The following is a 72,089-nucleotide window of genomic DNA, read 5'->3' as shown; positions in this document are numbered from 1 at the left end:
TAATGCTTCCCTGTCTTTCTATTGGCCAGAAAAGCGCGCTAACGTCTCAGAGATGAAAGTGAAAGTAACTTGAACATCGCGTGGTACTCGCCCCTCTAGTAACGAGCATCTCGAACACGCTAATACTCGAACGAGTATCAAGCTCGGACGACTACGTTCGCTCATCTCTAATTGCTATTGATATTTGTACTATTGCTTTCCTCCAACAAGAAGTATTGCTGGAGTTATGGTACCACCTAGTGGCCAATGAGGGAGTTGTTTGTTTTGTATTATTGTGTGATTGTTCTCAGTAAGAGAAACCAAGCAGCTTGTTTGACACTCTCAAGAATGGAACGAACCTCAGCCCGGGATTCTTGCATAAGTAGGGAATATGAAAGGTCAAAACGGGTGTCTTTTTCCCAATCATTTTGTGTTTTTCTCATGAAAATTCAGAGATTGATTTTTAAGGATGTTTCCATCCAATAGGTGCTGCTGCTGAGGTAGTATTTCCATCTTCTTCTATCTTTTTATGTGTGCATTAGAGATAAGAGACATCATAAAACTGTTGCATTCCTCAGCTCAGTGGACTGATTTAGTGTTTATCTCTGCTCAGACTGTCTTGTGTTTTTTTTTTATTTCAGATTTCTGTGTGAACATTTATTTAGATCGAGAGAGCTGTCCTCCCTCCCCTCTGCATGTTATTATGTGCCATCTAAACTAGTTTCATTCATTAGCCTGACGAAGGGGGCAGTATCCCGAAAGCTTGCTGTAACATCATGTATTTTTTTAGCTATTAAAAGGTATCATATCTACAAAATTGCTTGGTTTCTGTTACTGAAAACAATCACACTTTACTCCACTGGCTCACACAGTACCAAACCTTTTTTTATTTTGTATAATTATAATTTTGTTTTAAGTTTTTGACCAGCCATTGGGTGTAGAGGGACATGTGACCAAGGAGCAGGAACTCAGCAGAAATTGAAGCTGACTTGTTAGAGATAGTTGGTGGCATACTGCACGGGAAAAAGAATCAAGCACTCCTGTGTGTTCCCTTCTTGGACTATGTCCTGATGAAAGATGAAATAGCCTTACAGGCCTAAATCAACACCATCAGTCCTGAAGTTAAAGCTGAACCCTTGCTGCATGATCTATGTCTCCTCCTACTTGGTGGTCAAAAGCAAGCAAGCATTCATGAGTTCTAATAAAATTTCAGTTCAAGCAGTAGATAAAACGAGTTGGGATTTGTGGAGTTCCTTCACTTCTGTGCATCCCTCACCCTATCCCCAACTACAGAAATATTCCCATGGATATGATCCCAGCTGAGAAATTGCAATCTCATTAAAGTTTATCTGTAAAACACATTTCCCATGCACTAATATAACAGAAATGATGTACTCACCTATCCCTACTTCTGCTGTGTCCCACACCAGTGATCAGTGCTCCATGCCTTTATTTGTTTACCGGCCCACCCCAGTTTACTGGAGTTCACAGGCACTGCAGACAATAATAGAGCTCAGTGATTGATCACCTGTGATGTCTCACAAAACAGACTGGGGCAGCAGTAGATGTCACCTCAAAGGGGAGACCTGAAGCAGTGGCACAAAATACAGCAGGAGCGGGGAGAGGTGAGTATATCATTGCTATTTTATGGCAATGGAAAGGCATCTTATAGTTAAATTGTTACTCGGATAACCTCTTTAACCCCTTAAGGACCAAGCAGAGTAAATTCACGGCACTTGGTCCTGGGCTTTAATCCTGGCTGATACTAAAAATATGGTGCAGGATTAATGTTCCTGCAATGTCGCAGGAGCAGGTTGGGTTCTCAGCTTTTAATCACAGCCAAAGAGACGGATGAGAAGACAGAGCACTATGTAGTCAATAGAGAAAGCTGAACTATTATTTCTTCTATTTGATCCAATGGTCATGTGACAACTGGATGCCTCCTGCCAAGGCAGAGCTGCAGGGTCCTAGCAGCCCCAGATTAGCTCTGTTAGTGTCCTATCCTCTGGATACGTCATCAATAGCTAATCAGTAAGTCTGCTATTTGGAATCCCTGCTTATTAGCTGATTGAAGGAGTGAGTGCTGCAGCTTTTTATCAGCCATGAAACATCACATTCATTGGTCACATGGTCACATGGCCTGAGAGCAGCTCAGCCACTGTAAAATGTACAACACTGTTCCTAGCATAAGCAACACCTCCTGACGACATCTTTCTTGCTCCCTGGCCAACAATGCTCTGAACCCAGTAGTCTGCAGCTGCAGTTAGCTCCTCCCACTTTGGGCACCAGCAAGTCCATTGAGTAGGGGTAGTCCCCCCCCACTTTGCGCCAAGCCAGGGAGTTGTCATCTTGGTGCCAAGTAACTTTGGTGGGAGTGAGTCATAGAGGAGAGATTTAACAAGAACTGGGCACCGTTTTGGGTGGCACCATTGAAACTTAGTTGTAAGTTCACTAAACTTCATTAGGCACAGCAGATTAGATCCTGTGCCAAGTGACACCAGAAAAAGCATTGGCTGCAACACCCCAGAGGGGTGATCCTGGGCACCTGGCTAACGTGAAGAGCTGGGAGGGATAAGTGCTGACTTGTCACGGTGGCACTTACCATGGTCTGGTCCCAGAGGGATGACACGCAGCCAAGGCCAGTGTAGTATCACAGGCCAGCTTCGACAGCCCTATTATAGGGAATGCCAATAAATGGGATGGGGGGAGCAGTAGTACTGATCACTGGTGATACCACCCATCCCACACACTGGTATGCTATGAGGTGGAAAAATGAACATAGAGACTTGTGTGTAGCACCTTGGGTCCCCAGGAACGGTTAGGGCCTGGTATAACTTTTACTTAATATAATAACTTGTATAACAGGTAATGCAGGTACAATTCACTTTAAAACATTAGCAGGCTATAGCTCAGAGGTAGGGAGGATACACAGAATGAATACGGTCCTACAGTCCATGTAATCTGTATGTCACCGGTCCTGGATTGGGAGCACTTCAGAGGAGGAAGGGGGTACGGCTCACTCCACAGACTCTCTGGCAGACAATTATTAAAGGAAGCTTAGCCAATACACACCCTGCGCTGCAGACGCGTGGTTGTCACAATAAAGTACCTCTGTTCGGTGATCCTAACTATGGACAGCCCCACAGGAAAAGCTGATAGTGTGAACGGGAACCTGTTTGGAACTTTGGTAGGGCTCTCTCTCTCTCTGCTGATGGGACTCACTCCTCTGACATCCACACTCCAAACGCTATGGGATATCGCTCCTCCTCTTCCATCTTCACCTACAAACTGATACATCTACATGCAGGCAGGGATTTTATTAGAGTTAACTTCTCAAGCGCCACAGCTGTGCAACACACACACTGGATATGACAGGACAATCTTTGCACAGTGCATCTACATAGGACAAAACATGTATGGAGGGGACCAGGATGGTGTTCTGGGCCACTACACATGGACTGAAGTGACAGTGGATTCCCCCTAACACCACTGTCACTTCATTCAGGAGATCAGGATCCTGATTGCCAAACTACCTCCAATTAACTACTAATGACCTGCCCTGAGGATACGTCATCAATACTTTAGTCCCGGAAAATCTCTTCAATCTCAACTTTACATCAGAAAAGGGAGGAAATATGTTATATGGAGTTTACAGTCTCCCCTGCCAGGGACTGAGTGGCTGAGAGAGGTGACAAGCGGGTCTGTATGGGCAACAGTAGTCGAGAGAGAAGTTAAAGAAATCAATATTGTCTCAGGCGGGACTTGACTTGCACACTCAAGTGGTCAAGCAGCCAACGAAAGATCAACATGGGGGGGGGGGGGGGGTAATAGGCTGAACTGGATAGCCTTACATACTATGTTACTATGTTAGTAGTGCTTAGCCACCCACAGTGTTGGGTAGATACTGCAATAAAAGTCATTATTTAATACATGCAGGTCACACATGTTTTCTCCCACCCAGCTGTAAACTTTATATATCACATTTCTCCCTTCCCAGCTGTAGACTACAGATCACAACTCCCACACCCTGACACTGGCTGCAGAAGCCAGCAGTCAGATTTTGTGGCCAAATCTGTCCTACAGCATGTAGTGTAAAGGAACCATTCTGAAAAAGAATTTTTACTTAAATCCAAGTACAGAAATTACCAATGTGTAAAAATTAGAGATGAGCGAGCATGCTCGTCCCAGCTTGATACTCTAGAGTACTTGTTACTCGAGCGAGCACCACGAGGTGCTCGAGAAAATTTCAACCTCTCCTCCCCACACGTTTAGCTGCTTTTTTTAGCCAATGAACATGCAGGGAAGGCTTTGGCAACTCCTGCTATGACGTGCCAACCTTGTGCACGTCTATAGCAGTGACTGGCTGGAAGGATCAGGTGACCTACGAGCATAAAAACTCAGGCCCCCTGATGCTCGCCTCACACACAGGCTGGATTAGCTGAGGGATGGAGCTGCTGTCAATCACGGAGAGTGGTAGTGTAGGTTCGAAGGAGCGTGTAGGCAGGGATCCATTTTGCAGGAACCCAACAGTTCTTTTTAGGACTACAACTGTACTTTTGTACATCAGCGGTTTGGCTGGCTGGGATCAGTAGTGCGCACCAACCATTCACAAGCATTCCGGCTGTATACTGCAAACTGTTACCGGTTTTATGCAGTATACTGCTAGTGGTGTACACAGATAGGAAGTAACAAAACTCCTCTCATTTTTGTATTTTTTGGGGGGCTTAAAGCGTATATACCCCTGTGTGTGTTCTGTCGATGCATACTATCTAACTTGACTGTACGCAGTTTACAGTTTGTTTTTTTTTGGGGGGGGGGGGGCTTAAAGCGTACGCTATATACCCCTGTGTGCGTCCTGTCAATCCACACTATCTAACAAGACTTTACGCAGTTTGCAGTTTACAGGTTTTTTTGGGGAGCTTAAAGCGTACGCTATATACCCCTGTGTGCGTCCTGTCAATCCACACTATCAACACTATCCGCAGTTTACAGTGTGTATTTTGGGCTTAAAGCGTACGCAAAATACCTCGCAGTTTGCGTAGAATTTTGACGGAGTGCACTATACAAGATGATGAAGACTATGGGGTAAGGGTCGAGGACGTGGATGTGGGCATCCAAATGAGGGTGTGGGCAGAGGCTAAGGTCCTGGGCAGGGTGAAACAGTGCTTGCTGCTGAGGGAGAAGTAGAACGCCGCGTATCTATGCTCCCTAGCTTCATCTCACAGTTTGCAGATCCGCGTGGTAGACCATTATTAAAACCACAACAGTGCGATCAGGTGATGACAAGGATAGGGGATAACGTATCCAGTAATTTATCCAACACCGAGTCTCCCATGCAGTCCACTCACGCTAGCCAAGGGACTGCACCTGTGAATCCTCAGGCTGCTCCTCCTTCCTCCCAGCCTGGTCAGTCCAGGAAAAGGAGAGATTCAGAACAGGCATATTCACAAGAACTGTTCTCGGGTCCCTTTCCTGTGTTGGGAAAAACGGTTCATGAGCCACCTCAGGAGTTTGTCATGACCGATGCCCAAAATTTGAACCTTTCACAGACTCAGAGTGATGAGGATGGGGACTTCCAAGAAGTGCCTCAAGAGGTATTTGTTGATGATGATGATGAGACACAGTTATCTGTCAGTGAGGTAGTAGTAAGGGCACTAAGTCTGAGGGAGGAGAAGACTGAGTATTCAGAGGAAGAGATGGTGGATGATGAGGTGACTGACCCGACCTGGGTTGGTAAGCCTACTAAAGACAGCGCTTCAAAGGGGGAGGCAAGTGCAGCACCAGAACAGGTTGGAAGAGGCAGTGGGGTGGCCACAGGGTAAAGCAGGGCCAGAGCAAGTAATCCCCCAACTGTTCCCCACAGCACCTCGTCACAGCAAGCTCCCATGCAGAGGGCTAGGTGTTCGAAGGTCTGGAGGTCTTTTAATGAGAGTGTGGACGACTGACGAACAGTGGTGTGCAACCTGTGGCGCACCAAGATCAGCAGGGGAGCCACCACTATCAGCCTGACCACCACCAGCATGCGCAGGCATATGATAGCTAAGCACCCGGCGAGGTGGAACGAAGGCCATTCACCACCTGCGGGTCACACTACTGCCTCTTCCCCTGTGTCATATGCTGGCACTGAGATGCAATCCCCCTCCCAAAATGCAGGCACGAGCGTCTCCCGGCCTGCACCCACACCTTCACCTCCATGGTCCTCCACTGCCTCCACCAATGTGTCCCAGCGCAGCGTTCAGCTGTCCATAACACAAACATTAGAGCGCCAGCACAAATATGCAGCCACCCACCCGCATGCACAATCTCTAAACTGCTGAGCCTGGAAATGCTGCCATATAGGCTGGTAGAAACTGAGGCTTTCCACAACCTCATGGTGGTGGCCGTCTCTCACTACGCGGTCCCCAGCTGCCACTATTTTTCCCTCTGTTTCGTCCCCGCCCTACACCAGCACGTGTCACGGATTATCAACCGTGCCCTCCCCAACGCAGTTACTGGGAAGGTACACTTAACCACCGACACGTGGATGACTGCTGGTGGGCAGGGACACTACATCTCCCTGACGGCGCATTGGGTTGACCTGATGGAGGCTGGGACCAAGTCTGACCCTTGTTCCGCTCATGTGCTACCCACACCGAGGATGGCAGGTCCTACCTTGGTCATGGTTTCTCCGGCTTATTATGCCTCCCCTCCCACCCCTCCGCCTCCTCCACCTCTCAATTACCATCTGTGAGCACGTCACCTTCAGTCGGTAGCTCGGGGCGCTGCAGCACTGCCGCGGGGAAGCGTCAACAGGTCGTGCTGAAACTCCTGATCATAGGTGACAAGAGGCACACCGCCCAAGAGCTGTTACGGAGTAGACAGATCTGTGGCTTTCGCCGCTGAACCTCCAAAGAGGAATGATTATGTGTGTGACAATGGGTGTAACCTGGTGGCGGCTCTACAGCTTAGCAGACTCACACACACGTGCCATGCCTAGCCCACGTGTGCAATCTGGTGGTTCAGCGTTCTTAAAAACTACCCCAATTTGTCTGAGCTGCTCAGCAAGGTGCGTCACAAGTGTGCACATTTCAGAAAGTCCACCACAGATGCTGCCACCCTCAGGACACTGCAACATCGCTTCCAGCTACCAGTGCACCGACTGTTGTGCGACGTGCCCACGCACTCAAATTCAACTTTACACATGTTGGCCAGGGTTTACGAGCAGTGTAGAGCCGTTGTTGAATACCAGCTGCAACATGGCCGTCGGAGTGGTAGTCAGCCTCCGCAGTTCTTCACAGAGGATTGGACATGGATGTCTGACATCTGTCAGGTGTTAGGAAACTTTGAGGAGTCAACACAAATGGTGAATGCCGATGCGGCCATTTTCAGCGTAACCATCCCGCTGCTTTGCCTGCTGAGAAGGTCGCTGCTAAGCATTAAGGCCAACACTTTGCGGATAGAACAGGAGATGGGGGATGAAAACACGTCACTTGATAGCCAGACCACCCTCACGTCTGTTTCTCAGCGCGTGTTAGAGGAGGAGGGGGAAGAGACTGCTGCCCACACTGCAGAGAGTACCCATGTTACTTCCTTTACATCTGTTCAGCGTGTATGGGCTGAAGAGGAGGAGGAGACTGAGAGTCATCCTCCTAGTGAGGACAGCGATGTGTTGCATACTGGGACTCTGGAACACATGGCTGATTTCATGTTAAGCTGCCTTTCCTGTGACCCTCGCATTAGACGCATTCTGGTCAACACAGATTACTGGGTGTTCACCCTTTTTGACCCATGGTATAAGGATAACCTTTCCACTCTCATTCCTGAAGAGGAAAGGAGTACGAGAGTGATGCAATACCACAAGGCCCTGGTGGAAAAACTGATACTAAACTTCCCATCTGACAATGCTAGCGGTAGAGAATGTAGTTCAATGGGTCAACTAGCAGGGGAGATGATGATAACAGGCAGCATGTCCAGCGCAGGCAGGGGAACACTTTCCAAGGCCTTTGCCAGTTTTATGGCACCCCAGCATAATACTATGTCACCACTCCACAGTCTAGGCTGAGTAGGAGGGACCATTATAAAAAGATGGTGAGGGTGTACATAGCCAATCGTACCAACGTCCTCCGTGATCCCTCTGCTCCATACAACTATTGGGTGTCAAAGCTGGACACGTGGCACAAACTTGTGCTGTACGCCTGGAAGGTGCTGGCCTACCCTGCCACTAGCGTGTTATCAAAGAGTGTGTTTAGTGCTGCTGGGGGGATTATTACGGATAAGCATACCTGCCTGTCAACTGACAGTGCCAGCAGGCTTACACTTAATCAGATGAACAAAGCCTGGATTTCCCCAGAGTTCTCTTCTCTACCAGTGGAAAGCAGCAAAACATAAAGTATCTTTAAGCTGGAACTGGAGAACCATGCACCCTCTCTCACCCCAAAAAGGGGTAGAAGTAGCTTGTTTATCCTTCTCTGATCTTCCTCCTCCTCACCCTAAACCAGCATGTCAGCACACTGAACAGCCAATTCTTCAGAGAGCCAAAAGGCTCTGTAAAAACGAATTTTTTTAGAGGACTGCCTCCAGGCTCTGTCAAAGCAATTTTTCTGAGGGCCACCTCCAGGTTTTCACCTTTAATTTTGAAGGTTCACCACTAGAGTTCAGCAAATGTGCTGGTTCCAGCTTCATATGCCCACAGAGTCCACAAATGTATTCCAGCGCAGTGTCCAGCTATCTGACACCAAGACAGAATGAATTGTCCTGGTTTGGCCACTCTAATTTCTTCATAGTACATGCTGTCTTTCTCTGGGTGACTGGCTAAAAAGCCCCCCAGAGAGGGGCAGGGGCTGGGACAGGCGGTACCTTTCCGTTCGGTGGATCGCCACCCGGATCCCATTAAGTATGAGCTCTATGTAAAAAAAAAAATTCAGGGGTTCACCTGCACTCTGGGTAAACAAATCTTTCAGGGTTACACCTATACTCTTGGTACACAAATCTTTCAGGGGTTCGCCTATACTCGTGGTACACAAATGTTTCAGGGGTTCACCTATACTCTTGGTACACAAATGTTTCAGGGGTTCGGCTATACTCTTGGTACACAAATTTTTCAGGAGTTCCCCTATTCTCATGGTAATCAAATGTTTCAGGGCTTCGCCTATACTCTTGGTACACAAATGTTTCAGGGTTTCACCTATACTCTTGGTACACTGATCTTTCAGGGGTTCGCCTATACTCTTGGTACACAAATGTTTCAGGGGTTAGCCTATACTCTTGTTAAACAAATGTTGTCACCCACAAGCGGCGATTGGCCATCGTTCCACCTAGTGTGGTGCTTAGCTAAGACGTGCCAGCGCGTGTGCCTTGCTGATTATGGTCTGGCCCAACTAAATTGCTAGCGGGTGACCACCAGGCACTTGCCTACAATTTGTCCAACTGGCGGTGAGCGGGCTTCTCCTTTCAGTACTTGGCCCGGGGTGGGAGAAGATCTTGAATCCCCCTTTTGTTTTCTCCTAGTGGCATTTAGCTTGCGCCTTTTCCCTAACCACCTCTTGCCTTCCTCATCCACACTTTCATAGTGAGAGGAATTTGCAGAGTTGGTCTCCTCCTCTTTTTGGATCCTCCTGTCCTCTTCATCTAACTAGCCATCCCTCAGAGCCTCAGCCGCAAAATTTGCTACGGGAACAAGGGCCACCATTGACCCACCTGCCACATGGGCTCCTGCCAGCTCCCTGCTCCATTTGTAAGGTGGCCTTAGGCCCCCGGATTTATCCGCGGACCTTACCCCAGCTTCTGCTCACACGCCGTCGCTAAAATGGCAGACGCATGCGCAAAAGCCGTGGATTGCCAGAGTAATTTAAAAATCTCCCTGCTCCTGGCTACAAAACTTAGCCGAGAGCCTGGAGATTTCACGGAGAGCCGCAGTGAATGGTTCCTGATCACGTGTCCGCCGTTATCCAATGGATAATGGCAGTCATGTAAAAGTTTTTTTTTTAAATGACGTTTCATCTCCCATCACCGATGCGATCAGTGAGAGGAGATGAAACTTTTTACTGGAGGCCCCCGTATTTGAACCCCAACGCGATCGTCCTCGGTGAACTTTCCCGGATTCTGCACATGCGACCACCGGCAAAACACCGGACACATGTGCAGGAGTCGGGGAGCCCAGGAAACTTAAAATCTCCTTACTCCCAGCGACCAATGGTCGCCGAGAGCCTGGAGCAGTGACCTTGTTAAGCGGTCGCCGGTCACGTGATAAAAAGGTAGTGATCTACCTTAGGCCCATCTCACATGACCGGATAGGAATTACGGATTCCGCATGCGTCTTATCCGTGGTAATACGCAGATCAATCGCATTGGATTACACAATTCCGCTCACATTAGTGGGTCAGAATTGCGTAATTCACTCGTAGGTTCTATTTTACTGCGGATATCTGCAACATAGAGCCCATTGTGCTCCATGGTCCTGGATATACCCGCAGCCCATACGCACCTAGATTGTGTACGGGCTGCGGGTACCCGCGTCATCGCTAAGCGACGGTGCGGGAAATACAAATGCAGGGCTCACAGCTGGGATGTGCTGCGGGCCTCTGCAAGCGTATTCCACATCCAGCCATGTGAGCCCAGCGCTATTCAGACCGCTACCTGTAATACTTAATTTACAAGAAGCCCTGGGAACGCTCGCCTTCATGCAGTTCCAGGAGCAGCTTGTTGAGCGCCCTCTGTGTGAGACCGCCGCACCTCAGCAAGCTTATGGAAACTCACAGAGTGACACTTTTTACATCCCATCCCCACCGCTGAGGTCACAAAATACCCCCAAAAAGCATGAGAGGAGGGGGGATAACGGTTTTATTGCCCCATGTACCCATCCCAACCAGCATCCGTAATTACCCCTGTCTTCTGAAATACCACACAGTTCACATTATTACTTTTATCTAAGATTTAGGGAACGCCGAAAAGGTTTGGAGGGGGGTGGGAGAATTTTTTTAACGTGTCAATTTTTATTCCGTTCAACTGCGCGATGAGGCCTGGAATGTATTCAGTTGTGCCCTGCAATCCAATGGGTGTTCCCTCCATTACTGGCCTTGCCATGTGTCCTGTAAGTAGATTACGGCCACAACGGGAATGTTTTTGAACACGGGACAAACGGGAGTATACATTTTGGGGTGAAAGTCTTTATTTCTATGTACACTGTACAAAAAAACTGATTTTAAATTGACAAAATTGCCAAAAAAACGAAAATCGCAATTTTTGCCTTCTGCTTTGCTGAGATTCATTGAAATACTGTGGGGTCAAAACACACAGTACACCCCTAGATAAATTTATTAAGGGGTCTAGTTTTCAAATTGGGGTCAGATGTGGGGGTTCTTTAGCGTTTTGGCCGCTCAATGGCTCTACAAGTGGGCAATGGGGCCTGAAATTTATTCCGTTGTACCCTGAAATCCAACGAGTGCTCCTTCCATTATAGGCCTAGCCATGTGTCCTTTAAGTAGATTAGGGCCACAAGGGGTATGGTTCTGAACACAGGACAAACAGGGGTATCCATTTTGAGGTGAAAGTCTTCATTTATATGTGTGCTGTACAAAAAAAAACGTTTTTAAATTGTTACAACTGCCAAAAAAATGAAAATTGTACATTTTTCCTACTGCTTTGCTTAGATTTATTCAAAAATTGTAGGGTAGAAATACACAGTACACCCCTAGATAAATTTGTTAAGGGGTCTAGTTTTCAAAATGGTATCATTTGTTGGGGTTCTCTGTCGTTTTGGCCGCTCAAGGGCTCTACAAGTGAGCAATGGGGCCTAAATCACCTTCATGCTAAATTTCTGTTCTGAAAGCCACCGACTACTCCTTACATTTTGGGCCCCGTTGTGCATCCAGACATAAGATTAGGGCCACAATGGGTATGTCTCTGAACACGGGACAAACAGGGGTATCCATTTTGGGGTGCAAGTCTACATTCATGTGTGTGCTGTACAAAAAAAGCTGTTTTTAAAATGACAGAATTGCCAAAAAAACGAAAATCACAATTTTTTCCTTTTGCTTTGCTTGAATTAATTCAAAAACTGTGGGGTTAAAATGGGCAGTAAACCCCTAGATAAATTCGTTACGGGGTCTAGTTTTCAAAATGGGGTCATTTGTGGGGGTTCTCTTCGGGTTTGGCCGCTCAAGAGCTCTACAAATGTGCTATGGGGCCTAAAAAGACTTCAAGCAAAATTTATGTTCTGAAAGACACCGACTACTCCTTTTGTTTTGGGCCCCGTTGTGCAGCCACACATAAGATTAGGGCCACAATGGGTATGTCTCTGAACATGGGACAAACAGGGGTATCTATTTTGGGGTGTCAATCCTCATTTTCATGTGCACTATAGGAAAAAAATATGTCTTTAAAATGACATATTTGCAAAAATATGAAATTTTATTTTTCTCCTCTAAATTGAATTAATTCCTGAAAAAAAAACTGTGGGGTCAAAATACTCATGACACCCCTCAGTGAATACATTAAGGGATGTAGTTTTTAAAATGGGGTCATTTGGGGGGTATCTATTATTCTGACACTCATGAGCCTTTGCAAATTTGGCTTGTTGCAGGAAAACAAAGTGTTCCTCAAAATGCTGAAAAGTAATGTTAAATTTGTATGTCATCTAAATGGTTAAAAAAACAAGTTTTTCAAATGTGCATTCAGAATAAAGTAAACAGTTGGAAATATATATCTTATCAAAAATTTGTACAGTATGTTTGGACATATTTGAGATATTACAGTTGAAAATGTGAAAAAATGACAATTTTTTCAAAAGTTTTCCAATTTTGGTACTTTTAATAAATATACACAAATTATATCAGTCTATTTTTATCACCTAAATGAAGTACAACATGTGGCGAAAAAACAATGTCAGAATCACTTGGATATGCAAAACCTTTACGGAGTTATGCTATGTTGAACGACACATGTCAGATTTCCAAAATTTGGCTCTGTCACTAAGGCGCAAACAGGCTTCGTCACTAAGGGGTTAAAAGACGGTTACTCTCTAAGAGAAAAGGCAGTTAATTAGTAGGATAACAGTTTAAAATATATCTTCATTACTACCTATCATCTATCACCTTGGTCTATTGTATTCAAGCCAAAAACTTATGTCCTCCTGAAATAGAGTTTCAAGTGGACTCATATACAGTTGCTATAACATCTTCTTAACAATGGGTAGTGGGTTCCACGTAGTGTTTTTAGAAAATCAATAATAAAGGTTCTATTTTATTTTAATTCTGAGTAGGTTCTCTTCAGTGAAAAGGCCCAGTTATCATGTAAATCGTTTGTTAGATTGAGTGGTTTACATGATAATTGTGGATGTATGCAGTGAAAGACCAATGAGCGATAATTGACCATAAAATGGTCGTTGGTCTGCCACTGCATCGTTCATTTTAACTAGGAGTTGTTCATTTGCTGCCCATTCCACCTCCATTCAATCAACAAGGATCCTCCTGTGTGAAAGCACAGGAGCATCGTCCCATGTAAAAGGGGCTTGGAAATCATCCTTACACAAAATAAAAACACAATAATTAACAGAGCATCAAATAATAACCCCTAAAGTTACACCCGACTTTACTGCAGCACAATCCCATTTACTTGTATACCAGAAACAGCATCCGGTCAGGAGCAGTGATGTACAAGGACCATTCTCATGATTGGTGGGAGTTCCATGTGGGTCCATAAAATCCATGCACTAAAAAGCTAGAGGCAAAAATTTGGGTAAAATATCTGTATTTTCTTGAGTTTTCGAGCAGTGTGTGTTGTTTTAATGGTTTGATTGCCTAGAAAGTTTCTTTTTGATTGTGTCGTTAACATCTTTGTTCCTCATGCTGTAGATGATGGGATTTAACATTGGAATCACCGTTGTATATAGAATGGACACGGCCTTGTCTGTCTCAGAGTATATGGAATGAGGTTTTAGGTACATGAAGATGACAGTCCCATAGTATAAAGACACAACCGTGAGGTGGGAGGCACACGTGGAGAAAGCTTTTTCTCTCCCTTGTGAAGAATGGATCTTGAATATGGTAGAGATGATGTAAATGTAGGAAATTAATGTCAAGGGGAAAGCAGACAAGAGAATAATCTGTGCTGCAAGGTTCATGGCTATTTCATTGGGGCGAGTATCTTTACAGGAGAGTTTGAAGAAAGGAGGCATCTCACAGAAGAAGTGGTTGACATGATGGGATTTACAAAAGGGCAGTTGGAAAGTGAGGGGCACGTGAATGGAGGCATTGCCAAAGCCCACAGCCCATGATAGAGAAGCTAAACTAAGGCACATCTTCTTGTTGATAATCGTTTGGTAGTGCAATGGTCTACAAATAGCTGCAAATCGATCATAAGCCATGACTGCAAGAATGATGCACTCTGTAGCTCCCAACGCCAAATGGAAATACATTTGGAGTGCACATCCCATCAGAGAAATACTTCTGTCCTCGGATAGAGTATTTATTAGAATTTTAGGCGCGGTGGTGGAGGAGAAGCAGATGTCAATCATGGAGAGATTACTCAAGAAAAAGTACATGGGAGTGTGCAGCTTTGGGTTGGTCCTCACCGCAAAGATCAGTAGAACATTCCCTGACAACGTTATTATATACATTATGAAGAACACAATAAAGAAGATGACCTGGAGATACGGGACATTCGAGAGGCCAAGGAGGATGAATCTTCCTGAAGCTGTTTGATTTGAGTCTTGCATTAGATGTACTGTAGCTGGTGAACGGTAGCGAAGAGAGAAAATAGTTATGGGTACCCAAGGTTAATTTTTTTTTCATATTCTTACTGAATTACACAAGTTTAATATTGTTCTAAGCACACAAACTTCATCTGCTAATTTTGCATGTTTTAAGCCATTTTCAATGCTGCATCAAAATCCGCAGGTAGCCTGCGGATTTTGGTGTAGAATTCCATTGCTACAGATTTGGCTGCATTCTGTGATTTAATTCCTTCTCGCTTGAAAGGTCCCTAACAAGTTGCCTATTAAAGACATATCACAGATGCATTCCTAATAGGCAAACGATCATGACAGACCTTAGCTTACTCCGCCCCATGTGAAAGGTCTCTTAAAAATAGAGCATAATTCAATACCATAATATTACATTGTACTGTTTACGCGATGAAATGATTGCAAGTTCAAATCCCCTACGTGCACTAAGAAGTAAAGTAAAAATAAGTGAAATAAAGATTTTTTAATTATTGTAAAAATAAAAAAATATTAAAATTTAAAAAACATTTTCCCAGTCATCACAACCCAAAAAATTAAAAAATCTAGAAATGGGTATTGCTGCATCTGTAAAGGTCCATTTTCTTAAATTATCATATTTTTATTCCTGCATGGTTTACTCCATCCAAAAAAATACGCAGTGGCAGAATTGCACATTTTTGGTCAATATGTCTCCAAAAATGAATTGAACAAAAAGCAATCAAAAAGTTGAATGCTCCCAAAATTAGTACCAATACAAGCTACAGATTGCCTTGCAAAACATGAGCCCTAATACAACCCTATCGATGGAAAAATAGAAAAAAATTATCGGGGGCAAAGTATAACTAAAAATATAAAAACTATATAAATTTGGCATCGCTGTAATCGTACCAACCTACAGAATAAAGACAACATGTCACTTGTACTACACTATGAGGGCCATAAAAATAACCTACCCACAAATGGTAAAATTGTAATTTTTTTTTCCATTTAGCCCCACATATAAGTTTTTAAGTGTCTTCCAATACATCATATGGTATGTTAAATGATTGGAAAACACAACTTATCCCGCAAGGAACAAGCCCTCATGTACATAGCAATTTTTTTTTAACTATTTAAAAAACAATATAAATTTGGTATTGCTATATGAACCCACAGAATAAGCGCAACATGCCATTTTTTACTATATCATGAAGCCCATAAAAATACTGTGATTAGAACAGTTTTGCAACCAAATGGAATTACCCAAAAGCGACATTATTTCCCCAGAATTAGCCCTGAGCTGTGGTCTCTCCAAATCATATTCATACTTTTTCATATAGAAAAGACTTACCTCAGGAAGAGCCCATCCTTGGGTACACATTGGCCACACCTGAAGACCTTCTGGTGACTGCCGAAATGTTGTCTGTCATTTTCCACTAGCATGGTACAAATTACTATGCTGGCAATATCTCCTCATATATACCGTACTGCCGTGAGCGATTAATCCCTCCTGTGCACAAGTAAAGGGAAAGAAGTTGTAAAGTTATTGGAACTCCCTGGTGAGTTATTACCCTGCAGACATCTGAGATGTTCAAAGTTGTTTTAAAGTTCCTTCAAGTTGTACTTTATATGAGAGATTTTGTATTACTTATTATTATACCCATTTTATGCTTTTATTTTTCTTACATTACTTATCGCAGGTCTATAATAACTCCACATAATAATACTTCATGTTGTTATCCTATATAAAGTGTATTCTTAAAAACAGTTTTTCTTTGTGTCATGTTTTGGAAATTTTTTTTTAGTACCGTTTTCTTTTAAACTTTTTTTTTTGTCCCATAAGTATACTGGATAGGAGAACTGCTGGGATTGGAATTTTTTCTGATTTCCCCAATTGCGTATTCAGAAGGGCAAAGTGACGAGTCAGTAAATTAAAGTGTCTTAACTATCGTGGGCTGCATTTACACGAACGTATTCACGCCGAGCCGATATACGTCGTCCTCATCTGCAAGGGGGAAGGACCAATCAGAGGCAGCTCTCACTCACACCCATTCATGAATTCATGAATGGGTGAGTGAGTGCTGCCTCTGATTGGCTCAGCGACCAATCAGGGGCAGCTCACAGCCCCTGATTGGTCCCTGTGCTGAGCCAATCAGAGGCAGCACTCACTCACCCATTCATGAATTCATGAATGGGTGTGAGTGAGATCTGCCTCTGATTGGTCAGGCTGTGACCAATCAGAGGCAGCTCATTCAGCACGCGGGGATTTTAAATCCCCGGCTGCTGAATACTACAGAGAGCAGTTCAGGAGAACTGCAGCCGGCCGCAGCTGAACTCCGTCTGCCGGGACAAGGTGAGTATATCTTTATTTTTTATTTTTACACATTTCTGGATGAATTGCTGGGAAGGGCTTATATATTTAACCCTTTCCCGACAATTCATCCCGCGATCGCCGGCAGCCAATTTTGTATTTGCTGTACTTGGTTTCCTTATGCTCTAGGAGCGCATGGGACCATTTGCCCTCCTTATCGTTGTTGTCCGTAATCAGAGTTCCCTGGAAGGATTTTAATTAGGATGCTTTCCCATTTAAAGCTGATGATCTGTTTACTGTGCTCACCCATGATTTTTTGAGGTGGTAGAATTCTTTCTCTACCAGGTATGTCTCTTATAGCAAAACTCGATCAGATAGGAATTTTTTGAGGTGGCGTAGCACCATGTTCCTCTTGTGGGGAGAGCCCAGGCCCATAACATTCCATGAAATAATATGCATGTTGTGGGTTTGCTGGTTATGTATGTTGCTAGTGTATTGCCCTTCTTCTGTTTAAATTATGTTCAGGTTTAGGTGTGGGGGTGGGAGAAAGGCGTGGAGTGGGTAAGTGAGGGTTGGAGGTTGGGGTGTTTTGAAGACCCACTTGGACTGTTTCCAGGTATATCCCTTAAGTTAAGGTTTCCTGCTGTTGTGTTGACCACCAAAATCAAAGTTACAATAAACATTCTAGATGACTATCTATTTTCATGAGGAATCGCTTTTCTCGTCTTTTTTTTCCTAATATGGAGAAGCTGCTCTCGCCTGGCAAATATAATAAAAACAATATTCCCTACTGCTCGCCCACGCCTTGGCAAACCCTTAGCAATCTACCCAGGCAAAGGGCAATCGTACATAAGTCCCGGTTACTGTGTTAACAACAAAAATCAATAGTACAGTGCAGCTTTCTAGCTTAGTATCTAACTCTACAAGAAATCCTATTCTAGTATGTTTTGCTCCCCCCCCCCTCTAGCATGGGGGAAGCTGCATCTACCCCGGCCAGTGTAGCAAAGACGATGACATTGCGCACTCACCCGTGCCTTAGAAGATAATTTGCATAGGATGGTGGTACCAAAGTCCCAGAGAGCTAAAGCAGTCCTTGTTACGTTTCATTTTTTTCCCCTGCTCTAATCATGTGAGTTTATGTGTATGCTCACTGGGTACTGGGCTTCTCGGGGGGAGGTAAGCAGGTGGGATGGATGTAGCATGCAGGGGGTGAAGGTAATGCTTGCTGTTGGCTTTTGTGAGGTTTGGCTTATTACACCCAGTGGGTTTTTTGGTCCCTCCTTGTCCCTCTGTGTTGTTCACGGCTGTTCAAGGTGAGAAGTCTCTTTGTCTCATCGTAGTTTTCACCCAGACCGACTCTAGTGCTTCAGGCATTTTGAAGATTTTGTAGGTGCCGTCCTCCTGGAAGACTTTGAGAGTCGCGGGGTACTGTAGCTGAAAGCAGATTTTCTTTCTATATGGTATTGTGCAGAGGTTTTTGAAAGTGTGTCTTTGATTTGCCACTCTTGCCGAGAAGTCTAGTTCTGCATGCCCTCATCAGAGCTGTTTTATCGTTGTAGTCCAAGAAGCCCTTGATTATTTGGCATGGTCTTTGTTGTGTTGGTTTTTCCTTTAGGGCCCCTCTGGCGGTTGGTGGTTCTGGGCCTTCATGGTGGACCCTTTCAACTCTGCAGCAGTATTCAAGGCCTAGTGCCTCTGGGAGCTCCTTTTCAGAAATCCGAAAGAAGTCTTTTTGGTGGATTGATTCAGGCAGACTAGTGTCAGATTATTGCGCCTTGATCTGTTCTCCAAATCGTCAATTTTGTCTGGCATGCTCTGGTTGTTGATGGATTGTTCCCGCACTGATTTTCTATCTCTCTTTGCTGCTGTCACATTGATTGTACGTGTTTGTCTGTTCTGCAAAGATGCAAATGAGAGAGGCTTGCAGGCTTTGTTCTATTTTTTTTTTGTTTGTTAGGCATTATACACGCTGCCACTTCTGCTACAATTTGGTTTGCATCTAGGTTTCGAGGAAAGCTTGGGGTCTGCTCCTCTACTGTGTAGAGTTCTGTTTGTTTGCTTGTGCCCGATGCTTGTTTTTTCTGGTCCGCTAGGCTGTTGGACAACTTTGGAGACACTGACATTCTAGTCATGGTCTTAGTGTTTGTGCTTCTTGTCTTGGCCATTCATCCTTTGGCACTTCGATTTTCTTGAGCTTGGCCTTTTGTGTAGTCGCCGACAGTGGGTTTGGCCCCTGTGTCAGGTTCCATTTTACTTTTTTGGTTTTTTTGCTCGATCTTTCTCCGGTGTCTATTGTCTTTTGTTGTCAGCCATTTCGCTTGTGCATAGGTATGCTGTTGTTTCAGAGGTTAGCTCTGTGGGCTAGCGGTTTTGACTGTGCAGTTGGTGTTGCCCTAGCCTATCTTGGTGAGCAGGGGTGACTTGTCCTGACTGCGTTGCTTATCTGAAGCCAGAGAAGCAGCTAAGGTTCATTCAGCTGCTTCTCATCATATTAGCGCCCGGTCCGGAGGTCTCAGGTAGATTGATTTGGGCTTTGAGTTTAACCCATTCCCTTCATATGATGTAAGGGTACGCCATGGCAGCGGGGTAATTCCCGCAACTGGACGCACCCTTACGTCATGTGGATAGCGCGAGATCATTGTCATTGATAGACGGCCTTTCGCTGCGATCTATGTAGATCGCAGCATGGGAAGGGTTCACAGAGGGAGCACACTCCCTCTGTGATGTTATCAGGTTCTCTCGATATAATCACAGAGAGCCCCGCTGGTTGCCATGGCAACAGGACGCCAGATACCAGCATCCTGTATTGCCATTGCCTATGATCGCAGTAAAAAGCGATGAGAGAAGTCCTGCAATACCTTATCATAGCAATCAGAGCTGGTATGGCGTAAGTCCCTCAGAGGGACACAAATGGTTGTAAAAAAAGATCAAAATAATGTACAAAAAATAAAAATGTAGAAAAAAACTTTTTTTAGGCTTTTTCTCATATTAGTATTTTGCCTCCCAAAAAACAGAATAAAAGTGATCAAAAAAGCCATATGTACCCCAAAATGGTACCAATAAAAACTACAGCTTGTCTCGCAAAAATATGCCCTCACAGAGCTATGTTAATGGAAAAATAAAAGTTATAGGACTTTGAATGCAGCGATTTTATTGCAGAAAAGTGGAAAAACCTAAAAAAAAAATATAAGAATTTTGGTATCCTTGTAAGCGTACTGACCCGCAGAAAAAATGGATTGTGTCATTTATTCTGCATAATTAACGTAAAAAAAACCCAAAAAATCTATAGCAGAATTGATGCGTTTTCTCTCCCTGCAATCATAAAAAAAAATAAAAGATCCAAAATATAGTCTATGTACCCCAAAATGGCAGTGATAAAAACTACAGTTCACCATGCAAAAAGCAAGCCCTTTTACGTCCGTGTCGATGGGAAAATAAAAAAGTTATGGCTTTTGAAAATTGGAGATTAAAATTTGCCAAAAATTGTTGCATCCTTAAACCCAAAATAGGCCGTGACCTTAAGGGGTTAAGCAATCTGCGGTGAGTGTATAATGTAGAACAGGGGTGTCAAACTCATTTTCACCGATGGCCACATCAGCCTTATGGTTGCCTTCAAAGGGCCGATTCTAATTGTAAAACTGTATAGTAAAACTGAACCCCACAGCAGCCCGATTGGTAATAAGGTCCCCCATAGTGGACAGTGGCGCACACTAATATATAAATTATATATATAACACAAACGCACACTATTACGCACACATATAACACAGACGCACACTATTACGCACACATATAACACAGACGCACACTATTACGCACGCATATAACACAGACGCACACCTATAACATAGACACACACCAATAACGCACACATATAACACAGACGCACACTATCACGCACACATATAAGACAGACGCACACATATAACACAGACGCACACTATCACGCACACATATAACACAGACGCACACTATCACGCACACATATAAGACAGACGCACACACATAACACAGACGCACACTATCGCGCACACATATAACACAGACGCACACTATTACGCACACATATAACACAGACGCACACTATCACGCACACATATAAGACAGACGCACACACATAACACAGACGCACACTATCACGCACACATATAACACAGACGCACACTATCACGCACACATATAAGACAGACGCACACACATAACACAGACGCACACTATCACGCACACATATAACACAGACGCACACTATCACGCACACATATAAGACAGACGCACACTATTACGCACACATATAACACAGACGCACACTATCGCGCACACATATAACACAGACGCACACTATTACACACACATATAACACAGACGCACACTATCCCGCACACATATAACACAGACTCACACTATTACGCACACATATAACACAGACACACACTATTATGCACACATATAACACAGACGCACACTATTACGCACACATATAACACAGACGCACACTATTACGCACACATATAACACAGACGCACACCTATAACACAGACGCACACTATCCCGCACACATATAACACAGACTCACACTATTACGCACACATATAACACAGACACACACTATTACGCACACATATAACACAGACACACACTATTACGCACACATATAACACAGACGCACACTATCACGCACGCATATAACACAGACGCACACCTATAACATAGACACACACCTATAACGCACACATATAACACAGACGCACACTATCACGCACACATATAACAGACGCACACATATAACACAGACGCACACTATCACGCACACATATAACACAGACGCACACATATAACACAGACGCACACTATCACGCACACATATAACACAGACGCACACATATAACACAGACGCACACATATAACACAGACGCACACTATCACGCACGCATATAACACAGACGCACACTATCATGCACACATGCGCACAGATGCACACTATCACGCGCATAGACGCACACTATCAGGCACACATGCGCACATATGCACACTATCACGCACACATGCGCACAGACACATTCTATATATATATATATATATATATATATATATATATATATATATATATATATATATATATATATATATACACACACACACAAACGGACACTTCTGCATTTTTTACTTACCTGCATGCAGTATGGTCCCACCGGGAGGTGTACCGGCTGCTCTCAGTCCTTCTTGGGCCCCTGATGTCTCCCAGGCCTGCAGCCATGAACAGAGGGAGGGCCAGTGAGGGGAGGTCAGGGCTGACCAGGCTCTCACCCTGCAGCTGCTCCTCCTCAGTGTCGCTCTCATATTCTCTGCAGTCTTCTTCACTCCTCCGCGGCCGTTGTCAGTCTGCTATCGGCACTCCTCTATTACCGTCTGCACTAGACAGTACAAGCCGATAGCAGATCGCCTACTGACAACAGCACAGAGGTGAGGGAACTTACTGCACAGCCGGCAGGCCACAGAAAATGAGGTGGTGGGCCGGATTCGTTCCGCGGGCCTTGTGTTTGACACCTGTGATGTAGAGTATCTGGTTTCTAATCTCAGGCTTGCAATTTTTGAGATTTGAGCTTTTTATAGCTGTGGTACAAAGCAGGGTGTCTTTCCAGTAAATGGCCACTAGGTTCAGAGTAGTGCAGAATTTAAATCTTCTATTCCAGTTATAAGCTGTGGTCCCGCCCAGGAGTGCAATAATTAATTAGCTATGTTCTGAATGTAAGTGATGCAGCTCTGTGAGCTTACCCCCACACAAGGGCCTGTTACTTGCTGGATCGTGCCTTCTCTCTTCCACACTGTGCAGCCTGGCTCCTCTCCTCCAGTGCAGGAAACAGATCAGCAGATTCAGCAGTCTGAGTACAAGAGCGCTGTGAGCACACAGCTACACAATACTGGACTCCCCTCACTTCCCCTCAGTCTCCTCTGTTTGCATCCCTCATGCTACCACTTTACTGCCGATGGCACCACAGACTGCAGCCTTACTCCCTACTTCTCCCTCTGTGGGCAGCTGCCCGCAAGCAGGCTGTAGATGTTGGTCTAATGGAGTGGGGTCAGCAGGGTAGCGGAGCTCCTCAGCAGCATGTCCCTACAGCATGGTGCCAGAACCAGAAGTCTGTATTGGAGTTTGGTGGGGGTTGTTATATATGTATAGACACCCCCACTGGGTGAGGCAGACGTTGTGGAGATTGTTATCATAATGCCAGAAAATCTGAGTGAACAGGAGAGCCCCCGTGAAGATAGTTCTTACATCTATTACTAAGGAGACGTCCCTGTGTCCTCATTACTGCAGAAGATCTGTACTTAAAGACAGACAGTGGATTGCAGAGAAGCTGGAAGGGAAACGCCCTAAGTAAACTTTCCAAGTCCTTCTCCATGTCAGTGTTCCCAGTGGTTTCCCATTTAGTGTGTCATGGTGACTTGTATTTCCCTGCCCATGTGCAGAACCTTACATTTGTCAGTGTTACACCTCATTTGACAATTTTCTACCCCAAACTTGTCCAGATCCATTTGCAACCATATACTGTCCTCTCGCGCTAATTATTTTGCAGAATTTTGTACTGTATAATTTGCAAATATTGATATTTTACTGAAAATCATCAGTTGTAGACTAGAGATGAGCGAGCATACTCATCCAAGGTTGATGCTCGTTCGAGTATTAGGGTGCTCGAGATGCTCGTGACTCAAGACGAGCACCACGCCGTACTCGTCTCGATTAAACGAGCACTGACCATTGAATTCAATGGAGCCGGCAATACAGCCGGCTCCATTGAAAGCAATGGGCTGCCGGCGAGCGCGGGAGTAAGCCCCCACCTCCCCCGCACTGTGAGCATAAAGATCGTTCTCCTCTGCCACAGCTGTAACAGCTGTGGCAGAGAAGAACGATGTTAGCCCATTGAATTCAATGGAGCAGGCAATACAGCAGGTTCCACTGAAAGCAATGCGCTGCGAGCGATCGTGGGATGAATTGTCGGGAAGGGGTTAAATATATAAGCCCTTCCCTGCAATTCATCCTGAAATGTGTAAAAATAAAAAATATATATATACTCACCTTTCCACTGCAGCCGGAGTTCAGCTGCGGCCGCCGACAGTTCTCCTGAACTGCTTCTCTATACTATTCAGCAGCCGGGGCTTTAAAATCCCCGCCTGCTGAATGAGCTGCCTCTAATTGGTCACAGCCTGACCAATCAGAGGCAGGTCACACTCACACACCCATTCATGAATTCATGAATGGGTGAGTGACTACTGCCTCTCATTGGCTCAGCGCAGGGACCAATCTGACCAATACTCTGGCTGCTGCTCCTCCTTCCTCCCAGCCTCCTCACTCCATGAAAAAAACATATTCGGAGCAGACAGACTCCCAGGAACTGTTCTCGGATCCGTGCCATGAGTGGGAAAAAACGGTTCCTCTCTCACCTGAGGAGTTTGTCGTGCCCGATGACCAACCTTTGGAAAGTTCCCGGAGTCCGGGTGATGAGGCTGGGGACTTCCAGCAACTGTCTCAAGAGCTTTTTGTGGATGAGGATGATGAGACACAGTTGTCTGTCAGTGAGGTAGTAGTAAGGGCAGTAAGTCCGAGGGAGGAGCGCACGGAGGATTTGGAGGAAGAGCAGCTGCACGATGAGGTGACTGACCCCACCTGGTTTGCTAAGCCTACTGAGGACAGGGCTTCAGAGGGGGAGGCAAGTGCAGCAGCAGGACAGGTTGGAAGAGGCAGTGGAGTGGCCAGGGGTAGAGGCAGGGCCAGAGCGAATAATCCCCCAACTGTTTCCCAAAGCACCCCCTCATGGCCAGCCTGTTCAAATGTGTGGATTTTTTTTAGTGAATGAGAGTGGACGACCGACGAACAGTGGTGTGGAACTTGTGTCGCAGCAAGATCAGCCCGGTCACACCACTACCAGCCTCACCACCACCAGCATTCAAAGGAATATGATGGCCAAGCACCCGACAAGTTGGGATGAATGCCATTCACCGCCTCCAGATCACACCACTGCTTCTTCCCCTGTGCCTCGACCTGCCACACAGATCCAATCTCCCTCCCAGGACACAGGCACGAGTGCCTCCCAGCCTGCACCCACACCCTCACCTCCACCATCCTCCCCTCCATCCAGCAATGTCTCTCAGTGCAGCGTTCAGCTGTCGCTAACACAAGCGTTGGAATGATGGCGCAAATACGCCGCAACCCACTCGCACACACAAGCTTTAAATGTGCACATTGCCAAATTAATCAGCCTGGAGATGCTGCCGTACAGGCTTGTGGAAAAGAAAGCTTTCAAAAACATGATGGTGGCGGCGGTCCCGCACTACTCGGTCCCCAGATGCCACTATTTTTCCCGGTGTGCCGTCACAGCCCTACACCAGAACGTCTCCAGCAACAAAAATCGTGCCCTCACCAACGCGGTTACTGGGAAGGTCCACTTAACCATGGACACGTGGACAAGTACTGGTGGGCAGGGCCACTATATCTCCCTGACGGCACATTGGATGAACTTGGTGGTGTCTGGGACCTAGTCAGAGCCTGGGAACGCTCACGTCCTACCCACAACCCACACCCAGAATAGTGGGTCCTACCTTGGTGCTGGTATCTGCAGCATTTTATGCCACCTCCTCCAAACCCTCCCCCTCCTCCTCCTCCTCTACCTCTCAATTAAGAAGTGTGAGCACGCGGCGCGGCAGCACAGTGGTGGGCAAGCATCAGTAAGCCGTGCTGAAACTAATCAGCTTAGGTGACAAGAGGCACACGGCCCGCGAGCTGCTGCAGGGTCTGACAGAGCAGACCGAACTCTGGCTTTCACCGCTGAGCCTCCAACTGGGCATGGTCGTGTGTGACAACGGCCGTAACCTGGTGGCAACTCTGCAGCTCGGCAGCCTCACACACTTCTGCCTGGCCCACGTCTTCAATCTGGTGGTTCAGCGGTTACTGAAAAACTACCCCCACTTGTTTGACCTGCTCGGCAAGGTGCGCCGCGTCTGTGCACATTTCCACAAGTCCATCACGGACGCTGCCTCCCTGAGGACCCTGCAACGTTGGTTTCCGCTGCCAGAGCACCAACTGCTGTGCAATGCTGGAATTTTACGCTGCACATGTTGGCCAGGCTGTACGAGCAGCATAGAACAATAGTGGAATATCAGCTGCAACATGGGCGGCGTAGTGGTAGTCAGCCTCCGCAATTCTTTACTTAGAAGAGAGGGCATGGATGGCAGATATCTGCCAGGTCCTCGGAAACTTTAAGGAGTCTACCCAGATGGTGAGCGGCGATGCGGCAATCATTAGCGTTACCATCCTGCTGCTATGCCTGCTGAGAAGTTTGTTGCAAAGCATAAAGGCTGATGCTTTGTGGTTGGAACAGGAGATGGGGGATGACAGTATGTCGCTTGATTGCCAGACCCCCCTCATATCTATATCTCAGTGCATTTTGGAGGAGGGGGAGGGGGAAGAGACAGCTGGGGATGACAGTATGTCAGCGCATTTTGGAGGAAGAGGAGGATGAGGATGAGGGGGAGGAGAGTGGAGGGGGATGAGGGGGAGGAGGGGGAAGAGACAGCTGGCCACACTGCAGATGGTACTCATGCTGCTTGCCTCTCGTCTGTTCAGTGTGAATGGGCTGTAGAGGAGGAGGATCCTGAAAGTCATCTTCCTAGTGAGGACAGCTATGTGTTGCGTACTGGGACCCTGGTACACATGGCTGACTTCATGTTAGGCTGCCTTTTCCATGACCCTCGCGTTAGATGCATTCTGGTCAACACAGATTACTGTGTGTTCACCTTTCTTGACCCACGATACAAGGAGAACCTTTTCACTCTTATTACCGAAGAGGAAAGCGGTACAAGAGTGATGCAATACCACAGGGCCCTGGTGGAAAAAGTGATGCTAAAGTTCCCTTCTGACAGCGCTAGTGGCAGAAGATGCAGTTCTGAGGGCCAAGTAGCAGGGGAGGCGCTTGGATCAGGCAGCATGTCTAGCGCAGGCAGGGGAACACTCTCCAAGGCCTTTGCCAGCTTTATGGCTCCCCGGCAAGACTGTGTCACCACTCCCCAGTCAAGACTGAGTCGGAGGGAGCACTGTAAAAAGATGGTGAGGGAGTACGTAGCCGATCATACCACCATCCTCCGTGATGCCTCTTCACCATACAACTATTGGGTGTCAAAGCTGGACCCATGGCACGAACTTGCGCTGTACGCCCTGGAGGTGCTGGCCTACCCTGTCGCTAGCGTCTTGTCAGAGAGGGTGTTTAGTGCAACTGGGGTAATCATCACGGATAAGCGTACCCACCTGTTAACTGCCAGTGCCGACATGCTTACATTCATAAATATGAACAAAGGATGAATTTCCCCAGACTTCTCTTCTCCACCGGCGGAAAGCAGCGGAACCTAATGATTCTTTTTGCTGCAACAGGAGAAAAATGCATCCTCTATCACCACAAAAAGAGAGAATTAGCTTTGTTAATGACTCTCGGATTTTATTACGCCTCCTCTTCCTACTCCTCCTCCTCCTAAAACAGCATGTCATCACGCTGAACTGCCAATTTTTTGCAGCCCAAAAGGCTGTGTTTAAAAGTCTTTTCAATTTTTAAAAGTTTCAAAAGTATTGATGCTCTAACAGAAACGAATTTTTTTCACAGGGCTGCCTCCAACCTCTGTTACAAATTAAGCAACAGCGAGCTGTATCTTTAAAAAAATCTTTATGGGTTTCATCTGCCCTCGCGGTTTAGCAATTTTTCAGGGGTACACTTGTACTCTTGGTACACTAATTTTTCTGGCCCTCACTTATAGTGTTATCTAACTAATTTTTATGGCCTTTGCCTACACTCTTGGTACACCAATGTTTCAGGGGTTCGCCTACACTCTTGCTACAGAAATATTACTGGGGTCTGCCTATACTTTTGCTACAGAAATGTTACTGGGGTCTGCCTATACTTTTGCTACAGAAATGTTACAGGGGTCTCCCTATACTTTTGCTATAGAAATATTACTGCAGTCTGCCTACACCTTTTCTACTGAATGGTTTGAGGGGTTCGCCTATACTTTTGCTACAGAAATGTTACTGGGGTCTGCCTATACTCCTGCTAGAGAAATGTTACTGGGGTCCGCCTATACTCTTGCTACAGAAATGTTACAGGGGTCTGCCTATACTTTTGCAACTGAAATGTTACTGGGGTCCACCTATACTCTTGCTAGAGAAATGTTATTGGGGTCCGCCTATACTTCTGCTACAGAAATGTTACTGGGGTCTGCCTATACTTCTGCTACAGAAATGTTACTGGGTCCGCCTATACTTTGGCTACAGAAATATTACTGGGGTCTGCCTACACCTTTTCTACTGAATGGTTTGAGGGGTTCGCCTATACTTTTGCTACAGAAATGTTACTGGGGTCCGCCTATACTCCTGCTAGAGAAATGTTGCTGGGCTCCGCCTATACTCTTGGTACAGAAATGTTACTGGGGTTCGCCTATACTTTTACTACAGAAATGTTACTGGGGTCCGCCTATACTCTTGCTAGAGAAATGTTATTGGGGTCCGCCTATACTTCTGCTACAGAAATGTTACTGGGGTCTGCGTATACCTTTACTATAGAAATGTTACTGGGGTCCGCCTATACTCTTGCTACAGAAATGTTACTGGGGTCCGCCTATACTCTTGCTACAGAAATGTTACTGGGGTCTGCCTATACTTTTGCTACAGAAATGTTACAGGGGTGCGCCTATACTCTTGGTACAGAAATGTTACTGGGGTTCGCCTATACTTTTACTACAGAAATGTTACTGGGGTCTGCCTATACTTTTACTACAGAAATGTTACTGGGGTGCGCCTGTGCTCTTGGTACACCAATGTTTCAGGGGTTCGCCTACACTCTTGCTACAGAAATGTTACAGGGGTCTGCCTTTACTTTTGCTACAGAAATGTTACTGGAGTACACCTATACTATTGCTACAGAAATGTTACTGTGGCCTGCCTATACTTTGGCTACAGAAATATTACTGGGGTCTGCCTACACCTTTTCTACTGAATGGTTTGAGGGGTTCGCCTATACTTTTGCTACAGAAATGTTACTGGGGTCCGCCTATACTCTTGCTACAGAAATGTTACAGGGGTTCGCCTATACTTTTACTACAGAAATGTTACTGGGGTTCGCCTATACTTTTACTACAGAAATGTTACTGGGGTCTGCCTATACTTTTGCTACAGAAATGTTACTGGGGTCCGCCTATACTCTTGGTACAGAAATGTTACAGGGGTCCGCCTATACTTGTACTACAGAAATGTTACAGGGGTCTGCCTATACTTTTGCAACTGAAATGTTACTGGGGTCCACCTATACTCTTGCTAGAGAAATGTTACTGGGGTCTGCCTTTACTCTTGCTACAGAAATGTTACAGGGGTCCGCCTATACTTTTACTACAGAAATGTTACTGAGGTCCGCCTATACTCTTGGTACAGAAATGTTACAGGGGTCTGCCTATACTTTTGCAACTGAAATGTTACTGGGGTCCACCTATACTCTTGCTAGAGAAATGTTACTGGGGTTCGCCTATACTTCTGCTACAGAAATGTTACTGGGGTCCGCCTATACTTCTGCTACAGAAATGTTACTGGGGTCTGCCTATACTTCTGCTACAGAAATGTTACTGGGGTCTGCCTATACTTATGCTACAGAAATGTTACAGGGGTCTGCCTATGCTGTGGGCGCACAAAGACTTCCCATCGCGGTGTTTAACCTATCTGGCACAAATACACTGACTGACTAGGGCAGAAATGTGGGCCGAGGCCGCGGTCCTTGGCGGGGTGAAACTCTGCCATGTTTGGGCACTCTGATTTCTTCATTTGTAATACCATCTTTGTGCACTGACAGCATAGGCGGGCCCAAGGAACTGAAAGCCTTCCCCTTGCGGTTTTTAGCTATCTGACACCTACAAAGAATGAATAGTGTGTGTACACATGGATTTCCCATTGCTATGTGACTCGCGGCATCTTGGCTCACACAAGGTGGAGGCTGGGACCGAGCCTGACCCAGGGCCCGCTCACATAATTCCCACACAGACTATTGCGGGTCCTACCTCAGTCATGGTTTCTTGGCCTTGTTATGCCACCTCCTCTTCCTGCTTGGGGTCTGTATTTCTTTTGTGTTACCGCAGTTATCTGAGACACTGGTTTGGGCCAAACAAAAAGAGCGTTACTGCATTAATGAGACGTTCACAGCTGCACTAGTATCCGAGTCCACTTTATGCCCATGATTACTGAGGGTGGGAGCCGAGGTTAAGGTCTTGGGCAGGGTGAAACTACCTTGTTTTGGCGCTCTGATTTCTTTATCTGCAATAATTTCCTTGTGTTTCAGGGGCTCGCCTATGCTGTGGGTGCACAAAGACTTCCCATAGCGGTGTTTTACCTATCTGGCACAAACAGACTGACTGACTGGGGCAGAAATGTAGGCCAAGGCCCTTACCAGGGTGAAACTCTGCCATGTTTGGGCACTCTGATTTCCTCATGTGTAATACCATGCTTGAGTTCCTTGGGCTCGCCAATGCTGTGAGTGCACAAAGACTTCCTATTGCGGTGTTTTACCTGTCTGGCACAAATACACTGACTGACTAGGAAATGTGGGCCGAGGCCAAGGCCCTTGGCAGGGTGAAACTCTGCAATGTTTGAGCACTCTGATTTCTTCTTGTGTAATACCATCTTTGTGCACCAACAGCACAGACAAGCCCAAGGAACTCAAAGACTTTCCATTGCGGTGTTGAGCTATCTGACACCTACACAGAATGAATTGTGTGGGGGCACATGGATTTCCCAATGCTATGTAACTTTCGGCACCTTGGGTCACACAAGGTGGAGACTGGGACCGAGTCTGACCCTGGGCCCGCTCACGTGCTTCCCACACAGAGTATTGCTGCATTGTGGAAATGTGTAGAAGTGCTGGCACCTGAGTTTCCTTTATGCCCACGTTTGCGGCTCCTGACAATTTTGTGACGAAGATGGCACGGGATTGGAATGATGATCGCATGTCAATTTATCATCAATTCTCAACAGCAATTTGGGCTATCGCCAAAACTTTCAAAGAGGGTCGCTGCCTAGCCCTGCCAACCCTCTGCAATGTGTGCCTCCGGTTCCTCCTCATCCATTACGCACCTATAAATAGACATGGCTATGAAGCGAGCTTGTGGCATGAGGCCAGCTGAACACGGCGCAGGGAAAATTTTGTGTGTGCTGTGGATGCAGGGTAGTGCGCAGGGGGGGAGGGGGGGGGGTTGGACAGCAATGCCAGCATGTAACCCAGGAGAAGAGGCAGCGGTGTCACCCACAGGCAATGATTGTCTTTGGTTGCAGGTAGTGTGGTGCTTAGCTAAGATGTGCTAGCACGTGTGCTTTGCTGATGAGGGTTTGTCCCAAGTAAATTGTTAGGGGGGTGACGCCAGACTCTTGCCCCCATTTTGGCTTAATAGTGGGACCTGGGAGCCTCAGATGTAGCCATGCATGCTGCCCCTGCCCTTCCATATCAGTTTCTGTGGTGTTTCCATGACTTTCTGATGTTTTCTGGTGTTTGACAAGTCATGACCTAAGCGGAGAACTAGTCCCATACAAAAATGCTCAAGTCGCCCATTGACTTCAATAGGGTTCGTTACTCAAAACGAGCTCTTGAGCATTACGAAAAGTTCGACTCGAACAACGAGCACCCGAGCATTTTGTTGCTCGCTCATCTCCAGGTTTAGTGTTTGTGTCGGACCACTTATGGTACAATAAATAAGATGTTTCTCAAAATCCTCTACATATAGGTTTACGAAACTGGGCGCCAATCTTGTGCCCACACTGGTCCCTTTAATCTGTTGATAAAGTTGGGAATTAAATGTGAAAACGTCTTTTTTGAGTATGAACATAATGCTATCAATAATTAACTTTTTTTGTCAGTATGAAATAGAATGAGCATCAGCTAGTATGGAAATGATGGTTGTGTCCCCCCATGGTCATGTGGGATGCTTGACTAGAGCACTGAGATGTCAAGGGTGGCCCATATTTATGATGGTTTCCACTAGATTGTGGATAATAATTTGATAAGTGATGGAGTATCCTTGAGATAGGACTCCAGATCTATCACAAAACGTCAACATACTGCAATAAGTTGCAAGTAGTTGAATTGAAATGATGGGCCTACCCAGGGGTTACTAGCATCCTTTTGGACCATGGGTAATAATAAAAGATAGGGGTCTTGATGGTGATTGAAAACCCCTTTCTTATTGAAAATGTCATTAAAAGCTGTTTGAATAAAGTGAAGAAACGTTTTCTGAGTTGAAACTGTGGGGTCCAAGGAAAGGGAAATATAGTAGTCTTTGTCAGATAGTGTGCGCATGGGTTCTTGAATGGAGATTGATCTGTCCTGCAGGACCATTCCATCTCCCTTATCTGCATTTCAGATAATCAATTCGATTTTGTCCATAAGGGAATTTAAGGCTAAAACTTCCTACCTACTAAGATTATTCTTAACTGTACAAATACAGTTGATGTTCCTAAATTCCGTCGCTGCCAAAGAGTGAAATTTATCAATACAATTATAGAATATGGATGTAGGATTGAGAGTGGTATGAAGAGGCTCTGGGGAAGCCAATGCAGGGGATAGTGCTTGAAGGCTATTGTGGTAAAGGGAACGGATGGTGGGGTTATCATTTTTAGATGTATGCAAAATTGAGAAATGTCGAGTTAGGCCGCCTGCAGACGAGCGGGTCGGATCCGGCAGCGAGAAATCTCGCCGCGCGATCCGACCCCAGAGCCTGCAGGGACGAGCACGTACTCACCCGCGCCTGGTGGCCCCGGCTCTTTGATGTGCCGGCTGCCGCGCAGCCGGCGCATGCGCAGACCGGAGCCGGCGGCCAGGTGAGTGCGTGCTCCGCACAAAATTAGAACATGCCGCGGTTTGTTTGCCGCGCGAGATTTCGCGCGGCCAAACCGCGGCCGTCTGCATAGGAGTGCGTATTATAATGCACTCCTATGCAGACTTTCAGCGGCGGAAATCCCGCGGGAAATCCCGCGGCGGGATTTCCGCTCGTCTGCAGGCGGCCTTAGGGTCAATTTTCAAAAAAATGTGTTACAGTCAATAAATAAATCAAACTCATTAAACTTAGTTCTCAGGCAGAAGGTAAGGCCTGCATTGAGGAACTGTTCCTCTGCTCAAAAAAGGATGTAGTGGGATAAATTGAAAATTTTCATGGTATAAGTTTCTTATTTTTTGGGGTTGTTTTGTTTAGCTTTCCTATAACCTCTTTTGCCCCTTCTTGTTTTTATTTGATTTTTACTTCTAAATTCATTTTTTAACTCCCGGTGTTGAAATAGTTTGTGATTTTGGCTGTTTTGGGGCTTTGCTGAATATAACACGTGGGAATAGTAGTAAGAGAGGGAAGTAGATCTAAAAAAGAATTGGAATGGTTGAGTGGCAAAGTGGTATATGGACTACTTGGGAGTGCTTGTTTCGTTATGTGTTATACGATCATTTAAAGCACAGCATAAACTGTCGTGTTTTTTACTGACTAGACTGATTAGATCTTTACTACATTTATGTAGAATATTGTCCCAATCCCTTGAAAGGGATTTATCTTTGTTAAACGTGGGAGAAGGGTATACTCTCAAACCTCTTAGGCCTTAGTCACACGGGCGTTTTTTCACGCGATTTGCGGATCGCATGACGGATGCGCATCCGCAAATCGCGTGACCGGTGCGCGCAAGTCGCCCGCAAATCGCCCGAAAATCTGCTCCTAGCCGCGTTTCATTAGAAACGGGCCGGAGCTGTCCAGCGCATTGCATTCAATGGAGACGGCAATAGAGCCGGCTCCATTTAAAGCAATGCGCTGCGGGCGAGCCCGGGATGAATTGTCGGGAAGGGCTTAAATATATAAGCCCTTCCCTGCAATTCATCCTAAAATGTGTAAAAATAAAAAATATATATGTACTCACCTTCTCCCGGCAGCCGGAGCTCCGCGCGGCCGTCCTGCAGTGGGTGTGAAGGGGGTGTGAGTCAGACCTGCCCCCTGATTGGCTCAGCGCTGAGCCAATCAGAGGCATGCCTCACTCACACCCATTCATGAATTCATGAATGGATGTGAGTCAGACTTGCCCCTGATTGGCTCAGCGCTGAGAGGCAGCAGTCACTCACCCATTCATGAATTCATGAATGGGTGTGTGAGTGAAACCGGCCTCTGATTGGTCAGGGCTGTGACCAATCAGAGGCAGATCATTCAGCAGGCGGGGATTTTAAAGCCCCGCCGGCTGAATAGTGCCAAGAAGCAGTTCAGGAGAACTGACAGCGGCCGCGGCTGGACTCCGGCTGCAGCGGAAAGGTGAGTATACAATTTTTTTTTATTTTAACACATTTTAGGATGAATTGCAGGGAAGGGCTTATATATTTAACCCCGTTCCCGACAATTAACCCCGCGCACGCCGGCAGCCCATTGCTTTCAATAGAGCGGCTGTATTGCCGCTCCATTGAGTTCAATGGGCAAACATCATTCTCCTCTGCCACAGCTGTTACAGCTGTGGCAGAGAAGAATGATTTGTCTTCTATATGTTCTCAATGGGGTCGGTGCTGCTGCCACCGGCCCCATTGAGCGCATATACAGAAGAGAACAGGAATCGCAGATCGCAGATAGGTGCGATCTGCGATTTTTTCTTCTATAATTTATCGGACGAGCACATAAAAAGCGCTCATGTGTCCGATACCATTGCAAAGCAATGGTTTTATAAAATCGCCGGACGTATGCGCAAATCGCGGCTAAAAACGCCCGTCTGACTAAGGCCTTAATGTCAATAAATAAATCAAACTCATTAAACTTAGTTCTCAGGCAGAAGGTAAGGCCTGCATTGAGGAACTGTTCCTCTGCTCAAAAAAGGATGTAGTGGGATAAATTGAAAATTTTCATGGTATAAGTTTCTTATTTTTTGGGGTTGTTTTGTTTAGCTTTCCTATAACCCCTTTTGCCCCTTCTTGTTTTTATTTGATTTTTACTTCTAAATTCATTTTTTAACTCACGGTGTTGAAATAGTTTGTAATCTTGGCTGTTTTGGGGCTTTGCCGAATATAACACGTGGGAATAGTAGTAAGAGAGGGAAGTAGATCTAAAAAAGAATTGGAATGGTTGAGTGGCAAAGTGGTATATGGACTACTTGGGAGTGCTTGTTTCGTTATGTGTTATACGATCATTTAAAGCACAGCATAAACTGTCGTGTTTTTTACTGACTAGACTGATTAGATCTTTACTACATTTATGTAGAATATTGTCCCAATCCCTTGAAAGGGATTTATCTTTGTTAAACGTGGGAGAAGGGTATACTCTCAAACCTCTTAGGGTGATGTCTTGAAACATGGAGTCCAGATGGGATTGGGCTTCCTCTTTTAGTAGAGTCAAAGTCCAAGAAGAGTTTGAAGAAAGCTTTGGGTTTGATCTCCCTTGAAAGGCATTGGTTGGAATCATTCTTTGTCTGATGGGAGGGATTTTTTTGTGTAGAGGTCTATAAGATGATTTCTCTCCTGCATCCTGTTGTTGCAATAGTCCACATTGATGGGGTTTACTGAAAACACCATTGTAGACTTACTGTGGGTGACAGTCCAAAGGTTTGATCCTAGCCAGTACCCTAGGAAAGTGAAAGGAACTGTGGCCAATAGGAATGCGGAATAGGAAAAAAGGTAGCGCAAAACCCCTACAATTGTGATAGGTAAAGAAAAATGCAAGACCGAGGATTCAGATGGTAATAAAAAAGTAGTAGATCTGCTGCCTACCAGATGACTCAGCCCTGGAGTGGGTATAAGAGAATATGAGGATAAGACTAAAAAAAATGCTGATAAAACCAGTGCGAAACCTGTCCTTTATTAAATATCGTGCATTGCCAGCATGATCATAATGCTCAAATGTCCCACTTTTTTTCTCCATGGACAGTTAAATCTCTGCTACACCCACACCCTGGTACTTCTCCTGTCATGATCGCCCCACTTCACACAGGTATACTATACTATTGCCAATCCCTCCCCTGCATCCATAGACTCCCAGCTTCTCTTTCCTATTCCCCATCTCCAGCCTCAGGCTTCATTCATGTCGGCTATTGTTTTTCCTCTGCTTATACTTAGGGTGGTCCCGTTTCTGTTCCATTGCGTGACCAACCAATACCTTGTATTCCCAATTTCTACTATTTATCCCCACTCCTGCCTCTTCCCTTTACAAACATTTTAACTTCCCCTTCTAATCCTCATTCTCTGTTTCATCCCCTCTCTGTCCAATCTGATATCTCCTTCTGCACACTATTTGTGCATATTTTTGGTCTCTTTATATCCCTGTTCCTTTAGGATGTCAGGACTCCTCTTGATTTTGGAACACCCCTAGGTCTCCAATAGTTCAGTCCATTTATGTTAGACATTTATGATTTTTCATTTGTCAGATAGAGAATTAAACATATGCATATTTTTTCTAAATCATTTATTTATATTTTCCCATTCATTTATTTATTATCCCCTCTCTTTGCTCTCTTTCCATTAGTGTACACTCCATAGATCCGACCTGTATACTAGTACTTTTTAAGGAAATTTCTTTTATATAATTAAGACCATTTTGGCTTGTAATTTTGTGACATGTTATGCTTTCTTTCTGTCCCTAACTAGTGGTTCCCCATTTGTGATTTCATGTTCCCCTGTATATTTCTGTCAGGTTTTTGGTAACCTTATGATGTAACACTATGTTCATTTTTACATTGATTTGAATACATCTTAGCACTAGAGATGAGCGAGCCTACTCGGCCACGCCCCTTTTTCGCCCGAGTACCGCGATTTTCGAGTACTTCCGTACTCGAGGGAAAAGATTCGGGGGGCGCCGTGGGTGAGTGGGGGGTTGCAGCGGGGAGTGGGGGGGAGAGGGAGAGAGATGGCTCCCCCCTGTTCCCCGCTGCTACCCCCCGCGCCGCCACACCTCCTTCTGGCGCCCCCCGAATCTTTTCACCCGAGTACTGAAGTACTCAAAAATCGCGGTTCTCGATCGAGTAATTACTCGAAACGAGTAGGTTCGCTCATCTCTACTTAGCACCTTTCTCATATACTTTTTACTAAGGTTATCATCATTCTCCATAAATGTTTGTGTTTAATTTATATACCATATATTTTATAGTATATACTTTATATTCACTATGCTTTGATACCGTAGTCATGTGTTTAATATTTATAATTATATTTAAACTCTAATTCCCACTTTTTCTACCTTTTTTATCAACTTTTTATTCTTGACTTTGAATTTATTTATTTTTTTAATAAATCCAAGTTTTATTAAGTTTTAACAGGGGGTACATAACAAAGTATACATCGGCAGGTCAGCAACGGTAGGTCCCTGGCATTCAAAGCGGCAGGGTTTGCGGCGTATAGCCAATGAACCTGAACCGACATTTGTACATACATAAGACCAAGTCTCAACAAACGTATAGACAGACAGAGACATACCACAGAGGGGGGGGGGGGGGGGAGTGGAATTTAAGTGTGATCTGTGCTGACGTTCGCACTCTTTGCTGAGGGCCTCTCGAAGCGTGCCTAAACCGAGACTTCCTGCCTCCGTCTCCCCTCACGCGAGGGACTAGTGGGGGTGCTCTGAGCGTATTCTGCGCCATGGGCCCCAAGTTTCGAGGAATTTCTCATGGGAACCGTTTGACCAGCTGGAGAGTTCCTCCAAGATATAGGTCCGGTCTATTCTATCCCTCCTCTGAGAGAAAAGGGGAGGAGATTTCTGCAACCACAGGGGGGGGGGGGGGGGGGGGATAAGTGCCTTGGCTCCATCAATTGCGTGAGCCAATAATCTGTGCCTTAGGGGGTTAAAATCCCCAGAGGGCCTCCACAAGAACATCACCTCCGGAGTCAAAATAAAATTGGGTAAGATTCTTTTTAGCGAGGCAGCTATCTCTTGCCAGAAGGTCGACAGGAGAGGACAGGACCACCAAATATTTCTTGACTTTGAATTTGACCTTTTACTACGTTTTGCTCAGTCTGTATTTTTTAACATTTTCCCATGCTTACCATGCATGATATTTAATAAAGAAAACGTTCTGCACTGCATCGTCTTCACTATTTCTTTCACATTCACGGTGTTGCACCTTTACCCCCAGTTTTTTTAGTCTTCTCCTCCTATTTATTAACGCCGACTAAGGTGGTGCATCACCTGGTACGCTGCACCCATACTACTTTTTTTATTAAGATCTGAATCCTTATTTTTGCATTTTTCTGTAACTATCACAATCGTACGAGTTTTGCTCTACCTTTTTTCCTTTTCGCATTCCCATCCTGAGAAAAGGCCATCAATAGTTTACAATTGAACGACCTGTTTAACATCAAAACTTGGTGAAGGGGATCCATTCACATAGATTCAATGTGAGATTGGTTAATTGAATTCTTTGGGTGATTCCTCAAACTGATTTTTAGAATAATTGTTATTATATTAGTCCTGTATGTTATAATTCACATTTTCTTGTGTATTTGAAAAAAAAAAAATATATATTTTTTCAAACTCATAACAGCAGCTATTTGATTTACTTTCATAAGGGGCTAATGGGTAAACAAAAGGAGGGAACTGGTTCTAAGTGAGGCTTGAACTCACAACTTCAGCATTGTAAATATATGTATTTGGTACACGGATAGAAGCCATGCCTTTTTAGTCCTGCCTGTGTTTGCAGTATCTGAAATGATAGGATAGAAGCATTGGAATATACAGTAAAATCTCTTGGAGAAGACCACCCAAAACTGCTGTGAAGAAACGTGCTATATGAATTTTATGTAGAAGGTTCGGAAGAAGTTGCTAATTATTTACGCAATTCACATCTGACTAATCTTCTTTTTTATGGTTCCTTTGACATCTTTATTCCTCATGCTGTAAATAATTGGATTCAACATTGGAGTCACTGTAGTGTAGAGGATAGACACAGCTTTATCTGTTTCTGGAGAGTACGTGGATCTTGGACGTAGATACATAAACATGATAGTCCCATAGAAGAAGGCCACAACGGTGAGATGCGAGGCACATGTTGAAAAAGCTTTACGTCTTCCATATGAAGAACGAATTTGCAAGATGGTGGAGATGATGTGGATATAAGAAGTCAGAGTTAAGCAAAAAGAACACATGGCTATGATCCCAGCTGAAATATACATTGCAATCTCATTAAACAAAGTATCCTTGCAAGCCAATCGAAAGAATGGAGGCATCTCACAGAAAAAGTGGTTGACTTGGTGAGATCTACAGTAGGGTAGTTGGAAGGTGAGAACCACATGAATGGCTGAATTTGCAAAGCAGACAGTCCATGCTCCAGCAGCTAAAGAAGTACATAATTTCTTGCTCATGATGATGCTGTAATGCAATGGTTTACAAATGGCAGCAAATCTATCATAAGCCATAACGGCTAGAATGACGCACTCTGTTGCACCCAGCGCTAAGGAGAAATACATCTGAGCTGCACATCCCAAAAGGGAAATACTTCTGTCTTTGGCTAAAGTGTTGACTAGTATTCTGGGAACTATTGTAGAAGAAAAGCAGATGTCAATAAAAGAAAGATGAGACAGGAAGAAGTACATGGGGGTCTGTAAGTTTGGGTTAATCCTCACCACAATGATGAGTAGAACATTTCCTGATAATGTGATCATATACATTACCAAAAAGATAAGGAACAAGATAATCTTAAGATATTGGACATTGGAAAGGCCACGAAGGATGAAGATACTTGATAATGTTGTATTTGAGCCTTCCATAACACCTAGTAAGATCATATGTAATCATCAAAATTTCAAGGTTTTTGTTAGATTTACCTCAAAATATTACCACATCAGTTTGTAAAACTTACTGATAATGGGACACTTCATATTGATCAGACTGGTTATCTAGAATTGAATCGGGGTCTCCAGTACATCTTATTTTTTTTTATTAAAAACTAACAGTTTGTAGTCAAATCAACCTGACTTACTAAAAAAAAATCTTAGGCTGAACTATTATGTAAAAAAATAAGCAAAAAAGTACTAAAATTAATAAATGAAATAATTACAAGTGACTATTCTCATTTTACCCCCCTTCACCATGAAAGCCCCCTGCAGTTTAGGCAGCAGTGTGAGCACAGGGGGTGCTGGTTGTAACGAGCAGCAGCTTCTCCCTGCACAGCAAAAGTATATTTACTGTAGAAAATAAAGTAAAAATGGTCAATATTAGTGCATCCTATCCTTCCCCAATTCTTTAGCTCTGTCCCCTCACTTAAGTTCCCCTATCTTTTAGTTGATTTCCTCTCTTCTTTAGCTCAAATCATTAGTTAACCCAATAGACAGTAATGTATAAAATGTATGAAATAAAGCATAAAAAAGACAAGGCAAAGGCTTGGTCCTGGCCAATAGAAAACATATGCCGTGAGATTAAAGCTTCTGCAATCAAGCAGGAGCAGGTAGGATACTCGGCTGTCAGAGACCGTTGAGGACCCAATGAAGAGGACAGAAGCAATGACCCTGGCATGTAAGTGCTGCAGGGTCTTAGCAGAGCCAGGACCAGCTTTTCCAATGACTACTGTCAGGGTAGGGGGATGTTTTTTCCTGTAACTGAGGCTCCAATGGATGCTGCTCCTATGGACGTGCCAGCTATAGTGGAAAAGTGTGAAAGAAAACAAAATACAGCATGAATGCCCCTCATGGGTCTTATATGACGGCATGGTGGTCATGGATGTTAAAAAAAGTTATAGAATTAAAAAAAATATATATATATATATATATATATATATATATATATATATATAGCTGAAAGCACTCACTCACTCTATCACTCACTGACTCACCACTAATTCTCTAACTTCCCCATGTCGTACAAACATGAAATTTGGCAGGAGCATTCTTTAGGTCCTAAATAGGAAAATTGAAGGGGTCACAGCTCAATTATTCAATGCTAAGTGCAAAAGTATTGGCACCCATATCTAATGTCCCTAATCTAATTCTCTAACTTCCCAGTGTCATACAAAGATGAAATTCTTTAGGTCCTAAATAGGGATGAGCGAGTATACTCGCTAAAGCACTACTCGCTTGAGTAATGTGCTTTAGCCGAGTATCTCCCTGCTCGTCCCTGAAGATTCGGGAGCCGCCGCAGCTGACAGGTGAGTCGCGGGGGGAGCGGGCGGAAGAGAGGGAGAGAGAGATCTCCCATCTGTTCCTTCCTGCTCTCCCCCGCAGCTCCCTGCCCCGCGCCTGCCCCCGAATCTTCAGGGACGAGCAGGGAGATACTCGGCTAAAGCACATTACTTACGTAGTGCTTTAGCGAGTATACTCGCTCATCCCTAGTCCTAAATAAGAAAAGTAATGGACTTACAACTCAATTATTCAATGCTAATTGCAAAAGTAAGTGGATCCTGTGTAATGTAACTTTGGCATGAGCATTCTTTAGGTCCAAAATGAGGAGAATGGGAGGGTCGGCACATTCTGCAGAGGAGCATTGGTACATGCAGCCTGATGAGAATCTGACACTCCTCTATGTGTATATATATATCTTATTCTTTGGTCAAGTAACCTTGACTTCATAAAATTTTCCGTGCGAACACCTGCATTACATTAACTCGGGCGACGCCAGGTATATCAACTATTGTGTGTGTGTGTGTGTGTGTATGTATATATATATATATATATATATATATATATATATTATATAAAATGATCCTTAAATGCCGCGATCAATGCTGATAGCAGCCTGCAGAGGGTTCACATACAGAGTGTGCTCCCTCTGTGACATCATCAGCCCTCCATAATGTAATCATGGAGGGCTGATGAGTTGCAATGGCATCTGAACACCATACAATAGTGTCTAGTTCTGCCATGACCTATAATAGCTATTATTAGTAATAATGCATTGCAATACAGAAGTACTGCAATGTATTATTAAAGCAATCATAGGCTCACAGGTTCAAGTCCCATACAGGGACATAAAAAATGTAAAAGAAATTAGTAAAAAAAATTTATTTTAAATTGTTTATTTAAGAAAAAAAACATATTTGGTATTATCTAATGCTGTAAAAAAAAAGACAGGTAAAAAGCAGAGCCAAAATGCTTTTTTTTGTTCATTTTACCTACCATAAAGATGTACCATGTCATTTATGCTGTATGATTAACAATATGAAAACAGGGACCCAAAAAATAATGGCAGAATTCATGCGGTTTTTTTTTTCTTACAAAAAAATATGATAAAATTTATACAATACAATAATGATGCCCCAAAATGGTGTCAAGAAAACTTCAGCTCACCACACAAAAAAAAAGCCCTCATACGGCCACGTCGATGGAAAAATAAAAGAGTTATAGCTTTTGAAAAGCGGAGATAAAAATAAAAAAAAAATCATTGCGTCCTTAGGTCCAAAATAGTCCATGTCACAAAGAGGTTAAAAAGGGTATTTTCTGTCCTGTTGCCCCAAAACTGTGTCTGGTATTACAAGTCAATTCAATGGAGCTGAGCTGCCTCACCAGATAAAGCTGAGCTGCCTCACCAGATAAAGCCTTTGGTTTAGGATGGTGAAAGTCGAGTGTTTTCTGGCCACATTTAAGCATATGCAATGTGGACGGGTGTCCCGGCCTGACTACGGGTATCCTGACCCGAACTATGAGCATCATAGATTTCTGTTATGCTAAGATTTTGGATCAGGAAACCTGCAGCAAGACCAGGACATCAGTCCATGTTACATCATCTGCCACTGGCCTTAGGGCTTTTACCCACTTTCTAAAATGCAGCGATATCGTAGCATTAAAAAAAATGCTAGTGGATAAAAGCCCTTATAGTGATGCTGTTTCTGGCATGCTCAATGAATCCCTAAATCAAAACTATACTGTAGTTTACTTAGACATGTAAGCTGTCCTATAACACGTCTTACTAATGTGTGTTCACCACATGTATGTCTTTATGTGCCAAGATTGGTCATCTATGCCTATTTCTAACAACAAATTTAGCATGGATTTTTTTAAAGGGGCTCCCTGAGACTTTACAATGGATGGCCAAATCCATACTTACTGTTATATGCAGGTCTAACTCTATTGATGGGTTGGCTTTCTGTAAAGACAGAAAAACTAAGCACTAACATTACCGTGCTATTTATTAGGTATCACAAATCTATTTCTTCTCTACGTAAATGTAGTTGGAGAACTGAAATAATGATCAAAGCCCTCAGCACTAATTGGTCCCCTAACGTCTACATCTGTTTTCATTATATTCAAATAATTCATAAATATTGTTATGCTTGTTTTAAAGTATTTAAACTTGAAGTCAAAATTGGACATTTTATGGAGTAAGCCATTTTATAGCGGGCATGACTATGAGATAAGTCGTAAATACTGTCAGGGCATATGAACATCATATACCTCTCAGTAGCCTCCTGCTTGAGCCTCTATGGAGAGCAGTTGGTACTTTGGTAGACTCAGTTCTCAAGGAAAAATCTTACCAAAAGTTGCTAAGTCTTATAGCCCTAACACTGCTGGACCTCATGACTGCTTCCTTATTGATTGGGTGGAGTGAAGATTAAGCTCTGCCCAATCATCAAGAGAACAGTGCGGATGCTCGGCTGTTCACTGCAGGATGGGAAAGGAATCTGAATGTGATGTGCACATTGTGTTTAGCTTCCTCTCAAAGAAAACACCCATATAGGACACTCTGCGGCATACTAGCTTGGCATGTAAACCTGTAACGGGGGTGCCTGCCTTAATGGCTGTTTCTGAGTCATCCAGTAATGAGCCTGGAGGAGATATTTATATTGTACTGTTATTTCATTGCTTTCCGTATTAATGCGTAGTCTAGTGGTGATAAAGTGTTACTACTTGTCATGTTTATTAATATTTTCATACAGTTATATAAGTAGTTTCTTATTGGCTGCATGGCGTCACATGGGGTGTAAGGATTTAGGCACTATAGAGAAGTACGCTGGCTCCTGGTGTGGTGTAGTTCATACCATAAGAGAGATGTGAAACACTGGCTACCTGCAGGGTGCTGTATCAGGTCCACATGTTTTACCACATCGAAGTTAAGCCTATAACCCTCAGGACATGCTGCTCAGTTGATGGGGTATCCCAAGCATTGTTGAGCTGATGGCTATACTTCTCAGTTGTCCATGACTGCCCATGTACTACCCTGCTGTCACTGCTCCATTGCTTTGAACCCAGAGACCTGTTTAGGGAATTGTTTGGGATTGGCCTCAATGAATATTCACACTGTGACATTGAGGACTCTGACACCAAAGCCTTCTTTATAGCAAAGTTTCCTACAGAGAAGTGACTGTTACTGAGAGAAGGGTGAGTGAAACCCTGACTGGACGTAACCCCCTAAGGACATGTGTTAAACGATTGCCATGTTCAGTTCAAGTGTGACCACCTCTGATTTGACCAGATGTACAATAGACTGTGCAGCGAGCTGAAGTGGGCAGAAGTAGCTCGAGTGGGTTTTCTAACTCAGGCCTAGTCACAGTGGTGGCTACTCTGCGTAGAGCGATGACCGCACAGTTAAGGAATTACAGAAGGAAGACTGATGTCAGCAATAGGTAATAGTTCAACGCGACGTCAGTGCCTCTGAGTATGATGGTAACACTAAAATAAAGAGTACAGACCAATGAGCTTTTGTAAAACTGGAGACACACAGTTTTTACTGACTCTTTCAATAAACAGTAGGTAGCATTCGCATAGCATGTCCAGAAGGCAATAAAAATCTTCAACAGCACTTTGAAGGTGGTTTGTGTGTGATGGAAGGTGGAAGTAATGTCAGACGCCAGAAGCGAGCCGGGAGCAGAGTGGAAAGGGACACCGGAGCGGAACAGGAGCCAGCGCTAGGAGGCCGCCAGGAGACCAAGGGAGCCACTAGAGTATTGCCCGTTGAAGAATCAGCAGGCAGAAGCAGAGGAGCGGAACCTGGACCCAGAGTGGCAGGAGCACAGAGAGCGCAGCTGGCAGGAGAGAGGTCCTGACGGTGAGACTGCAGGTGATGTCATTGGAGCTGCTGACAGGAGCAGATAAGTATACTCTGTGCATCTAAGTTTGTGTCTTAGTGTGTGTGTGCCTGTAGTGTGTGTCTGTGACTAGGTGAAGGAGTATTAGAAAGTCAGTGTGTAAGTGTCTGTGTGTAAGGTGTAAGTGAAGCAGGACTGGGTGATTGGGTGATTGAGCGAGACTAAAAAAAAACCTGAGCAGTTGCGCACGGGTGGCGAAGTGTGAGTGGTTGCACGTGGGCAGCGAAGTCTGAGCGGTTGCACGTGGGTGGCGAAGTGTGAGCAGTTGTGCACGGGCGGTGAAGTGTGAGCGGCTGTGCATAGGCAGCAGTGTGTGAGTGGTTGTGCACGGGCAATGGTGTGTGAGTGGTTGCGCACAGGAGGCGGTGTGTGAGCGGTTACGCACCGGCGGAAGAGTGTTTGGAGTGTAATCTAGTCAATCTTCACTGCTCACACAAGTAAATTGTAAATCCCCATTAGGATGAGCTCCATGCCTGGCAATGTCATCCAGTGTGCTACTTGTGCAATGTATGTCCTTGATCAGCCGATCGATGGAGCATACTGTTGCGCAAGATGCGTGCTCGTAGCACATTGAGAAGCCCAAATCCTGAATCTAAATGAGCAACTGGCAACACTGAGCTCCATTAACAACATGGAAAGGAGTTTGCTGCTCACTGAGCAGACGCTCGCTGGAGTAGAGGCGGTGAAGATGGTAGTATGAAAGAGCGGAGGAGCAGGCAGCTAGCTGGGTGACAGATAGAAGGGGATGCAATTACAGAGCCAGCACCACTGCAGTACGACATGCCCTACGAATGCCAGGGGAAAAACTGCTCCAGTGAGATGGGGACAGGGAGCACAGGGCAGGCTAGATAGATCCTAGTGGTGGGCGTCTCAACTATAAGGGGAACAGATAGGGCAATCTGCCATAAAGACCAGGATTGTGGAACTGTGTGCTGTCTTCCTGGCACTTGAGTTCGACGCATCACGGATCGGATTGTCACATTACTGAGAGGGGCTGGTGAGGACCCAGTGGTCATGGTGCTCCTTGGCACCAATGATCAAATTAGAGGTTAATGGAGGGCCCTCAAAAATGATTTCAGGGACTTAGGTTCCAAGCTTAGGGTGAGGATCTCCAAGGCAGTTTTCTGAGAAATACTACCTGCACCTAAAGCGACACTAGATAGGCAGCAGAATCTTAGGGAGGTAAATAAGTGGCTCCGGAGTTGGTGTAAGAATGAGGGGTTCGGGTTCCTGGAGAACTGGGCTGACTTTGCTGTCTGCTACAGGCTCTATCGTAGGGACGGGCTGCATCTTAATTGGGAGGGTGCAGCTATGTTGGAGGAGAAGATGGTTAGAAGGCTAAAGGAGTGTTTAAACTAGGGACTGGGGGAGGGCAAAAAGATAAGCAAGGGGGTAGTAAGTGTAGCTAGTGACCTGGGTCCAAGTAATGGGAATGGGGGTTGAGCAGGGAGCAGGGTTAGTACTAGAGATGAGGGAGCACCAAAATGCTCGGGTGCTCGTTGCTCGAGTCAAACTTTTCGTAATGCTCGAGAGCTCATTTCGAGTAACGAACCACATTGAAGTCCATGGGCGACTCGAGCATTTTTGTATGGGACCGATGCTGCGCATAGGTGATGACTTGTCGAACACCAGAAAACATCAGAAAGTCATGGAAACACCACAGAAATGGATAGGGAAGGGCAGGGGCAGTATGCATGGCTGCATCTGAGGCTCCCAGGTCCCACTATTAAGCCAAAATGGGGGCAAGAGTCTGGCGTCACCCCCTAATAATTTACTTGGGACAAACCCTCATTAGCAAGGCACACGTGCTGGCACATCTTAGCTAAGCACCACACTACCTGCAACCAATGACAATCACTGCCTCCGGGTGACACCGCTGCCTCTTCTCCTGGGTTACATGCTGGCATTGCTGTCCAATCCCCCCGCACGACCCTGCGTCCACAGCACACCCAAGATTTTCCCTGCAGAGCGTTCAGCTGGCTTCATACCACACACTCGCCTCATAGCCACACCACCTTCATGTCTATTTATAGGTGCGTAATGGATGAGGAGGAACCAGAGGCACACACTGCAGAGGGTTGGCAGGGCTAGGCAGCGACCCTCTTTGAAAGAGTGGGCAATAGCCCACAATACTGTTGGGACTGAATGATAAATTGACGTATGATCATCATTCCAATCCCGTGCCACCTCCGTCACAAAATACTCAGGAGCCGCAAACGTGGGCATAAAGGGGACTCCGGTGGCAGCACTTCTACACATCTCCACAATGCAGCAATACTCTGTGTGGGAAGCACGTGAGCGGGCCCAGGGTCAGGCTTGGTCCCAGCCTCCACCTTGTGTGACCCCTCCCCCTTGTGTGACCCAAGGTGCCGCAGGTTACATAGCAATGGGAAATCCATGTGTCCCCACACAATTCATTCTGTGTAGGTGTCAGATAGCTCAACATCGCAATGGAAAGCTCTCCTATGCTGTCGGTGAACAAAGATGGTATTACACAGGAAGAAATCAGAGTGCCCAAAAATGGCAGAGTTTCACCCCACCAAGGACCTCGGCCTCGGCCCACATTTCTGCAAACGATACTTTGTGCTCCTCCTTCTGTACCACTTGTCAGCCTTCCACATTACTCTGTGCTCCTCCTTCTAGACCTATAATAAATGCACTCTGAACATCTCAAAATATAACATTCTGTCTGAAATGTTGTTACTACTCATGTTTATGGAACCAACGTGTAACTGTTTCAAATAGCAATTGAATCTGAATTTGCATTGAAGAAAGTTTGTGGTGCGTTGTCTACTTCTCTTATCTGCATTATATGGAGATCCTGAGGATATAAGGGTGTAAACATGCACATAGCAAATAACAATATAAGCCAAACAGATAAGTCTGGCAAACACATCTGTTATTACTAGTACCTCCTTTTAGACCTGTCTTCTGCCTTCGACACAGTTGACCACTCCTTCCTGTCACAAACCCTCTCCTCCTTTGGCATCATAAACTTGGTCCTCTCCTGGATCTCCCCATACCTCACTCGTCAAACATTTAATGTCTCCTTTTCACACAACACATCTTTGCCTCATTCTTTCTCAGTTGATATCCCTCAAAGCTCTGTCCTGGGAACCCTAATCTTCTCCAATCAAACCCATGGCCTATTGTAGATCATAGAATCTAATGGCTTTCATTTCCACTTTTATGCCAATGTCACTCAAATCTATAATACCTTTCTGGCCCAGACATTACTCAATTGCTATCTATAGTCCCAGAGTGTCTAGCATTCGCATCCTCTTTTATCTGTGCCCCCTTCCTAAAACTCAACATGAAAAAAATGATGTCATCATCTTTCCTCAACCTCACTCAACACCTCCACCAGACCTATAAATCTCAATCAATGGCTTCACACTTTTCCTAATCCCACAAGCCCTCTATCTCGATGTAACTTCTGATTCTGTCCTATGTTACTGTATATACAAGCCCTAGCCATCTCGAACTAAAAAACATCTCTGAGATACAATTATTTCTTAACCCATAGTCAATAAAAATGTTACTGGATGACCTCATCATCTCCCATCTAGACCACTTCAATATCCACCTCTGTGACCTTCCAGCCAACAATCCTACACTCCTCCAATCCATTCTCAACTCTGCTGTCTGGCTAATCCATCTCTTACCTCATTACTCCCATGTTTCTTCCTTTCAACGATCCCTTTACTGGCTATCCATTGTCTGGAGAATATGGTTCAAAATATCATCAATTACACACAAGTCTGTCTGCAACCTATCCACTCCATACATCTCTGCTTTAATATTCCGATATCTTTCACTCCTCAACCTGTCTCCTCAATACATCTCTGAACTAATATTCTGATACCTTCCCACATGTAATCTCCATCCCACAACCTGTTCCTATTCACTGTGAAAGATTCCACTTCAGGGCTTAAAAATATCTGGGCTATGTCCACACCAGAATCCCCCACAAGGGAGTAATGCTTCACAGCATAGGAACAACACATATATCTAAAACTGTCCCATCAGAGAGAGAATGGAATACCACTGGTGTCATTTCTCCATTGCTGCTCAGTTTCCAAATGACCGCTGTGCTGAAAGCTAACTATTCTAATGCTGGTGAGCAAATAATTTTGTAATGTTGCCAAGTTTAGTTATTATAGCACGTTTGAGCAAGCAAGTTGGACTGTTATACACTATGGGCCCCATCTTATCATCTCCTAACTATGCATACCTTATCTTGTAGGGAACAGTTGTGATAAGGCCTGTATGGCTTCAAGATCCAGCACCTTTCTGCATACACAAGCCCAAGAGCCTGGGATACCTGGTTCCCCCTGCCCACATTCCAGACCCTACTTCAGACCTTCGTAGTACAACACAAATTAAACTGGTTATGCCAAGTTACAAAGTTATCTGCTATCCACAGGATAGGGAAAACCTTTATGACTGGTGGGGTCTGACAGCTGGGGATCCAGTCGGATCCTGGGTGAATGGAGAGGAGGACAGCACCTGAGATTACGGACTTTAAGTACTTTGACAATTTCCGGTGCTGCTATGAAAGTGAATGGAACAACGGTGTGCCTGCTCCATTCTCTTGGGCACTTATATGTCTCTCAAAGTTGTATGATTACTTCACAGTAAGACTTATTCAAACAAAACACCCAATACTTTAAAACAATATTTTGCTAATAGGTCAATCTACCAGTTCTTATCTAGTCACAAGTTGACCAGTATTGTTTGCCTTCCATAAATGATGACTATTAGAATAGCATGTTGTCTTTTTGACTCAAACTTCAAGATCTCATATATTTGAACTTTTCATGATGTTTGCTTCATTCTTTTAAATAGTCCATTTTCTAGTCAAACAATTTTTTATGGTAAGCTTTACATCCGTATTTCTTACACTATAGATGAAGGGGTTCAACATAGGAGTCACAACAGTATAAAGGATTGATATAGTCTTGTCTGTTTCCGGCAAGTAAGCAGAACGGGGTCGTAAATACATGAACATAATGGTCCCATAGTAGAGGGTGACAACAGTGAGGTGGGAAGCGCATGTGGAGAATACCTTTTGCCTCCTTTGAGAAGACTGGATCCTGAAGATGGTGGAGATGATGTGGATGTATGAGATGAGCGTTAAGAAGAAAGCCATCATAACAAGGATACCTGCAGAAACATACATCGCTATTTCATTGAGTCTCGTATCTCTGCAAGATAATTGTAATAATGGAGGTATCTCACAGAAGAAGTGGCTGATATGATGAGACTTGCAGTAGGGCAGTTGGAAGGTAATGAACACATGGATAGAGGAGTTGACAAAGCAGGCCATCCATGATCCTACTGCTAGAGTAATACACAACTTCTTGCTCATGACGGTGTTGTAGTGGAGTGGCATACAGATAGCAACAAATCGATCGTAAGCCATAACTGCAAGGATTATGCACTCTGTTGCCCCTAAGGCTAGGGAAAAGTACATCTGAAATGCACAGCCCAACAAGGAAATACGTCTGTCTTTACCAAGGGTGTTTATCAAGATTTTGGGAACTATGGTTGATGAGAAACAGATGTCAATAAAAGATAGATTACTCAAGAAAAAGTACATGGGGGTCTGTAGAGTTAAATTAATTCTCACCACGATGATCAGTAGAAGATTTCCTGCCAGTGTTGTTATATACATTACGAAGAACATAAGGAAATAGATAACCTGGAGGTAAGGAATATCGGATAGTCCAAGAAGGATGAACATGACTGGAGACGTTATGTTTGTAGAGTCCATAATAATCTACACACTAAATGCTAAGGAGGGACATTAAAAGGTTAACGTCAAGTTGACTTAATTGATTTTCCCTTTTAGCCTTTCCCCACTGTCCTCTGATACCCAAAACATCATATCGTTACTGGTGCTAGACCTTGTAATGTTAGGTCATCATCTATAAGAAAAGGATGTGAAAAGAACTGGTATGGAGGCGCAACCCTCTAAGCTACTAGAAGCTACTTCTAGTAGCTTAGAGGGTTGCGTCTCCATACCAGTTCTTTTCACATCCTTTTCGCTACACTCACGCCCACACTGGTGGAGCGTCATCTGGTTGGCAGCACCTCCACCATTCAAAATACTCAATCTTTGAAAGCTCTTTGTACTCCATAAATATTCCACCACCCTCACTGGGTCTAGCTCCACCCTCCTTTTTCATTTCTTTTACTCCCATCATCTATAAGAGGCATAAGCAAGTAGTAGTTGGTGGTTGCACTCACATAACTCCTTAAGGATGCGGCCTACTATACTTTGGTGTTTAGGGATGACTTTTCAGAATTTTCATCTCCACATTTTAAAAGCCATAACTTTTTAATGCTTTCATTAATATAGGTGTACGAGGGCTTTTCTTAGTGAGTCAAGCTGTGTTTTTCAATGAAACCATTTTGGGATACATACAATGAATTACATACATATATTTTGTGAGTGGGGTGTGTGAAAAACAGCAATTCTACCATTGCTCATTTATAGTGTTCACTATGCAGTATAAATGACACAATAATTGTTTTCCATAGATTGCTATGACATGGCCAAAATTATATATTTTTTTATTTTTTTCTACTTCTGCACAATAACAAAAATACTTTCTTTTTGAAAATAGTTTAATTTTGGCATTGCTGAATTGAAAAATCCTGAATTTTCCTTTGAGCCCTTGTTTGAGGGCTTGTTTCTCACGGAATGAGTGATAGTTTTATTGGTACCATTTAGCTTTCTGATCACTTATTACCATTGGGATGAAAATGAACAAAAAATAATATGGGCTTAGTTACTCCCCCCCCCCTCTCCTTTTTTTTACACTGTTCAGTACATGAGATATTTAATGTGTTTATTTTATTGTGGTTGGAGATGTGTTGATACTAATTTTGTTTTTTGTTTTTTTTTATAAATAGAGCTGTGTGATGGTTTTATTTTGTGGGTGGAGCAGGAGTTTTTATTGGTACCATTTTGAAGTATTTTTTATTCTATTTTTTGGGAGGCGAGTTGAGTAAAAAATCTGCATATTTTAATACCGGGGTCTTCTTATGTGACAGAGGGGTTTTTTGCGCCTCTTCAGGCACCAGGGTCCTGGTGTGACTGCTATCTCTGCGCCCCTTATAAATTAGTACCTTTTACAAACTATGCTACTCTAGTTGGAAGATTTCTGAAGCTCCCTGGGAGCAGCACCATGTGGGGTCTCCTATGACTTTTGTGGAATGAAGAGGGGCATTAGCTAAAATCAACATACTGCAGGTTCCTGACAACAGTTACATTATGTTGCATGATTACAGTCCCAACAGTAATTTTATAATAATCTTAAAGTGCCATACATACCACACACTAAATTAATGATCATCCTGGGGAGGTTCTCTAGACAGTAACAACTTCAATCAAATATTTGGTATACAGATGCATTTTTCTTTAGCTAGACCTTTAACACGATGTGATTTCATAGCGTGAATCCACATTAGATGGGAAAATCCAGCAATCTGAGCGACTTCCAATGAGGTCTGGTCATCGGTGCTAGACTAGCCGGTGATAGTATTTCACTGCCAACATTGTAGGATTTTCTCGGTGGTGTGGATCGAGGTAAAACATCCAGTGAAAGGGGATCCTGTGCAGCAAAAACTCATTGCCGAAAGAATTCAGAGAAGGATGTGCTGCACAGCAAAGGAAACTGCAGCCAGATATAACACTGCTGCTTCAATTAACGTGTCCAAAAGCCCAATGTGTCGTTCCTTAACTACAACAGCAGATGACCAGTTCCAGCACCATTATGTCTAAAAGAAGCAGAAAGATGAGACTCCAGTAGGCTAAGAGCAAAAACATTGGATCACTGATCAGTGGAATATGATCACCTGGTCAGATGAATCCAGATTTCTATTGCACCATGTTGATGGGAGGGTCAGAATTGGGCACAAGCAGCATAAATCGATGATCATGGTCTTCCTAGACCTTTTTTGTCCCCTGCCCACTCATATTGCTTGTATAAAGGTACAATACAAGATAGGCCTTATTTATATGCATCCAGATCGCATTTTATATTTAAGCTGCCTATTGTATCCAGATGACGCTGAGGCAAATTTCTCTAAGTAAGCACAACTGTAAAACTAGGCCCAAAGTAACCTACGGGTCACATACCACGACAATAAACTCAGCTGCACTTCATCTTGATCTCTGTTTGGCAGTCAGTTGTAACAACGGATTTACACAGTACATTGAAATGTTGCACTTATTTATAGCAGTACAGCAAATAACAAGGCGCAATGATGTAGTAAATGTATTATTAATCCCAGCTCAGTAGTCGTCTCAAGGGTTTTGAAACCTATTAGTAACTCCAATTAAGTGAATCTGGATGACTTCAGCTTTATGTCATATTTAACAATTTAAGAGCACTACATCAACCTCTTACCTATTAGATTATTTGAATGTCAAAAAAGGCTTCTCCGGTCTGGAAGACTCAATGCAACCATTTCTTACATGTTCGCCCATTGATGTGAATGGAGCCTTCTCAGCAGAAGATTGAGTCCCTGGAGACTTGGACTGTAGTTGCTCTGATCATAAACTGCTGTGTTGCTTTAAAGGTTTAGAGGGAGTTCCCCTTGCTCTTTTTACATGCAGTATTAGAACTTCCCCCCATGTACTACTGCTAAGCTCCACCCCCTCTGATCCAGGACGTGGTCAGTAGTGGGAGAGGGCGAACCTTCAGGCGCTCTGAACGCCAGAAGAAAAGCGCACACAAGGCTGTGCTGAGAGGGCCCTCCAGCAGCCACTGGGAAGGCGGAAACTTCTGAGGTGCATGAAGCATTGGGAAGAGGCTCCACCCCCTCCATGACATCAGCAGTGATGTGATTAGCACATCACTACTGGAAAGAATGCTAAGCAGCAGTAAAGTGTATGAGGGGCTAAGTCTCACCCCTTTCCCAAGGAATGAGCGAGAAGTTTCTTGGCACTGTAGATACCCTATATAAAGGGATGTAACTTCATCACAAGGAGTAGTGATGCATCAGACAGATGCAGAACAACAGTAGCAGCTGCAGAGGAAGTGATGTATGCCATGTTAAAGAGAGATCAGAGGTTGTATCTCCATGCTGGGAAGTGGCCAGGTAGCTGCCTGTAGAGACTGAGAGTGTCGCAGCCTGAGGACTGGAGGCCAAATCGCCCTGATGATTAGGGACTGAAGATGAAGGGGTGTCCGGATAAGGCCCCAACCTGCAGGGGCAGCAAAATTGAGACTGCGCTTGCAGCAAGGGTGACGCTTCCTGGCACCATCAGCCAGAGTCAGTTGAGATTATACCTCCTGCCAATGGACACTAATTGGGGCCTCCAAAGTTAGTTATGCACACCATTAGGGACTCTGTTTATTTGCCTGCAGTAGGATTATAGCAGGAGCCATAGAACTGTGACATTTAAGGAGACCTCCTGTCATATGGGAGTGAGTGATGGCCCAAACAGGGCAAGGTTGACGACTCCCTAGGGTCACAAGCCTAGAGTAGCATTTATATCTACAACATTGTCTGTTCTGGTTTAAGGGCTAGGCTCCTATTCGGCATTGAAGGTTGCCGCAATTTAGGCCTGGCCACTTTTTTGGTCCTAAAAAACCTTCTGAAATTGTCTAAAAAGATATGATAAATGTGGCACAAGCATGTAAGAGTTTTTTCGCATAATTTGTATCAGGAAACAGTTGTAGTTTGAATAGTAAATACGTCCCAATTAGAGATGAGCGAACGCGTTCGTCCGAGCTTGATATTCGTGCGAATATTAGGGTGTTCGGGATGTTCGTTATTCGTGACGAACACCATGCGGTGTTCTGGTTACTTTCACTTCCTTCCCTGAGACGTTAGCGCGCTTTTCTGGCCAATTGAAAGACAGGGAAGGCATTACAACTTCCCCCTGCGACGTTTAAGCCCTATACCACCCCCCTGCTGTGAGTGGCTGGCGAGATCAGGTGTTCGCCTAATATAAAAGTCGGCCCCTCCCGCGGCTCGCCTCAGATGCGGTGTGAGTTAGATGAGGGACAGTGCTGTTTATACCGGAGCTGCTGTAGGGAAAGAATTGGTAGTTAGTGTAGGCTTCAAGACCCCCCAAAGGTCCTTATTAGGGCCACTGATAGCTGTGTGTTGGCTGCTGTTAGCAGTGGGATTTTTTTTTCTTCTCAAAATCGGCTCTGCAGAGCGTTGCACCTGGCATTAGGGACAGAAGTGCTGCATAGGCAGGGAGAGTGTTAGGAGTGAGTGTAGCCTTCAAGAACCTCAACGGTCCTTTCTAGGGCCATATTTATCCGTGTGCAGTACTGTCCAGGCTGCTGTTGGCTGTGCTGCATTTTTTTTGGGCTTCTCAAAATCGCCTCTGCAGAGCATTCCACCCTCCATTGATACTGCAGGGAAAGAATTGTATAGGCAGGGCCACAACACAGTTATTGTTCATAGAATATACGCAGTGCTGCCTGTTGGTGGGAAAAAACTGAAAACAAATCTATTTGTCCAGCCTGTGTCCGTCCTTACGCCTGTGGAGACGTGTGAGCTGCGTGAAAAACATTGCTAAATCATACGCAGCCAGCTACGCTTTACTGCTGGCTTCGCCATTTGCTTTCCTTAATTGGGAAAAAAAATACCTGCTCTCCAAGAGTTATAATAACTCTGCTACCCTCACGTTCTGTGACACATAAGCAGGGACACAGCACAGTTATTAAACTTCTCAGGTTCATTGAATATACGCAGTGCTGCCTGTTGGTGGGAAAAAACTGAAAACAAATCTATTTGTCCAGCCTGTGTCCGTCCTTACGCCTGTGGAGACGTGTGAGCTGCGTGAAAAACATTGCTAAATCATACGCAGCCAGCTACGCTTTACTGCTGGCTTCGCCATTTGCTTTCCTTAATTGGGAAAAAAAATACCTGCTCTGCCACAGTTAATAACTCTGCTACCCTCACGTTCTGTGACACATTAGCAGGGACACAGCACAGTTATTAAACTTAGATAATTCATTCACTAGAGGCAGTGGGGCCTTTCGTTTTCCAAAAAGGGCAAAAATTATATTTGGCCTGCAGTCTTGCGCCAATTTATTTCCTGCCTGTGAAATCAAATCACTGGTAATACAGCATGCTGAGGGGTAGGGGTAGGCCTAGAGGACGTGGACGCGGCCGAGGACGCGGAGGGCCAAGTCAGGGTGTGGGCACAGGCCAAGCTCCTGATCCAGGTGTGTCGCAGCCGACTGCTGCGCGATTAGGAGAGAGGCACGTTTCTGGCGTCCCCACATTCATCGCCCAATTAATGGGTCCACGCGGGAGACGGTTATTAGAAAATGAGCAGTGTGAGCAGGTCCTGTCCTGGATGGCAGAAAGTGCTTCGAGCAACCTATCGTCTACCCGCAGTTCTGCGCCGTCCACTGCTGCCAATCCGAATCCTCTGTCTGCTGCTCCTCCTTCCTCCCAGCCTCCTCACTCCACTACAATGACACCTGCTCAGGAGCGGGAACACTCCCAGGAACTGTTCTCGGGCCCCTGCTTAGATTGGGCAGCAGCGGTTCCTCTCCCACCAGAGGAGTTTATCGTCACTGATGCCCAACCATTGGAAAGTTCCCGGGGTCCGGGGGAAGAGGCTGGGGACTTCCGCCAACTGTCTCAACAACTTTCTGTGGGTGAGGAGGACGATGACGATCAGACACAGTTGTCTTGCAGTGAGGTAGTAGTAAGGGCAGTAAGTTCCAGGGAGCAGCGCACAGAGGATTCGGAGGAAGAGCAGCAGGACGATGAGGTGACTGACCCCACCTGGTGTGCAACGCTTACTCAGGAGGACAGGTCTTCAGAGGGGGAGTCAAGGGCATCAGCAGGGCAGGTTGCAAGAGGCAGTGCAGTGGCCAGGGGTAGAGGCAGGGCCAGACCGAATAATCCACCAAGTGTTTCCCAAAGCACCCCCTCGCGCCATGCCACCCTGCGGAGGCCGAGGTGCTCTAAGGTCTGGCAATTTTTCACAGAGACGCCTGACGACCGACGAACAGTGGTGTGCAACCTTTGTCGCGCAAAGCTCAGCCGGGGAGCCAACACCAACAGCCTCACCACCACCACCATGCGCAGACATATGATGGCCAAGCACCCCGCAAGGTGGGACAAAGGCCGTTCACCGCCTCCGGTTTGCACCCCTGCCTCTCCCCCTGTGCCCCAACCTGCCACTGAGATGCAACCCCCCTCTCAGGACACAGGCACTACCGCCTCATGGCCTGCACCCACACCCTCATCTCCGCTGTCCTCGGCCCCATCCAGCAGTGTAGTTCAGCGCACCGTTCAGCCGTCGCTTGCGCAAGTGTTCGAGCGCAAGCGCAAGTACGCCGCCACGCACCCGCACGCTCAAACGTTAACCGTCCGCATCGCAAAATTCATCAGCCTTGAGATGCTGCCGTATAGGGTTGTGGAAACGGAGTCCTTCAAAAGTATCATGGAGGCGGCGGCCCCGCGCTACTCAGTTCCCAGTCGCCACTACTTTTCCCGATGTGCCGTCCCAGCCCTGCACGACCACGTCTCCCGCAACATTGTGCGCGCCCTCACCAACGCGGTTACTGCCACGGTCCACTTAACTACGGACACGTGGACAAGCACAGGCGGGCAGGGCCACTACATCTCCCTGACGGCACATTGGGTGAATTTAGTGGAGGCTGGGACAGAGTCAGAGCCTGGGACCGCTCACGTCCTACCCACCCCCAGAATTGCGGGCCCCAGCTCGGTGCTGGTATCTGCGGAGGTGTATGCTTCCTCCACTAAAGCACCCTCCTCCTCCTCCTCCTCCTCTGTCTCACAATCAAGATGTGTTAGCAGCAGCATGTCGCCAGCAGTCGGTGTCGCGCGGTGTGGCAGCACAGCGGTGGGCAAGCGTCAGCAGGCCGTGCTGAAACTACTCAGCTTAGGCGATAAGAGGCACACGGCCCACGAACTGCTGCAGGGTCTGACACAGCAGACCGACCGCTGGCTTGCGCCGCTGAGCCTCCAACCGGGCATGGTCGTGTGTGACAACGGCCGTAACCTGGTGGCGGCTCTGCAGCTCGGCAGCCTCACGCACGTGCCATGCCTGGCCCACGTCTTTAATTTGGTGGTTCAGCGGTTTCTGAAAAGCTACCCACGCTTGTCAGACCTGCTCGTAAAGGCGCGCCGGCTCTGCGCACATTTCCGCAAGTCCCACACGGACGCTGCCACCCTTCGCACCCTGCAACATCACTTTAAGCTGCCAGTGCACCGACTGCTGTGCGACGTGCCCACACGGTGGAACTCTACGCTCCACATGTTGGCCAGGCTCTATGAACAGCGTAGAGCTATAGTCGAATACCAACTCCAACATGGGCGGCGCAGTGGGAGTCAGCCTCCTCAATTCCTTTCAGAAGAGTGGGCCTGGTTGGCAGACATCTGCCATGTCCTTGGTAATTTTGAGGAGTCTACCCAGGTGGTGAGCGGCGATGCTACAATCATTAGCGTCGCCATTCCTCTGCTATGCATCTTGAGAAATTCCCTGCAAACCATAAAGGCAGCTGCTTTGCGCTCGGAAACGGGGGCGGGGGAAGACAGTATGCCGCTGGATAGTCAGGGCACCCTCCTGTCTATTTCTCAGCGCGTACAGGAGGAGGAGGAGGAGCATGAGGAGGATGAGGAGGAGGGGGAAGAGACAGCTTGGCCCGCTGCTGACGGTACACCGGCTGATTGCCTGTCATCCTTTCAGCGTGTATGGCCTGAGGAGGAGGAGGAGGAGGAGGATCCTGATAGTGATCTTCCTAGTGAAGACAGCCATGTGTTGCGTACAGGTACCCTGGCACACATGGCTGACTTCATGTTAGGATGCCTTTCTCGTGACCCTCGCGTTGCACGCATTCTGGCCACGACGGATTACTGGGTGTACACACTGCTCGATCCACGGTATAAGGAGAACCTGCCCACTCTGATTCCCGAAGAGGAAAGGGGTTCGAGAGTGTTGCTATACCACAGGACCCTTGCGGACAAGCTGATGGTAAAATTCCCAGCCGACAGCGCTAGTGGCAGAAGGCGCAGTACCGAGGGCAAGGTAGCAGGGGATGTGCGTAGATCGAGCAGCATGTACATCCCAGGCAGTGCAACAGTCTTTAAGGGCCTGGCCAGCTTTATGGCTCCCCACCAAGACTGTGTCACCGCTCCCCAGTCACGGCTGAGTCGGCGGGAGCACTGCAAAAGGATGGTGAGGGAGTACGTAGCGGATCGCACGACCATCCTTGGTGACGCCTCTGCCCCCTACAACTACTGGGTGTCGAAGCTGGACACGTGGCCTGAACTAGCCCTGTATGCCCTTGAGGTGCTTGCTTGTCCTGCGGCTAGCGTCTTGTCGGAGAGGGTGTTTAGTGCGGCTGGGGGAATCATCACAGATAAGCGTAGCCGCTTGTCAACCGACAGTGCCGACAGGCTAACACTCATCAAGATGAACAAAGGCTGGATTTCCCCAGACTTCTGTTCTCCACCAGCGGACAGCAGCGATACGTAAGCAATACGTAGGCTGCACCCGCGGATGGAAGCTACGTTCTCTCTCACCATCCAAAACGGGGACATTTCTGCTTCATCAATCTGTGTCTAATATTCCTCCTCCTCCTGCTACTCCTCCTGAAACCTCACGTAATCACGCTGAACGGGCAATTTTTCTTAGGGCCACAAGGCTCACTCAAATAATTTTTCAGAACAATTTTTATAAGTTTCAATGCGCTTAAAAGCGTTGGAACTTTAACTTGAACCAATTTTTCGTTACACTGGGCTGCCTCCAGGCCTAGTTACCACTTAAGCCACATTAACCAAAGCGATTAATGGGTTTCACCTGCCCTCTTGGCTGGCCATGGCCAATTTTTGGGATGTACATTAGTACTGTTGATACAGCAATTTTTGTGGGCCCTCGCCTACAGTGTAATCAAATTAATTTTTAGCCCACCTGCATTACAGCTGACGTTACCTCAGCTGTGTTGGGCAATGCAATGGGATATTTCTATGTACCGCCGGTGGCTTCCTGGCACCCACCCAGGCAGTGGGTCCACAGGGAGTTAAACCTACATGTGTCCACTTGTAAAGAATCCCAGTCTGACTGGGGCATGCAGTGTGGGCCGAAGCCCACCTGTATTACGCACGACATTACTACCTCAGCTGTGTTGGGCAATGCAATGGGATATTTTTGTGTACCGCCGGTGGGTTCCAGGGAGCCACCCATGCTGTAGGTGCACACTGAGTTTTTAATACATCTGTACACTTCTAAAGAACCCGTCTGACTGGGGCATGCAGTGTGGGCCGAAGCCCACCTGTATTACGCACGACATTACTACCTCAGCTGTGTTGGGCAATGCAATGGGATATTTTTGTGTACCGCCGGTGGGTTCCAGGGAGCCACCCATGCTGTAGGTGCACACTGAGTTTTTAATACATCTGTACACTTCTAAAGAACCCGTCTGACTGGGGCATGCAGTGTGGGCCGAAGCCCACCTGTATTACGCACGACATTACTACCTCAGCTGTGTTGGGCAATGCAATGGGATATTTCTATGTACCGCCGGTGGCTTCCTGGCACCCACCCAGGCAGTGGGTCCACAGGGAGTTAAACCTACATGTGTCCACTTGTAAAGAACCCCAGTCTGACTGGGGCATGCAGTGTGGGCCGAAGCCCACCTGCATTAAGCACGACATTACTACCTCAGCTGTGTTGGGCAATGCAATGGGATATTTCTGTGTACCGCCGGTGGGTTCCAGGGAGCCACCCATGCTGTGGGTCGACAGGGACTTCACAATAGGGAGTTGTACCTGCCTGTGTCTATGAATTAAAAAGCCCGGTCTGACTGGGGCATGCAGACACCTTGACAGAATGAATAGTGTGTGGCACATAGGTTCCCCATTGCTATGCCCACGTGTGCAGCTCCTGATGGCGGTGGCACAGGATTCTATTTCTCATTGCTTCTGTACAGCATTGTGGGCTATCGCTCCGCCACTTTTAAAGAGGGTCGCTGCCTAGCCGTGCCAACCTCTGCAGTGTGTGCCTGCGGTCCCTCGTCATGGCAGACGCAATTCTAAATAGACATGAGCGTGGTGTGGCATGAGGGCAGCTGAAGGCTGCGCAGGGACACTTTGGTGTGCGCTGTGGGGGGGAGGGGGTGCGGTTGGGCAGCATGTAACTCAGGAGAAGTGGCAGTGGAGTGTCATGCAGGCAGTGATTGTGCTTTGTTGGAGGTAGTGTGGTGCTTAGCAAAGGTATGCCATGCTAATGAGCGCTTTTCAGAAGTAAAAGTTGTTGGGAGGGGGGGGGGCCCACTCTTGCCGCTATTGTGGCTTAATAGTGGGACCTGTGAACTTAGGATGCAGCCCAACATGTAGCCCCTCGCCTGCCCTATCCGTCACTGTGTCATTCCCATCACTTTCCTGAATTGCTCAGATTTTCACACATGAAAACCTTAGCGAGCATCGGCGAAATACAAAAATGTTCTGGTCGCCCATTGACTTCAATGGGGTTCGTTGTTCGAAACGAACCCTCGAGCATCACGGGAAGTTCGTTACGAATAACGAACACCCGAACATTTTGGTGTTCGCTCATCTCTAGTCCCAATGTGTTGTAAAGCTGTGTGATGCAATGTTTAAGGGTAATGAACACTCCTATGTGTGTCAAACACTGTGCACGTGTTGAGTGTCCATGGAGCCATGGAAGGTCTGATAGTAACTAAGAGACTGTGAGTACTCAAGAAGATCTTGAATAATAAGAGACTGTGCATAACTGAAGTGTGCTAAAGAGTGAGACGTGTTCCTGCAAAGAGCGACAAACCAAAATAGTGTTGCCAAAGAGTAAAATCAGCACTACTAGAGGAGGTAGGCCTGTGTCACAACATTCTTAAAGGAGATGTCCCGCGCCGAAACGGGTTTTTTTTTTTTTAAACCCCCCCCCCCGTTCGGCGCGAGACAACCCCGATGCAGGGGTTAAAAAAACCACCCGCACAGCGCTTACCTGAATCCCGGCGGTCCGGTGACTTCAATACTTACCGCTGAAGATGGCCGCCGGGATCTTCTACCTTCGTGGACCGCAGCTCTTCTGTGCGGTCCACTGCCGATTCCAGCCTCCTGATTGGCTGGAATCGGCACGTGACGGGGCGGAGCTACACGGAGCCGCTCTCTGGCACGAGCGGCTCCATAGAAGACTGCTGAAGACCCGGACTGCGCAAGCGCGGCTAATTTGGCCATCGGAGGCCAAAAATTAGTCGGCTCCATGGGAACGAGGACGCTAGCAACGGAGCAGGTAAGTAAAAAACTTTTTATAACTTCTGTATGGCTCATAATTAATGCACAATGTACATTACAAAGTGCATTAATATGGCCATACAGAAGTGTATAGACCCACTTGCTGCCTCGGGACATCTCCTTTAAGCTGTGTATCGTGTTCGAGTGAAAGTACCGCTAATTCCCATTAAGTGACTGTAGTGGTAAATAGAAAGGAGGTCTTGCGCTCATAAGGAGTGGCAGATTTTAATGAAATTATAAGAATGTGTCCAATCCAAACGATTTGTTGAAAAAGTTTTATTGGTCCAATACATACAGGTTCAAACAGTTGAAAGTTCTGACAGAGTTGCAACGCGTTTTGGGGCAATACAAACCCTTTTATCAAGCATGTTAATTGTGGAGATTGGGCTGACTTTTATACTGAAAAGAACTGACTGATTAACTGGGCATATCAACATTAGGCTAGGACTGCCCCTTTTTGGTGACATCACTAGAACTTGAGTTGCTCTCATTAAGGTAGTTCAGGATATTTACATTAAAAATTGCACCTCTCTGGGTGGTGTCGCCCGGTCGGCGCTCCATCACTAACACTATGTTGTTTCCTAAGTGTATCTCTCCATGCGTTTCTCTAGATTGCATACACGTCATTCATAGGGCATTTCCATGGGACGTTTTTACGACAGTACATGTGACGCTGCATACCAGGGTGCGTTCCACGTGACATTTCAAGGTGTTTCTATAGTGTTATGCGTTTCATAGATGCGTTCCAAAGGGTTTTTTTGTCCTCCAAACGTATGTGAGTTGGAAAATATTTGGAGAGTGTTTAGAAATTTTTCAGGAATTTAACCTGATCTCCACTATTCAAGAGAAGCGATATAGAAATTATCATATTACCCAGAAATACATGAAGTTGTGATCATAGATTGATGATTGTGTTGATTTATAAATAATGAAAAACCTATTACAATTAAAAATGTTGTATTGATCTGGATAATGTTTTTCTCCAGCAGGCTTCAGGGTATTCTGTAGCTTCCTAATTGTGTAATACAGCATGCGCACACTGCCTAAGTTAGATGCAAGGTATCAGTCTCATGTCCAAAATGGTTCTGAGCATAAACGCCCAAAAGTCTCAATTTATTGAAACACATAATACCTGCCCTTTATGGGCATTTAACAGATTACATCAGTAACATATATATATTCTTATTCGCTGGGTCATATAGAATTCCCCGCCTCCCTGTCCACCTTCTCTCAAGTCCAGTGTAGTTTGGACTTTGTCCCCTCAGCATGCAGTCAACCTTAAGGAATTTCAGTATATGTGACAAGTCATTGTTTGAGAAGTTTCTGTGTGGGGGCAGGGCTGGGGAAACATCCAAGATGAACACAAGCAATACATATAGCACTGTGATTTAACTCTTTCCTTTGCAGCAGAACTCCACATTTGGCTGAAGTCACAAAACACACATCTTTCACCATGCCATTGTCCAGCAACTACCATAATGAAATTATGCAGCCATTAGCCTCTATAGAGTCAAATCATTACAGCTGCGTAATACTTCCAGTTCATTACAAATCAATAGACATTTTACGCTGACTAATCATCATGTCTATCACAGTATCTCTATTGTATATTGGTGTTTGGGACATGTACAGGGTACACCTAATCCTATTGGGTTAGACCGCAAACAACTGGTAGGTTCCTTTCCTAAAGTACTTGAAATTTGATCACTATTTATATCCTATCCCGTATAACTGCTAAGTAAAGCTTATTGTTGTGTATCAGATTCCATGCTCTGTCTCTTAATCTATTTGCACATGGGAGTCCCCTGTAGGACCAAAGCTTCCACATCTACAGCACCTATCAATCTGAAGTGTAGCTGATTTGGGGATAGCTGTTAAAATCTCATTAATTTCATTACTTTGTAAAGGGGGTATGGCTGTCCTCACTGTTACATTACTGCTTTCTTGTTTATACTATGTTTTGTTGAGCAGGAGTATTGTGTTTCACTGTGACTTTAAGAGAGGTGCAGGTGGGGGGGGGGGCACATTGAGTGGCAAAGAGCGATACCAGAAACTGAAAGAATTTTAGGTGCGGCTACACTGCTGGTGAGAGGATGTATGCTTTTGAAAGTCTCTTCTCATGTACTGTGCGATTGCCATAGTCTTTGTCCTATAGGCCTGGACTCCTCAGATTTACAGTAAAGTAAGATTTTGAAACTGAAGCTGCTGGAATTCAGAGTCTGATGCTTCCCCGTTCCCTCTCCACTCCATCTGACCTTGTTAGCTTATTCGGACATGCTGCAGGATTGTACACCCCAGTTACCTGGTAAGAACTTGGTGGAGCCAGTTGTATGGGAGCAATAAAAAAAAGAACTGATGGTGCTGACTCAGACCCATAGGGTTTCTTCTTTTCAATAAGACTAGGTCCAAAGCAAGAACTTTGAGAACTTTTCTCCCAACCAACACACTACCAGATTTCATTTCTGCTACCGTGTTTCCCCAAAATTAGGACCTACCCTGAAAATAAGCTCCACCCAGATATTTGGGAGGGAAACCTTGAAATATAAGTCCTACCCCAAAAATTAACCCTAGGTACACAATGTGATGGCTGTGATTAGTTCTTTGAGTGCTGCATTGATTGGCTGAGCCGTGGCACTCGAAAACCAATCAGAGCCATCGCTTACTGGAGGCAGGGTTTACGAACCCCATTACCAGCAAGTGATTTTCTGTTGGCAGCTGAGGACTGAAGCAAGAGCGCCATTGCTCCAGAGACCAGTGGGAGGGACCCGAATAGAGCCTGCTAGGTAAGTATAAAACATCCCTAAAAACAAGACCCTGTGCCTCTTTTGGGGCAAAAAACTTATATAAGACAGGGTGTTATTTTTTGGGAAAACATGGTATATTCCCGCTACATCAGTCATGTATCTAGCTCTGCCCAATGACAGGTTAAAAGGCTAAAAAGAACATTTCAACAGTATGAAACAAGTAGTTCTCTCCTTGGTTACACGATAGCACCATAACCCCCACCAATACTTGTTCAGGACAAACAATAATATCACTATTAGAGATGAGCGAGCACCAAAATGCTCGGGTGCTCGTTACTCGGGACAAAATTTTCGCGATGCTCGAGGGTTCGTTTCGAGTAACGAACCCCATTGAAGTCAATGGGCGACCCGAGCATTTTTGTATATCGCCGATGCTCACTAAGGTTTTCATTTGTGAAAATCTGGGCAATTCAAGAAAGTGATGGGAACGACACAGCAACGGATAGGGCAGGCGAGGGGCTACATGTTGGGCTGCATCTCAAGTTCCCAGGTCCCACTATTAAGCCACAATAGCGGCAAGAGTGCCCCCCCCCCCCCCCCGCACTGTCAGCATAAAGATCATTCTTCTCTGCCGCAGCAGTAACAGCTGTGGCAGAGAAGAACGATGTTAGGCCATTGAATTCAATGGAGCCAGCAATACAGCCGACTCCATTGAATTCAATGGGCTAACATCGTTCTTCGCATAAAAAGCGCTCATGTGTCTGATAAAAATTCGCCGGACGCATGCGCAAATCGCGCGAAAAACGCCCGTCTGACTAAGGCCTTAGTCAGACGGGCGTTTTTTCACGCGATTTGCGGATGGCATGACGGATGCACATCCGCAAATCGTGTGACCGGTGCCCGAAAATCGCCCGAAAATCGGGCGGAGCTGTCCAGCGCTTTGCATTCAATGGAGCCGGCAATACAGCCCGCTCCATTGAAAGCAATGCGCTGCCGGCGATCGCGGGATGAATTGTCGGGAAGGGCTTAAATATATAAGCCCTTCCCTGCAATTCATCCAGAAAAGTGTTAAACTAAAAAATATATATATACTGACCTGCTCCCGGCAGCCGGAGTTCCGCACGGCCGTCCTGCAGTGGGTGTGAAGGGGGTGTGAGTCAGACCTGCCCCCTGATTGGCTCAGCGCTGAAAAACACACCTAGATTCTAGAGATAAGATAGAACTATACTCAAATATGGACAAACGGCGTCCTTCGATGTACTGATGGTCTTTGATATTGACCTGATATGTACTCACGTATGTTTTTGAAATAGTATTTTTTTATATTTTGATTTTTATTAGCTCTTTATCTAAAGTTAAGGTTAAATTTAAAGTTTAAATTTGAAATTTAAATTTAAAGGGGTTGTCTCGAGGAAGCAGTGAAATTTTTTTTTTGCCCAGTCCCCCTAATTAAGCATACATTACTAAGCCGCCCTTTAAATGACTTTTCTAGCTGGTTTGTACTTACAGTTCCAGCAACTTATAAAAAGTTTACCTAAGATGGTTGCCGGCTCTTTTCCCGTCGCTTGCTGTAGCTCGACGTGCGCGCTCCCGAGACGCTACCAGCTGTGTCTCCCTGACAACCAGACACCCCGCAGCCGCCGACCGGACCCCGGGATTGAACGCGGCCGACCAGTCACCCACCGCCAGGCAGCAGGTAACCGGCGCTAGGCCCCGGCTCCCCCGCGCTAGCCCCCGGCTCCCCCGCGCTAGCCCCGGCTTCCCCGCGCTAGCCCCGGCTCCCCAGTGCTACGCCCCGGCTCCCCAGTGGTAGGCCCCGGGGCCCAGCGGTAGGCTCCGGGGCCCAGCGGTAGACTCCGGGGCCCAGCGGTAGGCCCCGGCTCCCCAGCGGTAGGCCCCGGGGCCCAGCGGTAGGCTCCGGGGCAACAGCGGTAGGCTCCGGGGCCACAGCGGTAGGCTCCGGGACCACAGCGGCAGTCAGTCACTCGTCACCCCCGTCAGTCCGTCACCCATCACTTACCTGGGTGGCTGGGCTGGGCTGGGCGGCTCTGCTGGGCGGCTCTGCTGGGCGGCTTCTCGGCACGGCTGGGCGGCTCTGCACCTTCCTCTAAGAGAGGATGGTAGCAGAATGGCCGCTCCAGCGCGCTCCCGAGAAAGATACAGCTCGTCTGCGCATGCGCAGAAGAGCTGTAGCGGCGAGCACACTGAAGCGGCTCGTGCTCAGAGCAGAAGACCGGACTGCGCAAGCGCGTCTAAAAAAGCAAGCCGCCAGCGAATTTAGACGGAACCATGGAGACGAGGACGCCAGCAACGGAGCAGGTAAGTGGAATAACTTCTGTATGGCTCATAATTAATGCACAATGTATATTACAAAGTGCATTAATATGGCCATACAGAAGTGTATAGACCCACTTGCTATCGCGGGACAACCCCTTTAATATAAAAAATTTAAAGTTAAAGTTTTCAATGTATCTGTTAAAGACCATAAACTAAAAGTATCTGTCCTGGTGACAAATTTTCTTTAACTCAAAACAGTCACATTAAATTTGTAAAAACTCTCCAAAAAATGTCACTTTTGTATTGTAGATTTTGATTTGATGTCTCATGTAAATATATTTGGCGCAGAACAGTTGCTTTAAGTGCATTTTAACCCCTTAGTGACAACTAATTTTAGCCTTAGGAACCACTAATTAATTTTTGATTTTGAGCGGTAATAACTATTTATTTTTCTATCAATGTAGCTGAATGAGACTTTGAATTTTGTGGGACGAGTTCTAGTTTTTATAGGAACTAACTAGTAATTATTAGGACATTATAGTCCCAGTGTTTCTGGAGGCGCATCACACACACAGCAGCTTGATTACCACAAAAGACCAACACAGCTTGGCTCCTCCCACAGCAGTGACATAACCACAGGTCCTTCAGACCACTGGATCTCTGTGGTAGGTCAGTGTGTTCTGCCAAGACTGCTGAATTGTGTAGAAAATTATAGTACCAGTGTTTCTGGTGGCACAACGCGTCACACAGCTCTGCTACATGGTACATGCATTATGATCCCCATACATCATACACACAGCTTGGCTTCTCCCACAGCGGTGACATCACCACAGGTCCTTCAGCCCACTGGATCTCTGTGGTGGTGGTAGGTTGTTGTCTTCTGTCAGGACTGCTGAGTTGTGTCTTCTTAGATAATAATGGCTTAGTTGTATCCTCAGCGTGTTATTTTTGTCCTCCTCTTCCAAGAGCCCTAACTGTGTTGTTCTTCTGTCGGTCAGACTCTGTGTTTTATATATGTTGTAGGACATGTGATGATTTCACCGGGGGGGCAGAGCGATGAAGTTACCAGGGGTGGAGCATGAGAAGCACGCACACACATACATACAGACCAGTGGTCATTAGTAGATTGATTTGGGTACATATAATAACATACATTTGGACATGTAGAAAAGCAGGTCTGCCTAGTGTTGTACTATATGAAAATGCTTATTTTATAGAATAACTGCTGCTCCAAAGATGTTGAAGATGTGCTCTCTTACCACATGAACTGCTCTCATCACTCACAAGTGCTAAGTTGGTGTGGGGAATCAAGAAGGAATGTTTATTGGAATTTTGCACCTCATTAATTACCATACAGATACCATTTAAATGGGTCATCTGCTTCAGACATACAGGTATATCACGTGCTCTATTAAGTTCTGTTAACCAGAGGGAGAATATCCTACCTGATTACCACTGTGACTCTCAGCTATAGGGCATGATAAATGTTTAAAGCTGTTTGATACTGTGGTCAGGTGGTCTCAATATGGGTAAAGACTGGTCTACTAGGGGATGCTCTGGTTAGTCACGGTTCTGAAGCAATGAACAGGCTCTATTTAATAGAATTATCACTTCTTATGATATCATGAGATATGAGCTGTATGTTAATTAAGAAGAGCTGAGTATACACTTTTATTGTATATCTGTAATACAGCAGGCGTGGATTCACTGAGTCACTGACTGATTTGATTTCAGGCTACTCTTGAGGGCTGCTCTGAAGGGTCTCCTGGTTTTCACCCTGTAACCTCTTTTTCAGAGTTCTGGTCTTCATTGCAGGGACCCCCCAAGATATTTCCGTAGAAGTAGTCTCAGTGCCGTGACCATTAATGCCCCCACTACAGATCAGCCAGCTTCAGAGGAGTTCATAAAATACATGATTCTGGCACTGAGAGGGTCATTACAGGGTGATATTAGCAGCAGGTTATCATAACCTCTGACCTACCATCAAGGCCAGAGGTGCTATCCATCTTCTGTTGCATATCATTGCATCATGATTAGGGCTGACAATTCAGTCTATCACTGATAGACTTTCTTTTTCTATTAGCAGCTTGTTAGGGCTGTTAATTCAGTCTATCGGTGATAGACTCCTCTATTGGGATCTAACTAGGACTGACAATTCAGTCTATCGCTGATAGATTTCTCTTTCATTGACAGCCTATATAAAGGCAGCACCATCATATTGACGGCTTGTATGCTATCACTGCAATTACAGCACTGAGGCTATGGTACATAGTCCCTCTCAGCCAGGGCCTCCGTTATCAGTGCTGCTGCTATATGATTGAGCTCGTAAGCATGCTCTTTAACATACAACGTGACCATTCTAGTGTAGCATATGAATCCTCATGATCCAAGCTACCGCAGCTACTCTTATTAACCCTTTCCAATCCACTGTCTGACGTCTGAAGACATTCTGATTGAAGGCTGTACAGCTCCGATGTTGGAAGACATCCGGCAAGGTATTCTTAATGTACATTACTGGCCGCTCTGTTGTCGGGGGCTTCTCCAGCATGTCACATACCACAGTGCTGGCTCTAGCCAGCAGATGGCACCATTGTATAATGGCAGAAAGAGAAAGCCCCCTAGGAAACCCTAAATCCAAAATTGGATTGCAGAGGGTTAAGGGTCACCAGATCTAACAACCAGTCCTTTTGCAACATTTGACAAGACATATTTTTTATACTATCTGACATATTGTTGTAAATCTTCTAGGTTCCTGATGAAACATCAACATCAAGACGTAGAAACGCGTTGAACCTTTGAACTTTAATGTAATATTTATATAATATTGCCTCTCTGGGACGATATTACTTGCTATACAACCAAGCAATCATCGACTATGATAGTAATTTTTCTTGTAAAAACCAAGCACATTTGATTTGTACCACTGTTTTTTTTCATCATATTTATTATAACCAAGTGGTGACAATTATATTTTCACATGCTTAAATCTTTCCTCTTCCTGTATGACCTGCCGGTTTAGAATTTTCCAGCACTTTGATCCACATGGTAAACATTGGCTCATTGTTGGCCATTTTTCCTACTGGCTCATTGTTGGCCATTCTCCTACTGAGCCCATATTAGCCAGCCAGACTTTAGCAAACAGAACCAGTGGACATTTCTACATACTACGGTCAAACCACATTCACGACTGAGTAATGTAGATATATATGTATGTGTGTCTCATTATATGTTATTTGTTGGTGACAGCCCTGTTTTTAAATTGAGTTAATAAAGTATCGACATTTTAATTTTGTCTATAACTGTGAAGGGCTTACTAAGGTGACTTATATAGACAACCACTGCCCTAATTAAGAGATAAAATACAAGATCTAAATAGGCCCATCTCTTCTATGGAAGTAATTAATACCATTAGAATCCTTGAAAACGATAAATCCCCAGAGCCGGTCAGTTTCTCAAATGAATATTATAAATTATTTTGAAATATATTGTCTCCTCACCTTGCCATGACCTTCAATGAAGTCATGTCTACAGGAAACCTTCTGCAGGAAATGCTACAAGCCATTATAGTATCCATCTCTAAACCTGGCAAAACAACAGATTCCCTGGCAAACTTCCATCCGATATCGTTATTAAACACAGATACTAGATACTAAAATATACTCAAAAATTCTTTCCATGAGACTTCTAGTGGTCTTGCCTGGTATTGTACACAGTGATCAAGTAGGATTTGTCAGGGGAAGGCAGGCTGCGGATGGTACCAGAAGAGCATTGATCCTGATTGCAAAAATGGGGTCGAGTCGCACGCCTTCTATCCTCCTTGCCCAGGATGCAGAGAAGGTGTTCAATAGACTACACTGTTAGTTCGCTTTTGCCACTCTCCAAAAATTTGTAACAAACAGAAATTTCCTTAAAGCAATCCAAGCATTGTACACAGCCCCATCTTCCAGAGTCCTGATTGATGGGGCCTTATTGTCATCTTTCCATATAAACAATGGTACCGGTCAGGGGTGTCCTCTCTCACGATTGATATTTATATTAGTAATGGAACCTTTGGCGGAACTGATAAGAATGTCTCCAGAGATCAGAGGTTTCACAATGGGGCAAGGGCAACACAAAATCGGACTATTCGCAGATAATGTGCTCCTGACTTTGACAGAACCCTTGAGAGCAGTAGAAAATGTTGTGAATTCATTTGGAAAGGCTTCATACTATAATCCAAATATAAGCGAATCCCAAATTCTGGGGATACATATTGGTACATCCCTAAAGAAAGATATACAAAAAGAGTTCTTCTTTCAATGGCCGCCCATGATTCCCTATTTAGGTATAAAACAATGTTACCCACTAAAAGATATTATCACCCTAAACTTTAATCCTCTACTCTCCTCAATCCAATTAGAACTTAGGTTGCTTGAGAAGAAAGAACCATCATAGTTTGGCAGAATAGTCTGGTATAAGATGCTGATATTACCAAAGATTCTAAACCTCTTTCATACCCTGGCTTTCCTAATTCCACACAATGAATTCCAAAAACAATTACTAAGATTCGTGTGGGGGGTAAAAGACCTAGAGTTGCAGCTGGCATTTTATACCGTCACCACAGACAAGGTGGATTGGGAGTACACAATGTGTGGTCCAATTATCAAACAATCAATGTAAATCTATCGTCATTATGGTTGGAAGGATCCCAAATGCCACCATGGAGTTATATGGAAATTCAACTTAATGGGAATAAAACATTAGACTCCCTCCTCAAGGCCTCAATTCTTAATATCTTATAACCAAATCTCCTTATGTCCCTAGATATACAACTTATGTCCCCTC

General features: G+C 45.4%; 3 protein-coding genes across 3 annotated transcripts; all 3 read right to left on the bottom strand.

The window, feature by feature from the left end:
- Positions 1-13,738: 13,738 nt before the first annotated feature.
- On the bottom strand, positions 13,739-14,671 carry LOC136631653 (olfactory receptor 5V1-like). The gene has a single exon (XM_066605937.1). It carries the CDS (start codon positions 14,669-14,671, stop codon positions 13,739-13,741), a length of 933 nt encoding a protein of 310 aa, XP_066462034.1.
- A 24,132-nt stretch (positions 14,672-38,803) lies between these two features.
- Positions 38,804-39,730, bottom strand: LOC136631652 (olfactory receptor 5V1-like). The gene has a single exon (XM_066605936.1). It carries the CDS (start codon positions 39,728-39,730, stop codon positions 38,804-38,806), a length of 927 nt encoding a protein of 308 aa, XP_066462033.1.
- Positions 39,731-49,816: 10,086 nt separating this feature from the next.
- LOC136571956 (olfactory receptor 5AR1-like) lies at positions 49,817-50,752 on the bottom strand. Its single transcript, XM_066572574.1, has one exon. The coding sequence runs from the start codon at positions 50,750-50,752 to the stop codon at positions 49,817-49,819; it is 936 nt and encodes a 311-aa protein (XP_066428671.1).
- Positions 50,753-72,089: the final 21,337 nt, after the last annotated feature.

Source organism: Eleutherodactylus coqui, chromosome 6 (assembly GCF_035609145.1).
Source record: "Eleutherodactylus coqui strain aEleCoq1 chromosome 6, aEleCoq1.hap1, whole genome shotgun sequence".
In the NCBI taxonomy this organism is placed as follows: domain Eukaryota; kingdom Metazoa; phylum Chordata; class Amphibia; order Anura; family Eleutherodactylidae; genus Eleutherodactylus; species Eleutherodactylus coqui.
This window is presented reverse-complemented; position numbering and strand designations above follow the sequence as displayed.

Bases quoted from the DNA above. Each gene is read 5' to 3' on its own strand.
- LOC136571956 (XM_066572574.1), bottom strand. From the start codon at position 50,752: ATGGACTCTACAAACATAACGTCTCCAGTCATGTTCATCCTTCTTGGA.
- LOC136631652 (XM_066605936.1), bottom strand. From the start codon at position 39,730: ATGGAAGGCTCAAATACAACATTATCAAGTATCTTCATCCTTCGTGGC.
- LOC136631653 (XM_066605937.1), bottom strand. From the start codon at position 14,671: ATGCAAGACTCAAATCAAACAGCTTCAGGAAGATTCATCCTCCTTGGC.